The sequence below is a fragment of the Nicotiana sylvestris genome, chromosome 2, assembly GCF_000393655.2.
Source record: "Nicotiana sylvestris chromosome 2, ASM39365v2, whole genome shotgun sequence".
Classification (NCBI taxonomy): Eukaryota; Viridiplantae; Streptophyta; class Magnoliopsida; order Solanales; family Solanaceae; genus Nicotiana; species Nicotiana sylvestris.
Genome location: NC_091058.1, coordinates 65,815,139 through 65,887,227, shown reverse-complemented (window position 1 = coordinate 65,887,227; position 72,089 = coordinate 65,815,139). Strand labels below are relative to the sequence as shown.

General features: G+C 36.3%; 4 protein-coding genes across 10 annotated transcripts; 2 read left to right on the top strand and 2 right to left on the bottom strand.

Moving 5' to 3' along the window:
- Positions 1 to 30,180: 30,180 nt before the first annotated feature.
- On the top strand, positions 30,181 to 37,777 carry LOC104222819 (UDP-N-acetylglucosamine diphosphorylase 1). Of its 2 annotated transcripts, none has more exons than XM_009774138.2 (15): positions 30,181 to 30,487; positions 30,804 to 30,858; positions 30,968 to 31,119; positions 32,456 to 32,495; positions 32,918 to 33,010; positions 33,082 to 33,191; positions 33,297 to 33,371; positions 34,465 to 34,504; positions 34,711 to 34,793; positions 34,883 to 34,960; positions 35,280 to 35,423; positions 36,248 to 36,315; positions 36,680 to 36,794; positions 36,896 to 37,052; positions 37,449 to 37,777. In XM_009774138.2, exons 1-15 carry the CDS (start codon positions 30,320 to 30,322, stop codon positions 37,544 to 37,546), a joined length of 1,476 nt encoding a protein of 491 aa, XP_009772440.1. In that variant the 5' UTR covers positions 30,181 to 30,319; the 3' UTR covers positions 37,547 to 37,777. The 2 variants fall into 2 exon arrangements, with proteins under 2 accessions (XP_009772440.1, XP_070024046.1); XM_070167945.1 differs by having other exon boundaries at positions 33,297 to 33,375; positions 34,469 to 34,504.
- Positions 37,778 to 50,115: 12,338 nt separating this feature from the next.
- On the top strand, positions 50,116 to 52,902 carry LOC104222815 (receptor-like protein EIX2). Its single transcript, XM_009774126.2, has one exon. It carries the CDS (start codon positions 50,116 to 50,118, stop codon positions 52,900 to 52,902), a length of 2,787 nt encoding a protein of 928 aa, XP_009772428.1.
- A 348-nt stretch (positions 52,903 to 53,250) lies between these two features.
- On the bottom strand, positions 53,251 to 62,161 carry LOC104222808 (uncharacterized). Its single transcript, XM_009774113.2, has 12 exons — positions 61,939 to 62,161; positions 61,746 to 61,842; positions 61,447 to 61,522; positions 60,888 to 60,984; positions 59,983 to 60,085; positions 58,357 to 58,490; positions 57,284 to 57,461; positions 56,758 to 56,912; positions 56,407 to 56,616; positions 54,100 to 54,447; positions 53,900 to 54,026; positions 53,251 to 53,737 (listed from the first exon to the last, which is right to left on the bottom strand). The coding sequence occupies exons 1-12, from the start codon at positions 62,092 to 62,094 to the stop codon at positions 53,586 to 53,588; spliced, it is 1,833 nt and encodes a 610-aa protein (XP_009772415.1). The 5' UTR covers positions 62,095 to 62,161; the 3' UTR covers positions 53,251 to 53,585.
- Positions 62,162 to 63,413: 1,252 nt separating this feature from the next.
- LOC104222740 (protein FAR-RED IMPAIRED RESPONSE 1-like) lies at positions 63,414 to 69,274 on the bottom strand. Of its 6 annotated transcripts, none has more exons than XM_009774053.1 (8): positions 69,142 to 69,274; positions 65,683 to 67,977; positions 65,414 to 65,482; positions 64,977 to 65,045; positions 64,815 to 64,890; positions 64,654 to 64,722; positions 63,693 to 63,758; positions 63,414 to 63,588 (listed from the first exon to the last, which is right to left on the bottom strand). In XM_009774053.1, exons 2-7 carry the CDS (start codon positions 67,957 to 67,959, stop codon positions 63,742 to 63,744), a joined length of 2,577 nt encoding a protein of 858 aa, XP_009772355.1. In that variant the 5' UTR covers positions 67,960 to 67,977; positions 69,142 to 69,274; the 3' UTR covers positions 63,414 to 63,588; positions 63,693 to 63,741. The 6 variants fall into 6 exon arrangements, with proteins under 6 accessions (XP_009772355.1, XP_009772389.1, XP_009772337.2 ...); XM_009774087.1 differs by having other exon boundaries at positions 64,815 to 64,871; XM_009774035.2 differs by having other exon boundaries at positions 65,686 to 67,977.
- Between the last annotated feature and the right edge of the window lie 2,815 nt (positions 69,275 to 72,089).

Below are 72,089 nucleotides of genomic sequence, written 5' to 3'. Positions count from 1 at the left end.
CAACTGTTCTACTAGTATGTAGCTATAACCAATCCTTAAGGGTGTTTCAACATCACAATAATGAACCTCAACAGATATGAACACATAACAACAACTGATGCGGCACACATCCCAATAACATCATATAAACAACAACAATATCGATATTCACCCTTATTCCACCTTGTTGTGGTATGCAACCCGATCCCACATGTCTACACTTATTACTCCTCAACACATATCACCCTTATTCCTCCTATTGCGGCGTGTAACCCGATCCCACATGTCCACCCTTATTACTCTTTGTTGCGGCGTGCAATCCGATCCCACCAGACAATCACATTTACCCTTATTCCTCCCGTTGCATTGTGCAACCCGATCTCAGTATATAAATAAGCACCAAACACAAAAATAAAGACAAGTGTTTCACCAGTTAGTTCAAATCCTCCACAATACTTATACCTCAATCCACACAATGGAATATCACTACGATTATGAAACTTCACCAGTGTAAACTACTCAGCGAGACCAATCAAGGTGTACCATAAGGCACCAATAAACCAATAAAGACCAACAGAGTAATAAAATAAAACCATGAAACAATTGAATACTTCAATAAAGAGAGAAAGAGTTAATATGAAGCAATTAGACATGAAAACAATTATGAACAATTAACAATTAAGACATGGAAATAATTATGAACAAGTAGCAATTAAGACAACGAATAGTATGATAGGAAACGGGGAAGGGAACAAGCTAAAAATGGTAATTTTGTGGCGCGTAGGTACTTGTCACCACATCTATACGCCACACACATGGAATTTCATATAGCAAATAAGTCGGGGATTCCTATTCCCTCAAGTCAAGGTTAGACCAAATACTTACCTCAAGCCAACAGGTATTTCAAAGCTCGATTCCACCACCAATTCACTCATATCTAGCCATAATTAACTTAATAACATCAATAAACGCTAAGGAAACCAATTCTAATGCATATTCAAAGATTTCCCAACATTTTTCCCAAAAAGTCAAAAATTGACCTCGGGCCCGCTTGACCAAAACCCGAAATTCTGACCAAAATCCGATTACCGATTCACTCTAGAACCCGGATATGCAATTGGTTTTGGAATCCGACCTCAATTTGAGGTCTAATTCCCCAAATTTCGAAATTCTCAAATTTCACCCAAAAATACCAAATTTCCCATGAAAATCGCTAAATTTTGTGATGAAATCTTGGAAAAAGATGAAATAGATTGAAGAAAATGAGTTAGAAATCGCTTACCTATGGTTTGGAGAAGTTTGGGTCTTTGGAAAATCACCTACGGAGGTTTAAGGGTTAAGAGAATTGAAAAATGGGTGAAAATCCCGTCTATGTCCCAACTTAACTACTGCAGATGTCGCAATTGCGACTGGAGCTTCGCATTTGCTAAACTTGCAAATGCGAGGAAATTATTGCAAATGCGAACCCCCTCACATTTCTTCTTCCTTCGCAAATGCGAAGGAAAGTTCGCAATTGCGAACCTCATCCTCCGCAAATGCGGCTATAAGATCGCATTTGCGACCAGTCCCCTCCCAGTTTTTACTTCGCAAATGTGAAGAGCTGGCCTAGCTACTCTTCACAATTGCCACACTGACAGGCCTCACAATTGCGAAGTCTGGTCTCGCAATTGCGAGATCAGAGGCCAACACCAGAACTGAAACCTGCAACATTTGTTTGCAAGTCCAAAACACCCCGTGGCCTATCCAAAACTCACCCGAGCCCTCGGGGCTCCAAACCAAACATGCACACAAGTTTAAAAATATCATACAAACTTGTTCGTGCGATCAAATCGCCAAAATAATATCTTAAACAACAAATTTAACACCAAAACTCATGAATTTCACAAGATAGTTCAAAATTTCTAACTTTTCAACCAAAGGTCCGAATTACATCAAATCACCTCCGTTTTTTACCAAATTTCACAGATAGGGCCTAAACACCATAACAGACCTGTACCGAGCTCCGTAACCAAAATACGGTCCCGATACCAACAAGATCAAATCTATTTAAATTTCTAAAAACCATTACATTTTTAGTTAAATAATTTTTTTCAAAAATTCATTTCTTGGGCTAGGGACCTTGGAATTTGATTATGAATATATGCCCAAGTCCCATATTTTACTATGGACCCTCCGGGACTGTCGAAATATGGTTCTGGGTCCATTTACCTAAAATGTTGACCGAAATCAACTAAAATTGTATTTTTAAGCTAATACTCATTATTTCTCAAATCTTTCACACAAAAGCTTTCCGGTATCGCGTCCAGATTGCACATTCAAATCGAGGAGAAATAAAGGAGGTTTTCAAGGCCTTAGAACACGGAAACGGATTCTAAAATAAAAGATGATCTTTTGGGTAATCACATTGAAGTTCAAGAACTAAATGTAGTTCAAGAATAGGTTATGAACCAGTTCTAAACCAAATTAAACAACAACCAAATCCAGCACAAGGTGAATAAGTTGTACAAGCACCTCTTAGAAGGTTTACACGAGAACGTCATGTACCAACTATATTAAATCTAATGGTACAAGATGATGTATCAAATAAGGTTGATTATAATGATGATGATCCTAAGACCTATGAAGAGGCGACACAAGGATATGACAATGAAATATGGCAAATGGATGTGAAAACAAATTTCTTTAATGGTGAGCTAGAAGAGGATGTGTACATGACACAACCTGAAGGTTTCACATCTCGGCCTGATCATAATAAAATTTTCAAGCTACAGAGATCCATTTATGTACTAAAACAAGCTTCTCGAAGTTAGAATATTCGCTTTAACAAGACAATTGAAAAATTCAATTTTATTAGATGCGAAGAAGAGACTTGTGTGTATAAAAATATTAGTGGGAGTACAATTATATTCTTAATACTGTATGTTGATGATATATTGCTCATCGAGAATGATGTACCAGGATTGCAAAGCACCAATATTTGGCTATCTGAACAGTTCTCCATGAAAGACTTGTGAGAAGCAGCTTATATATTGGGAATAAAGATCTATAGAGATAGATCTAGGAAGCTGCTTGGACTTTCCCAGTCTTTGTACATTGATACCATTCTGAAAAGGTATAATATGGATAATTTCAAAAGAGGCTATCCACCGATAGGCACTAGAATTACTCTCAGTAGGGAGGATTGTCCTAAAACACCTGAAAAGATAGAACTCATGAGTAGGATCCCATACGCTAGTGCAGTGGGAGATATCATGTATACCATGACATGTACATGTCTTGATGTGGCTTATGCACTTGGAGTGACTAGCCGATATCAGGCAAATCATGGTGAGGAACATTGGAAAGTGGTGAAGACCATTCTTAAGTACTTAAGAATGACTAAAGACCAATTCCTCATTTATGGAGATTCTGAGTTGAAACTTGAAGGCTATACTGATGCAAGTTTCTCTTCAGATAAAGATGATAGCAAATCTATTTCTGATTATGTATTCATCTTCAATGGTGGTACAGTGAGTTGGAAAAGTTCCAAACAAGCTACAGTAGCTGATTCAGTGACTGAAGCAGAATATATAACAGCTAGTGAAGCTGCTAAGGAAGTTGTATGGATGAAAAGGTTCTTAACTGAACTTGGTATGGTTTCTTCAATAGAAGGTACAGTCCCATTGCCACACACAATAATGGAGCCATTGCTCAAACAAAAGAACCAAGATCACACCAAAAATCCAAACACATTCTGCGGAAGTATCAGTTGATAAGAGAAATCATTAAACATGGAGACGTTGAGATTCAAAAGGTAAATGAAAAAGAAAATGCTTCTAGCTCATTCACTAAAGCTCTAGCGTAACGGAGTTTGACAAGCACAAGTGAAAATTGAGAATGAAGTACAAGAGTGATTGAATCTAGTGCAAGTGGGAGATTGTTAGGGATGTAATAGATATGCCTAAGATCCAATCTCATATTTGATGATTTGAACATATTTTTGTGAACGTTATTTGATATAAAATATATATGGCATTTGATATTGTTTTATCATTGTTATTAATTGCTTGATTAATTTGATAAGGTCCTTGATTAAATTTTGAGACTTGACATCATGATGGAGATCATGATAATGAGAGTAAAGTTTCTTACAATTTAATCTAAATTTGTTCTTGATCGTAGGATTATTAATTTGGTCATTAATAATCCAATTAGATCAATATTTTATGTGATCGCCTTTTATGAGTGTGAGCACGTAATTTTTTCCCTATATAAATTACTCCCATAAATTCAAAACAAAATAATTTCTTTTCATTATTTGCAATTTTTGTGAATTTTGTGGCATTTTCTGATAATTGTTTGCATTTGTCTGTGCATTTTTATTTTTGTTTAATTAATGAAAAATAAAAAATATCATGCATTGCATTTAGGGTTTAATTTTATATCGTTTGGATTAATTAGTAAATTAGTTTGTTTTATAAGATATGAAAATCACAAAAAAAGTAGTTCATTTTTGCATTTTTACTCTTTAATTTTGAATTTTATGGTTTTCTTTAAATTTAGGATTTAATTAATTATTGTAAATACTATGATGAATGACTAATCTAATTGGGTAGGTTAATTTAGTTTTAAAAAAATTTAATTTAGGATTTTATTTTTAATTTGAAAAGAAAGGATTTGAAATTGAAAAAGAAAAGGAATTGAAATAAAAGGAAAAACCGATTTTTGGGCTGTTACAATTGAGTTTGTCCCAGGCCCAAGTGTTAAACACCCCTTAACCCAGCCCAATACCTGTCCCCTAACACGGTCCGCCCCACCCTTAAGCCAAACGACGTCGTTTCGTTAGGTTTGATCTGGGCCGTCGAGATTAGTTAATCAGACGGTCGAGAACTAACGGGTCTTTTAATACTTATATGTCCGAATATGGACCCCCCCCTCTCTTATCGTCTCGTTCTCACCTCCTCTCAAAGACCAATAGGAATCCTAACCCGCCGCCCCTCCTTTCCCCACCTCGAGCCCGGCGGCGCCTACTCCAATCCCACCCAAATTAACACCAAACAACCATCACACTCTCCTCTTTCCAAATCCTAGACCAGTTTCCCTCGAACATGTCCGAGCTCGTCGAATCTTAAGTTGAAGATGAGACCTAAAGAATGTCGAGCTCTAGAATCGGTAGATTTGGTGCCGATTAAGACCAAAACGGGCCTTGTTCAGGTGTTTTCATTTGAAAACACGTGATTGAGACCCTTTTCGGTCAAAATCGAGAGTTTGAAGAAGAACTCCGCGGCTTGGCCAGTCCGTTTAGGTATCTTTACATTTTGGTTGGTTCTTTCTTTGTATTTTCTGTCTTCTAAAGTCATCTTTCTTCACCGCGTTTTTGTGTTTGTGTTTTCATAGTATGCTTGTTGTTATTCATGCATGATTTGTCTGATAATTAGCTTAATTATCTTGTTGTCTGTTTAGAATTAGGTAAATCATTCTCGTTTTCTGTTTTGGTTTTGGGCTTTGGTTTAAAGTTCCCGTATCTTCTTTCTCCTGGTTAATTTTAGGTCAGTTTTATTTAGAATGTTGAATCTTTGATTGATCTCAACCGATGCTTAAACACCATCCCAAGAAGGATTTGAATTGGGTCTAGCTCAGACCCATTCACTTGGGTCATTTGGACCCGGGTTCTGCTAGGCTGGGAGGGTAAATAATCAGGGCTCGAGGGGTAGTTTAGGAAATGGGGAAGGGGGAATCTTTGGTAATTGTTTTAGAAGCTTCCAGTAGGGGTCTTCCAGGGAATTTCAGATTTAACTTTGCAAGCAAGTCATAAAATCAGGGACCTATGGGGTAAAATAAAATCTGAAAGGTTGCCCTATTTGCTTGCCTATAAAGGCACCCTTATCTTGCCTGAGAAGGCAGACCTAATTGATAGAGAATTCCAGAAAAACAAACGGCTGAGACATTTTTGAAAAAATGAAACATACACTGTTCTATTGCTTTGGATCTTAAAGTTTGCATTCCCTGAATCAATTTCTGCTTTGTGTTGGGTGTAAAATGAATTGAGTTCGAGTTTTTTAATCTGGTTTGGACTTCTGCTAGGGTTAGATTGTGTTTTTGAGTGTTGATTCTTCGATCTGAGTTTGTTGCTGCTGTTTTCTTTGAATTCCCTCTCAGCTCTATTTTCTTTTGCTGATCATTCAGGTACACTATCAAAACTTGCCATGGAACTGAGTATTGACTAGCATGTATGAAGATTTGGAAATTCAAGTTGAAATTTGAATAAGACATCTTAAATTCCTGATGTAGTTACTATTAGTTATCACCATTATGTATGATTAGGTGCTTCATTTCGTTAAGTTTGATTTCTGGTTTGTGCTAAGTGCTGGTTCATAACTTAGTGTGATTTAGTTGCTAGATTTAATGTATAATCTCATAATATTGGGTATTAAAATATTGTTTGAACTCTAGTTGCATGAATAGACGGTTAAACATGCTATAAGAATAGATCGCTTGGGTATATTAATTGGCTTTTCTGTAACTTGAAATTAGGAGTTGTCATGGTGAAGCATTGTCCACTTTGCAGTTGGGATTTGTATTGTTATATCTAATCAGAAAAATCATCTAGATGGTTAGTTTTTTTCAGGTTTGCTTGTGAATATAGATGGTCTGTATAAGCCTGAAAATTGATTTTGAATTTGTTAAGTGAATGACTGGTTGAATCAGAATTACGTAGGTGTCTGACTGCATAAAGATCAGAATTTCCTCTTGCTACATCAATTTCAATACTTCTAGCTTGGAACCAGCTGATGAGTAATTTGAGTGGGCATAGTGATTTGGAACTGGATTGGGCTCACAAGGACTCGATCCCGAGCCAGTGTTTCGTTTGCCATGCTTTCCAAAATGGGTCTCTTTTGGTGTTTCTTCTAAGCCACTTTTAAAATCAGTAGCTCAACATTTGCAACAACGTGATGGGCTTTCCTTTAGGGCCCAACATCTGAAATAAAAACAGACGCCCATTTATTGATTCCGTGATTAAGTGCAAACTTTGGCATAAAAGGCCTCCGAATTCATTGAATCTAATTAATTAGCTCGACTCTTTGAAGGTGAGCCATATTAGTGACACAAGTAATTTATGGCCCTCCAAATATAATTAAGTAGGAACCCTTTTAAAAATGGAATTGAGGTGTGCCGCGCCAAATAAAATCTCATATGCGTGACCCTCACTTAATTGTTTATTTTGAAATCCCTAGAATTCGAGGCGTGCCATTTAGCAAATTTCCATGGCACTGGCAAAGTTAAAAATGCGTAGATGCTTTAGGCGCGTCATTAAATAACATTACCTTCCTAAACTCGGGTGCGCATTTATGTGACCTAAATCCAAATCTCAACAATGTTAAAATATGTCAAAGACCACGAGTGCATTTATGTGACATGGTTTGAGACGTGTTTTAATAGCGTTGCAATTTTCTCTAAAAAATGAATAAAAGCGGTTAAAGTTAAAAATGCACATAGGTTTGAAACTTGTTTTAAAATCAGATACTTAAGCCGAATATAGCAGTTGAGCGACCGTACTAGAACCACAAAACTCGGGAATGCCTAACACCTTCTCCCGGGTTAACAGAATTCCTTACTCGGATTTCTGGTTCGCGGACTGTAATACAGAGTCAATCTTTTCCTCGATTCGAGATTTTGAACCGGTGACTTGGGACGCCATAAATTATCCCAAGTGGCGACTCTGAAACTTTTAACAATAAATCCCGTTTTGACTATCCTTTAATTGGAAAAACTCCTTTATACATCACCTTCCACGGGTGTATGGAAAAAAGGAGGTGTGACAATGAGATAAAGATTAGTTGATCTACTTAACTAAATCGTTTCGATAGATGATGCATATAGAGATATAATCATTGAACCGACTCATTTGGTAATTCCTAATGGTTAGAATTACCATAAACTGTCAATAGGATATTCTCTTAAAGAATGTAATATAAGAGTTTCCTTTGACCTGAGATCGTCACAGTAGTTGACAAGTTATTTATTGTATTTTGATACTAGATATCTATGTCCTTAGGGCGATAGTTGAAAGGATATTGGGTGCGATTAAATACTTGTAGAATTAGTGATTGATCAAGATGGAATCTGTTGGCTCTTGGTAATGAGTTAAGCTCCATGTTGTCATGAATTATAAATGACCAAACTAAGACCTTGGCCGGGGTAATTGAATGAAAGAAGAAAAGAGTTTCTTAGGCCATTCAATGGTCGATTATATTTGACATGAACATATAGTTGGTCGTCTATTAGGATTTGACAGTTAAACCATATCCTAGGGTGACTCAGAGCTACAAGGACAGAAGAAATTACTACATTCTTATTCTAGTGGTTCTTGAGAGTAAATTGTATACTTCATTCTATTTGGTCGTTAAGGAGTGTTGTTAGATGCCACCCTTGATTATTATATTGATATGATTAATTTACTACCGGTTTAGTATTGCCTATGGGGCCGCACACTAACGAGTGTTATGATCTTTGCTAAGGATTAATTAATTTGTTATTTGACAATTAAATTAAAGAATTTAATTAGTAAAATAAATAAAGTTATTAGTCCAAATGAAATATTGTTATATTCTTTGCTAGCACATAGGGTATAATTAATATTGTGTACAAATTGAAGTTTTTTTATTTGGAATAGAAATTGAATTATATTTCTTGGTTGAAACATATATATGTGATGTATATAATTAATAATTATTTTATATAAGAGATGTATATCAAATATAATATTAATAAAAGGCTTGTTAGTAATGCTAATTGGGAATTGGATTAAATCACGTGTAAAGTTCACAAAAGGAACTTGTCGTCAATTTCATCCCATTTGGAATGAGATTAATTTTTTATTAATTATAAAAGGTTTACAAGTAACAGATTCCAACTTTGAGTTAGAATAATAAGGATCATCACTTGTTTTAAAACGAAACTTCCATTTTCTGAGGCCTTAAAAACCTCATTTAGAGTCACCTCGATTTGCGTGCGCAGTCCGAGCGCGTAGCCGGAAAGCTTAAATATGAAATTTTGTGAAAAATGATAAGTTTTGACTGTAAAATGAATAAATTTGACTTCGGTCAACATTTTAGGTAAACGGACCCGGATTCGTGATTTGACAGTCCCAGAGGGTCCATAGGAAAATATGGGACTTGGGCGTATGCCCGGAATCGAATTCTGAGGTCCCGAGCCCGAGAAATGAATTTTTAAAGGAAAATTATTTTCTGAAATTCTTTAAGGAAATTTGAAATGAAGTTTGATTAGAAAGAGATGGTACCGGGCCCGTATTTTGGTTCCGGCACTCGGTAGAGGTCTTGTATATGGTTTAAGTCATTTCTGTAAAGTTTGGTTGAAATCGGACGTCGTTTGACGTGATTCAGACCTAAATTGCTAAATTTGATACTTGATGAGTTTGAGAAAAAGTTCTTGATTTTAAGGTTTGATTTATTGTTATTGAGGTTAGTTTGGCGATTTGATCGCACAAATAAGTTCGTATGATGTTGTTGAGTTAGTACGTGTGTTTGGTTAGGAGCCACGAGGGCTCGAGTGTGTTTCAGATGTGTTTCGGCAAGTTTTGAACTTAGGAAAAAGTTGTAGATTCAGAGAAGTTGCAGGTCTCTGAAGCCAGGTCTCGCGGTCCGAGGTGGAAACTTTGCGGCCGCGGTGGGGACTCCGCGACCACGGTAGGATTTGTACAGTCCGCGGTGAGCAAGGCCAAGCCTCCGCGGCCACGCTCGATTTCTTGCGGTCCGCAGTGGAGCTCCGTGGCCGCAGTCCTTTTTATGCGGTCCGCGGAGAGGGTCTGAGATGAGTATATATAAACGGACTTCTCAGTTATTTTTCACTTTTCAAAACCCCCAAAACATAAGAGGCAATTTTTTAAATAACCTTTCTTCTCCAAATCAATTGTAAGTCATTTTTAACTAGTTTTCTTCAATCATTAACATCTTTTAACATGATTTCAACTTCAAATCAATTATTTTCATGGGGGAAATTGGGTGTTTTGGGTAGAACCTAGGTTTTCACAAAAATGGGAATTTGGACCTCGATTTAAGGTCCGATTTCAAAACAAATTACATATTTGGGCTCGTGGGGGAATGAGTAATCGGGTTTTGGTCCGAATTTTGGGTTTGGACCAAGCGGACCCGGGGTCGATTTTTGACTTTTTGGGAAAATCTTTATAAAACCTATTTTGATGCATTAGAATTGATTCATTTAGCATTTATTGATATCGTTAAGCAAATTGTGGCTAGATACAAGCGAGTTGGTGGTGGAAACAAGAGGTATAGCGGTAATTGAGGCTTGAATTGTGTTCGTTGCATCGAGGTAAGTGTTTGGTCTAACCTTAGCTTGAGGGATTAGGAGTTATGTCTTATTTGCTATTTGCTTCTTGTCGAGTACGATGTATAGGCATGGTGACGATACCGTGGGTCTTATATTGTGATTTTCATGATTACGTTGTATTATTCATCTTGGTGAAGATTTCTAATTGTTGTATAAAGTTTGTGGAAGGAATTGTGACCTGTGAACATTGAGGAGTGTTGGCTCAGGTTGTATAGCGAAATTGTGAAAGTATAAGTGACAATTAAACTTTTAGAGCATTGGCTCGAGTTGTGAAGTGAATTGTGAAGTAAAATTGAGAAAGAGAAGAGATTATTATGTTCTCACTCTTGCCGGGATTTAATTGTTTAATTGTTGTTCTCTTGCCGGAATTTAAGTGTTGACTTGTTGTTCCCTTGCCGGGATTCTTATTGCAAAATTTCCTTTATTTCCTTACCCTATTGTTTGTGATTATTGTTTGGGTGAGGAAGAGAGTTAAAACACGAAGGGTGATGCTGTGCATTGTTTGTTATTGTGAGGAAAGAGTGTAAAGTACGAAGGGTGATGCCGTGCCGCACGATGTACCATTCCATGCCGATTTTATTGATTATATGGTGATGAAAGAGAGTAAAGCATGAAGGGTGATGCCGTGCACATTTTTATTATATGATTGCCTTGGTGAGGATGAGAGTAAAAGCACGAAGGGTGATGTTGTGCATTTGTTGATTTCTGATTCTTTGTTGATATCCGAGTTATGTTGTTTATTTCACTACTTATTGTTATTTGATTTATTTCGAGGTTATAAATTCATTTACCCTATTTACCTTGTGATTGTTGTTTGGGTGAGGAAGAGCGTAAAGCACGAAGGGTGATGCCGTGTATTGTTTTGGTAAGAACGAGAGTAAAAGCACGAAGGGTGATGCCGTGCAAATTGTTGATTTTTGCTTCCTTGTTGATATTCTAGTTATGTTGTTTCTTTCCTTACTTGATGCCTTTCTATTCGGAACTATTATCTCCCCCACAACATGTTTCCCTCTCCCACATTGACTGGTTATTTCTGTATTTCTTTTCCGCTGTATATATATATATATGTATGTATGAAATGCACAGGTTTATTTGGAGTCTGGTCCTAGCCTCGTCACTACTTCGCCGAGGTTAGGCTAGACACTTACCCGCACATGGGGTCGGTTCTGCTGATACTACACTCTGCATTGTGTGTAGATCCAGGAGCAGCTTTCGGACAGTAGTTGGAGAGCTTCCTTCAGTCCACTCGGAGACCCAAGGTAGACCTGTAGGCGTTCGCAGGCCCTGGCGTCTCCCTCTATCTCTATTTCCTGTTTCATTTTATTTTGTTCAGAAATAGTGTATTGTATTTCTTCAGACCTTGTATGTAGTAACTCTACACTGTGACACCAGGTTTTGGGGGTATTTGAGGTTTTAAAAGTTGTAATAGACGTAGACTTAAGATATATAATTGTTGACTCCCGCTTATTTGTTTAAAAAATCTGCTTTTACCATATCGGTTTATGTTTGTTAAAAGAGGCAAAAATGAAAGTGAAGCAAGTAGTTAAGGTTTGGCTTGACTAGCTCCCATTAGTAGGCGCCATCATGACTCTCGAGGGTGGGAAATCTGGGTTGTGACAAGTTGGTATCAGAGCTCTAGCTTACATAGGTCTTACAGTTCACAAACAAGCTTAGTAGAGTCTGAGGGATCGGTACGGAGACGTCTGTATTTATCCCCCAGAGGCTACAGAGTTAGGAAAAATTTCACATTTATTCTTTCCTATCGTGCGGTTTTGTTTCTTAATGCTAGTTGGACTTCTACTCTGTTCTTTCGTAGATGGAGAGAACACGCGCTTCCTCATCCTCTGCTCAGAAGCCCGAGCCCCCAACAGCTGCTCCCATGAGGGGCAGAGGGCGAGGCCGAGGCCGTGTTAGAGGCCGAGGTAGGGGAAGTTTCAGCCCCGAGCAGCAGCCCCAGTGACAGAGCCTCAGGTTGATTTTGATGAGGAGGTTCTGGCTCCAGCAGTTTCGGTGGGCCCAATTCAGGTCCCAGAGGGGTTTATTGCTACCCCAGTTCTTTAGGATGCTCTAGTCCGATTAGTGGGCCTCATGGAGAGTGTCACCCGAGCAGGCTTGCTTCCTGTAGCACCAGCCGTCTCTCAGGCTGGAGGAGGGGCCCAGACTCCTGCTACTCGCACTCCGGAGCAGGTAGCTCCTCAGATTCAGACTTTAGCGGTTCAGCCAGTTGGAGCACTACAGCCGGGTGTGGTATCTCAGACCGGTGATGAAGTGGCTATGTCCGTCGATGCTTTGTGGAGACTGGATAGGTTTACCAAGCTCTTCACTTCTACTTTCAGCGGTGCATCTACTGAGGATCCCCAGGATTATCTAGACAGCTGCCACGAGGTTCTCAGGAACATGGGCATTGTTAAAACCAATGGGGTCGATTTTGCTACATTTCGCTTGTCTGGATCTACCAAGACTTGATGGAGGGATTATTGCTTAGCGAGACCAGCCAGATCGCCAGCCTTGACTTGGGAGCAGTTCACACAGCTATTTCTGGAGAAGTTTCTCCCCGTTACTCAGAGAGAGGCCTATCGGAGGCAGTTTAAGCCCTCCAGCAGGACTCCATGACTGTTACCCAGTATGAGACCAGGTCCATTGACTTAACTCACCATGCTCTCATCTTACTCCCCACCGAGAGAGAGATGGTGAGGAGTTTTATTGACGGTCTTATTCAACTGATTTGTCTTTAGATGGCTAGGGAGGCTGGGAATGAGATTACTTTTCAGGAGGCGACCAATGTGGCCCGTAGAGTTGAGATGGTTCTGTCATAGGGAGGCAGTCATGCAGATAAGAGGCCCTGTCATTCAGGCCGATTCAGTGGTACCTCATACCGGAGGTCGAAATTCGTATGGTAGAGTCCATCCTCCTAGGCCCTTTCAGTCAGCGCTCCAGGTTTCTCATGATACTTCAGGTGGTCGTGGTCCCAAATGCAGTATCCCAATCAGCATTCCTACAGTGCACCACCTACTCCTATCAATGCACCGCCGCTTCAGAGTTTTCGGGGTGGTCATTCAAGTCGTCAGGGCTAGTAGTCTCAGCAGCCGAGGGCTTGTTACACTTATGGTAGTACGGGTAACATTTCCAGGTTTTGCCCTCGAGCACTGAGTAGCTCTCAGCATCAGGGTTCTCGTGTTATGGTACAGGAACCAGGTGTTCCACAGCCCGTCCAGCCAGCTAGAGGTGGAGGTAGAGGTACTAGAGGTGGAGGCCAGCCAGTTGCAGGCCGTCCTAGAGATGTAGTTTAGGTTGGTGGGGCCCAGCCCCGATGTTATGCCCTTCCAGCCAAGACTGAGGCTGAGGCTTCAGATGTAGTCATTACAGGTACTATTCTGGTTTGTGATAGGGATGCTTCAGTGTTATTTGATCCAGGGTCTACCTACTCGTATGTGTCATCTTATTTTGCACCATATCTGGTCATGCCTAGTAATTCATTGAGTACTCCTCTTTATGTGTCTACACCGGTGGGTGATTCTATTATGGTAGATCGAGTCCATCGTTCTTGTATTGTGGTGATTAGGGGTCTTGAGACTCGTGTGGATCTGTTGCTTCTAGACATGGTCGATTTTGATGTTATATTGGGGATGGACTGGTTATCACCTTACCACGCTATCTTGGAATGTCATGCCAAGACATTGACCTTAGCTTTACCGAATTTGCCCCGTTTAGGATGGAGAGGAACTCCTGGTCATTCTACCCACAGTGTTATCTCGTATGTGAAGGCTCGGCGTATGGTCGGGAAGAGGTGTTTGGCCTATTTGGCATATGCTCGTGATTCTAGTGCTGAGGTCCCTTCTATTGATTCTGTGCCCGTTGTTCGAGAATTACCTGATGATTTCCCTTCAGACCTACCGGGTATGCCACCCGACAGGGATATTGACTTTTGCATTGATTTGGCTCCGGGCACTCACCCCATTTCTATCCTGCCGTATCGTATGGCCCCGCCTGAGTTAAAAGAGTTAAAGGAGCAATTGCAAGACTTGCTTGAGAAGGGTTTCATTAGGCCGAGTGTTTCGCCTTGGGGTGCGCCGGTGTTGTTTGTTAAGAAGAAGGATAGATCAATGAGAATGTGTATTGATTACCGGAAGTTGAACAAGGTTACAATCAAGAATAAGTATCCATTGCCGAGGATCGATGATTTGTTTGATCAGCTTCAGGGTGCCAAGGTGTTTTCAAAGATTTATTTGAGATCTAGCTACCATCAGTTGAAGATTAGGGCATCTGATGTCCCTAAGATAGCTTTCCGCATTCGGTACGGGCATTATGACTTCCTAGTCATGTCATTTGGGTTGACCAATGCCCCCAACAACTTTTATGGATTTGATGAACCGAGTGTTCAGGACTTATTTGGACTCGTTCGTGATAGTCTTCATTGATGATATTTTGATATATTCCCGCAATCGGGAGGAGCACGAGCAATATCTTAGAGTGGTTCTTCAGACCTTGAGGGATAGTCAGTTATATCCTAAGTTCTAAAAGTGTGAGTTCTGGTTGAGTTCAGTTGCATTTCTAGGTCATGTCGTATCATCAGAGGGTATTCAAGTTGATTCGAAGAAGATTGAGGCAGTCAAGAACTGGCCTAGATCAGCATCAGCTACAGAAATTCGGAGTTTCTTGGGATTGGCAGGATACTACTGTCTGTTCGTGGAGGGGTTCTCATCTAGTGCAGCCCCTATGATCAGGTTGACCCAGAAGGGTGCCCAGTTCAGATGGTCGGACGAGTGTGAGGCGAGCTTTCAGAAGCTCAAGATAGCTCTGACTACGGCACTAGTGTTGGTTTTGCCCACAGGTTCAGGGCCTTATACCATTTATTATGATGCATCTCGTATTGGGCTTGGTGCAGTGTTGATGCAGGATGGAAAGGTCATTGCCTATGTTTCGAGGCAGTTGAAGATTCATGAGAAGAACTATCCAATTCATGACTTGGAGTTGGCAGCCATTGTTCACGCATTGAAGATTTGGAGACATTATCTGTATGGCGTGGCATGTGAGGTGTTCACGGATCACAAGAGTCTTCGGTATTTGTTCAAGCAAAAGGAGTTGAATTTGAGACAGATGAGGTGGTTGGAGTTGTTGAAAGATTATGATATCACTATCTTGTATCATCCGAGAAAGGCTAATATGGTGGCCGATGTGTTGAGTAGGAAGTTAGCCAGTATGGGCAGTCTTGCATATATTCCGGTCGGTGAGAGACCGCTTTCTTTGGACGTTCAGGCTTTGGCTAATCAGTTTATGAGGTTGGATATTTCTGAGCCTAGTCGTGTATTGGCTTGCACGGTCACTCGTTCTTCTTTATTGGAGCGTATCCGTGATCGGCAGTATGATGATCCCCATTTGTGTGTCCTTAGAGACATGGTGCAACGTGGAGGTGCCAAACGGGTTACCTTATATGATGATGGAGTTTTGAGATTGTAGGGTCGAGTTTGTGTACCTAATGTGGATGGGCTCCGAGAGTTGATTTTAAAGGAGGCCCATATCTCCCGGTACTCTATTCATCCAGGCGCCACGAAGATGTATCAGGATTTGCGGCAGCATTATTGGTGGCGGAGAATAAAGAAGGATATCGTTGCATATATAGCTCGGTGTTTGAATTGTCAGCAGGTTAAGTACGAGCATCAGAGGCCTGGTGGTTTATTTCAGAGGATTAAGCTTCCCGAGTGGAAGTGGGAGCGGATCACTCTGGATTTCGTTGTTGGACTCCTGCAGACTCGGAGGAAGTTCGACGCAGTATGGGTCATTGTTGATAGGTTGACCAAGTCAGCGCATTTCATTCCTATGGCAGTCTCCTATTCATCCGAGAGGTTAGCTGAGATCTATATCCGGGAGATTGTTCGTCTTCATGGTGTGCCTGTATCTATCATTTCGGACCAAGGTACGCAGTTTGCCTCGCGTTTTTGGAGAGCAGTTCAGCGAGAGTTGGGCACCCAAGTTGAGTTGAGTACAACTTTTCATCCTCAGGCGGACGGGCAGTCCGAGCGGACTATTCAGATTTTGGAAGATATGCTTTGAGCTTGTGTCATTGACTTTGGAGGCTCGTGAGATCAGTTTTTTCCTTTAGCATAGTTTGCCTACAACAACAGTTACCAGTTGAGTATCCAGATAGCTCCTTATGAGGCTTTATATGGTAGGCGGTGTCGATATTCGGTTGGATTGTTTGAGTTGAGAGAGGCTCGATTGTTGGGTACGGATCTGGTTCAGGATGCCTTGGACAAGGTCAGGATTATTCAGGATAGGCTTCGTACAGCTCAGTCCAGGCAAAAGAGTTATGCCGACCACGAGGTTCGAGATTTGGCATTCATGGTAGTTGAGCGGGTATTGCTTCGAGTGTCGCCTATGAAGGGCGTGATGAGATTTGGAAAGAAGGGCAAGCTTAGCCCTAGGTTCATTGGCCCGTTTGAGATTCTTCATCGAGTGGGAGAGGTGGGTTATAGACTTGCATTACCGCCGAGCTTATTAGCCGTGCATCCAGTGTTTCATCTGTCCATGCTTCGGAAATATCACGGCGATCCATCCTATGTGTTAGATTTCAGCACTGTCTAGTTGGAAAAAGACTTGTCTTATGAGGAGGAGTCGGTAGCCATTCTAGACCGGCAGGTTCGTCAGTTGAGGTCGAAGAGTTTTCCTTCTGTTCGTGTTCAGTGGAGAGGTCAGCCTCCTGAGGCATCGACCTGGGAGTCCGAGTCCGATATGCGGAGCTGTTATCCCCATCTTTTCCCCGACTCAGGTGCTTCCTTCTTCTGTCCGTTCGAGGACGAACGGTTGTTTTAGAGGTGGAGAATGTGATGACACAAAAGGGTCATCACTTGTTTTAAAACGAAACTTCCATGCTCTGAGGCCTTGAAAACCTCATTTAGAGTCACCTCAATTTGCGTGTGCAGTTCGGGCGCATAACCGGAAAGCTTAAATATGAAATTTTGTGAAAAATGATAAGTTTTGACTGTAAAATAAATAAATTTGACTTCTGTCAACATTTTAGGTAAACGAACCCGGATCCGTGATTTAACGGTTCCGGAGGGTCCATAGGAAAATATGGGACTTGGGCGTATGCCCGGAATCGAATTCCGAGGTCCCGAGCCCGAGAAATGAATTTTTAAAGGAAATTATTTTCTGAATATTTTTAAGGAAATTTGAAATGAAGTTTGATTAGAAAGAGATGGTATCGGACCCGTATTTTGGTTCTGGCACCCGGTACAGGTCTTGTATATGGTTTAAGTCATTTCTGTAAAGTTTGGTTAAAAACGGACGTCGTTTGACGTGATTCGGACCTAAATTGCTAAATTTGATACTTGATGAGTTTGAGAAAACGTTCTTGATTTTGAGGTTTGATTCATTGTTATTGAGGTTATTTTGGCGATTTTATCGCACGGATAAGTTTGTATGATGTTGTTGAGTTAGTACGTGTGTTTGGTTAGGAGCCACGAGGGCTCGAGTGTGTTTCGGATGTGTTTCGGCAAGTTTTGAACTTAGGAAAAAGTTGCAGATTCAGAGAAGTTGCAGGTCTCACGGTCCGCGGTGAAAACTTTGCGGCCCAAGTGGGGACTCCGCGGTAGGATTTGTGCGGTCTGCGATGAGCAAGGCCAAGCTTCCGCGCCCCCGCTCGATTTCTTGCGGTCCGCAGTGGAGCTCCGCGGCCGCAGTCCGTTTCATGCGGTCCGCGGTGGAGCTCCGTGGCCGCAGTCCTTTTTATGTGGTCCGTGGAGAGGGTCTGACAGGAGTATATTTAAAAGGACTTCTCAGTTATTTTTCACTTTTCAAAACCCCAAAAACATAAGAGGCGATTTTTCAAATAACCTTTCTTCTCCAAATCAATTGTAAGTCATTTTTAACTAATTTTCTTCAATCATTAACATCTTTTAACATGATTTCAACTTCAAATCAATTATTTTCATGGGGGAAATTAGGTATTTTGGGTAGAACTTAGATTTTCACAAAAATGGGGATTTGGACCTCGATTTGAGGTCCGATTTCAAAACAAATTACATATTTGGGCTCGTGGGGGAATGGGTAATCGGGTTTTGGTCCAAATTTTGGGTTTGGACCAAGCGGGCCTGGGGTCAATTTTGGACTTTTTGGGGAAATCTTTATAAAACCTATTTTCATGCATTAGAATTGATTCATTTAGCATTTATTGATATCGTTAAGCAAATTGTGGCTAGATACAAGCGAGTTGGTGGTGGAAACAAGAGGTAAAGTGGTAATTGAGGCTTGAATTGTGTTCGTTGCATCGAGGTAAGTGTTTGGTCTAACCTTAACTTGAGGGATTAGGAGTTGTGTCCTATTTGCTTCTTGTCGAGTACGACGTATAGGCATGGTGACGAGTATCTATACGTTGGTTCAAGCATGACCGTGGGTCTTATATTGTGATTTTCATGATTACGTTGTATTATTCATGCCTTGGTGAAGATTTCTAATTGTCGTATAAAGTTTGTGGAAGGAATTGTGACCTATGAACATTGAGGAGCGTTGGCTCAGGTTGTATAGCGAAATTGTGAAAGTATAAGTGACAATTGAACTTTTAGGTAATTCTCTTCTAAGGGTGATGTAGAAAAATTTACCGCATTAAGTCTTGAGAAGAAATACACTTTGTGAAAGTGAGAGTGCAATACAAAGCCAATAGAGAAACTACAATTACATAAGAGAAAACTGTTTCTTGTTCTTCTAATTTGAGTTGAGATTTTTGAGAAAAATTTCAGCACAAGTTTTTCGTTCAATTTATTCGCGGGTTTCATTGATCAAAGAGTTGATAGCAAGGATCGGTCTCGGTGTGGATACACATAGAGTCTTCGCACTAATGACGAAATTCTAAAACGATGCTCTCTTCACCAGGTACGTCTAAGATCCTATCTTTGACATGTAAATAAATTTTAAACACGAAAAGATCTGCCTAGGATTAATATAGCCTTCTGTTGCGTGTTATGAACACCTATATGCAATCCTTCAAAGAAATGGGTGTGTACATAATGGTCAAGTAACAAAAAAAAAAATAACAAAGAATTGGGTCTCATACAATTTGAATAGAAGAAAATGACTTTTTCAGATATTTTGTGTGTTATTTTTAGATCCTTAACCTTTATGTTTAAAAATAAATATCTCTTAAAACAAAAAATCTAAAAACACATTTATAAAGGACGATAAAACCAATTCTCCCGTAAAAAAACTAACTAAGAGTATGTTTGGCCAAGCTGCCAAAATCTGCTTATTTTGAAAAATATTATTTTTTCAGAAGTACTTTTTTCATAAGTACTTTAAAAAAAAAGTAGTTTGTGTTTGGTTAATTCATTTAAGAAGTACTTTTTACAACATTTGGTAAACAAATTGTGTTTGGCCAATCTTTCTAAAAAGTGCTTTTGAGTGTCAAATTATCAAAAAGGATAATACCAAGGTCTTATAATTCTTTTAAAGAGAAAAATGAATTTAAATATTTTTCGTAAGAGACTTTTATAGTTTTTATTTTATTTAATTAAAATATAAAACATAAAATAATCAAACATATTAATGATTTAGATCAATTTTACATATATCGTTATACCAAAGCATATAATATTATCTAGTATAATTACTTATTGTTACACGATAATTTGAATCATCAAAAATACATCATTCAGTATGAATTAGAAGTCTATTCCACAAATTACTATATATTGCTAATGGACCATGAAATAATAAGTAAAGTCACTCACACATGATAATATTTCTCAACAATTTTATATCTACTTCTATCACACAACGCCTCCATATTAGAAGAAGACTTGCCTTGCATTTCTAAAGAAATATCAGAAGACCCATCTCCTTCCTCAATCTCTATAGTAATGTCTTCATTAACATAATAGTTGAATTCCTTATCGGTAGAAGAATGTCGTCACATGAAATTATGTATAGCCATGGTAGTTATAACTAGATGATTCTAAGTGTCAAACTTGAAAGATGGCATTGAGCGTAAAATAGAAATAATTTTAAATAGATAAAAATAAAAAGAATCATAAAAAATAGTTAAGTATGTTTAAATTCAAATTCAAAAAGAGTAACTAATTATTAACAATACATAATGTAATATTTATTTTTAAAATTTAAATTCAAAAAGAAACTCATTATTATCTAACCTTACTAACTTTATCCTAAATTGCCATGTGGCCTATTGTGAGGCTGCCACTTGGCTTAATGTGGCTGTTTTTTCTTCTCATTTTAATAATATATAGAATACACAGATTATGTGATACAATTGTAATTTTATTACCTATTTGTAGGTAACTTTTACAAATTAGATTTGATATATGTTTTAAAGATTCGGGAATTAATAGCAAATATATAATAGAAGAAATTATAAACGATTATTTGTAGGAAGAGAATTGATATCCAAAGAAGGATGTAGATAATTTGCTTTAGTGTGAAAAAAAAAGAAGATAATTTGAAAAGTTACAAGACATTACACAAAGAAAAAGTCAAAAACAATAAAAGTCAATAAAGAATTTGGAAAGTTACAATATGATTCATGTATATAATATCTTTAATTTTAAAAAAATGGTAAAAATTATAAAAACTAAATTGAAAAGAAAAAACTTAAATTAATAAAGGATAATTTGAAAAATATAAATTTATGGTGAGTATAATTTTGTCTTAAATAAATTAATTTTCTACTTCTGCTGGAATTTTCTGCCTCTTCCCAAAAGTAGAAAAATGTCACAACCCAACTTTTCCTCCGTTTGGGTATCGTGATGGCACATATTCTTAGGGACTAGGTAAGCCTAACTCATACTAAAACACCACAATAATAAATGAAATTTAACAGTCTGGAAGCAGAAATCTCTATAAAATTTATAATTCCCAAAATCCGGTAGTACATGTCATAAGCTCTACAGAGTTAGCTACCACTTCTAAATATAACTGTTCAGAAAAGAGTGAAAACAGTTGAATACAAGTAAGAATGTGACTCCGAAGCCTGCGAACGCAACAACAGGTTTACCTTGAGTCTCCTCAGCAATGATTCGCACAGCTACTAATGGTCGATACCTGGATCTGCACAACAAAAATTTGTGGAAGAGTAGCATGAGCACACCACAACGGTACCCAGTAAGTATCAAGACTAACCTCGGTGGAGCAGTGACAAAGAATAGTCAAGACACCTACCAGTCCAATAAACTATACAATATAGAAATAATGGAGCATGATGTATATATAAAAACTACACGAAATGGCTAACAATACTACAATCACAATAAGGGAAGAAAACAGCAAGTAACAACGGAAATACCAAAATAATGACATAGAAGAGCGAGCGAAAACACAAACTCAAATCCTAAATTCACAATACAGTAAAGGTAAGCAATAACTCTGATCCTACGATAGTATTCACATCAAGTCTTATCCAACAATTTCCACGAAGTACCGAATTTCAGACAAATTACAGCTCACGAGTCCTAGTACCTGAAATCTAACACTTGGCATCCTGTGCCCCCATCACACCCCATGGTCATGCTGACAACTCACTTGCTAATTAGATCCACTCTCACATATATAACAAGTAAACAAGGGTGTGCATCTATACTCAGCAAAATCAGGAGGACTTCACATCCAATAGGAGTGTTAACTACGTGTATGCTTGTGCAAGTGTTTTAACATAGTTCCTACCAGCTAATAAGCATAAGGAAAAAAACGGACAACACGTAAGATGTTCCCTCACAACTTTCACGAGATAAAGCTCATACAGGTAAGCGTACCACAACACAATATCAAACAACAAGAATGCCCCTAGGCCATCATAAATCATCACAATCAATCCCTGACATAGCCCACCTTGTCTCGCCACGCGTGTAAATAATAACATAAAAAGTGCCTGCCTTGTTTCGCCACACGTGCATCATAATGTTCCCACCTTGTCTCGCCACATGCGCAACCCACATATATATACATACCCCGCCTTGTCACGCCGCATGTGCAATATATCAATAGTAGCAATAGCACAGCAGAAATCTCGTACATCACAATATCAATAACCGCACCACCACAACAAGTACAATAACAACAATGACAATATATACAAGAACACGACAAGTAAATAAACACAAGAATTTTTTATCACAAGGAGACAGTAAAACTAGCTCACAAGGAATAACCACAGTAGAGAATACTAAGCGTAATAAGAATAGCTCAACAAGGGAGAAAATAATATGAAGCAACGATCCCACAATATGTAATTCGACAAAAAGGAAGCTAACACGAATCAAATAATTCCAAATAAAGAAATGTCAACTAAATATAGGATATCTAAACTTCTTTTAAGGTTGGGCAATTTACGAAGAATATACAACAATTTCAATTAAGGATGAGCAGCGGGAAGATAATCATAACCTCAATCAAGACTAAACAATTACAGGGGAGATAATAATGCTTTCTAATAAAGGCGAGCAATTATAAAAGATACCATGACAATAGAAGAGATAAAAAATCTTCAGTTAAGCAAAATAAGAGTCAAATAGGCAATAAGAATGAATCATAAGCAATTAATTCCAATTAGAGCATGTAGAGGTGAAACTAGTAAGTGGAAAACTCAAGCATATCAAGTACACATTCATACACAGTGAATATAAGGACCTAGAACCCTAAAAGGCCAATTTTCCACAAATAAGTCCGAGCACGCACTCGTCACCTCGTGTACACGAACTACAATCAACATAGCAGACTCAAATCCTAAGGGGAAGTCCCCCACACAAGGTTAGGTAAGATACTTACCTCAAAAACAACAAATCGATACTCTAAAATGTACTTCTCGGGTGAAAAGACCTCCGGACGGCTCAAATCTAACCAAATTAACTTCAAAGCACAAATAAAACACATAAGAAACTATTCCGGATCATAAAGTATCAATCTTTAACAAAATCCAAAAATCGGTCCAAAAATCGACCCCCCGGGACCACACCTCGGAACTCGACAAATTTTACAAAAACCGAATACCCATTCCAATACGAGTTCAACCATACAAAATTTATCAAATTCTGATACCATTTGGTCCCTCAAATCATGATTTTTCATTTTAGGAATTTTCTTCAAAAACCAACATTTTTCTAAACCCAAAACACAAATTAAATGATGAAAATGAAGATAAAATCATGGAATATGTTAGATTCTAGGTGAAGAATACTTACCCAATCGATTTGTGTGAAAAACCCTCAAAGAATCGCTCAAAACTGAGCTCCATAAGTCAAGATATGAATAAAATAGTCTAACCCTCAATTTGGGAATATATTCTGCCTGTCCAAGGATTGTTCTTCGCGTTCGCGATGACTAAATTCCTCGTCAGCGATTTCCAAACTCATTCTAGATAGCCTTTATGTTACGACCCCAAATTCCCAAATTCATTTTAACAATTTTAATAAGTCAATTTAAGTCATTGATAAGAAATAAATCCCAAAATTAAGCGGAATAGAACAAGTGTGGAAATAGATACAGCCCGACATTGGGGTGTCACAATTCACAAGCATATACTAAGGTCTAAATACAACGGAAAGTATGAAAAATGTACTAAATACAGTCTAATGAAATCAAGAGAGAGAAAAACAGTGTTGCGAACGTCGGGCAGCTACCTTGCTAAACTCCGATGACTCTGCCTCTGAGCAACCAACACCCGCTACCGGGTTCAGAAATACTTGAATCTGCACACAAGGTGCAGGGAGTAATGTGAGTAATCCGACTCAGTGAGTAATAACAATAAATGAAGATTAAGCGATAAGAAATCACGTAAAAGCACATCAACATGCTATAAAGTAGCAGTATAAACAAGTAAAAGCAATGAAATAGTGAAAACATATAAAGACACCTTAGTTCAGAATAAACTTCTTTAAAACACCTTTTTGATAATTAAACAATTAAATGGAAAGCGGCCAGAACAGATAAACACATAAAATCCGCCACTCGGGCACAATATCAACAGAATCCGCCCCTCGAGAAATATCATGGAACAACACCATCCCCTCGGGCTATATCTCATATAACAGGGTACCCGTGCTTACTGGGGATGTACAGACTCCGGGAGGGGCCCCTTACGGCCCAAGCGCAATATCAATCCATCTCGTGGCATAATCAGTAGGCTATCGGCCTCATATCAACAAGCGACCTCGTGGCGTACACTCTTAGGCCCTCGGCCTCATAATCATAAATCAGTGTATCCTCACAACACATGCCCTCGATCTTACTCAGTCAGAATCTCATAAGCCACTCAGGCAACAGTAAAACATGATGCTCAGCCCAAATTATCATTTAAAAATATCATTTAATGTATTAAAATAGAGTAAACGTGGTTGAGTTATGAAAACAGTAGAATATAGCATGACTGAGTTCAAGTATAAAGTCAAAACAGTGAGGAAATATCAGTAAAAATCCCCTAAGGTTCCAAATAGTTGGCACGAGGCCCAAATATGGCATTCAGCCTAAAACATGATGATAACAAATACTTTTCAGTCAAATACGCAGTAAAACTGTCATTGGGGATGGAGTAAGTCACAATCCCCAACGGTACACGACCCCATGCTTGTCAATCTAGCGTGTGCGTCACCTCAATAAAGCACAATAATGTGTAATTCGGAGTTTCATACCCTCAGGACAACATTTACAATCATTACTCACCTCGATCTGGATGCTCCAAATCTAACCAAAATCAGTACATAACCATTAAAATATGCTAAGGGAACAAAGTCCACTCGAAAATATCTAATTTACATAAAAAATCTCGAAATTTGCTCAAACTTGTCCCCCGGGCCCACGTCTCGGAATCCGATAAAAGTCACATCAATAGAATCCCCATCCTCTCATGAGTCTATACATACCCAGATCATCAAAATCAGACCTCAAATGCCCCCTCAAATTCCCAATTTACACTCTCCAAATCCAAGTCCTAATTCCCCAATTTTAGGCTTTAATTTCCACATATTTCATGTTTAAACAAGTAAGAATCAACATAGGATCGAGTAGTGAGTTCAAAAATCTTACCTCCAAGTGTTATCCCTTGAATCCCTCTTCAAAACCTCTCAAAAAGCTTCAAAACTGTTCAAAAATGGTGAGGAATGGGCTAAAAATCGCGAAGATGGGTTTTTGAACATTCTGCCCAGACATCCTCTTTCGCGAACGCAGGATAACCATCGCTTTCACGATGAACAAAAACACTAGCCATCAAAAATGCTCTAAGCGTTCACAGTACCAGCCTCGCGAACGTGATACACACTGGATACAAAACTACGCGAACGCAACCCAAGACTCGCATACGCGATGAAGAAAGGTCCTCCAGCCCAGCTCCTAGTTCGACTCTATGCGAACGCGATATCCCATACGCGAACGCGTAGCCTAAAACTCGTACACCTTCGCGAACGCAGGACCTACCTCGCGAACGTGAAGAACAACTTGACTGCCCCTCTTACCAATCCTTCGCGAACGCGAAGAAGGATTTATCTGCAACATAATATCAGAAAATCTGCAAGTCCAAAGTCCAAAAATTGATTCGTTAACCACCCGAAACACACCCGAGGCACTCGGGACCTCAACTAAACTTGCCAACATATCCCATAACATCATTAAAACTTGTTCCGACCTTCAGAATGCTCAAAACAACATTAAAACACCAAATTTGCACCGGATTCAAGCCTAAGAATTCTAAAAACTTCAGAATTCCGCTTTCGATAAAAAAGTCCATCAAATCTCGTCTGAATGACCTGAAATTTTGCACACACGTCACAAATGATACAACAGATCTACTCCAACTTCCGGAATTCCATTCCAACCCCTATATCAAATTTCACATACCAACCTGAAAACGCCAAAATCTCAATTTCGCCAATTCAAGCCTAAACCTTCCGCGGACCTCCATAACACATTCCGCCCATGCTCCTAAGTCCCAAATCACCTAACGGAGCTAACCAAATCATAAAAATTCTAATCCGAGGTCATCTACTAACAAGTCAAATCTTGGTCAAACCTTTTAAATTTTAAGCTTCAAAATGAGAACTATTCTTCCAAATTCATTCTGATTACCCTGAAAACCAAAATCAATGATTTACATAAGTCATAATGCATCACACGGGGCTATTCATGCCCGAGAACTAGAGAGCAAAGTGCAAAAGCTCAAAACGACCGGTCGGGTCGTTAGACTTTAGTATAATGGCCATAACTTTTTGCACACAACTCCAAATGACAAATGGTTTGATGTTCTGAAAACTAGACACCAAGGGCTATAGTTTCATAGGTTGCTCATTTCCTCAGTCATTATATATTGTGAGATCTAAGCTTCCAAAGTCAACCCTGTGCATCAAAGATTTTCGAACTCTCCCGGACAACCTGTAGTCTAACTACCATAACTTTTTGTACACAGATATAAATGTCAATTACTTTACATTTCTGAAAACTAGACACAAAGAGTTACAACTTTTATTTTTGGATCATCTCCAAATTTCTTATATTGTGAGATATGAGCCTCCGAAGTCAGACCTATACAACCGAGATTTCCTTCTTCGTGACCGCGGAGAACAAACTTCCGGAAGCCAAATTCTTCTTCGCGAATGCGAGAGCTCCTCGCGAATGCGAAAAACAACACCAGATATCAGATAATCAGCATCCAAAGTAGCCCAAAATAATCTGAAACACACCCGAGTCCCCCGGGACCCCGTCTAAACACACAAACAAGTCATATAACCTAACACGGACTCGCTCGAGGTCTCAAATCATAACAAACAACACCGAAATGATGAATCACACCATGGATCGAACTATGAACTTCCAAATCTTCCAACTTCGAAAACTTGTGCTGAAACTTATCAAATCAACCCGGAATGACGCCAAATTCTGCAGACAAGTCCAAAATGACATAACAGAGCTGCTCTAACTCTGGGAATCATATTTCGAACCCGATATCACAAAAGTCAACTATGGGTCAAACTTCTCCACTTTCCAAACTTCAACTTTTCCAACTTTCGTCGAAAACGCCTGGACCTCCAAATCCGAATCCGAATGCACGCCTAAGTCCAAAATCACCATACGAAGCTGTTGAGATCACCCAAAACCCATTCCGGGGTCGTTTACTCAAAAGTCCAATTCCGGTCAAATTCTCACTGTTTAAACTTTCAAAACTAGATTCCTTCTTCTAATTTGACTCTGAATCATCCGTTAACTGAATTCAACCATGCACGCAAATCGATACTCATATTATGAAGCTGTTCCAGACCTTACGCCGCCGAACAGAGCTTAATTTCTCAAAACGACCGGCCGGGTCGTTACAAAAAGCTACTTCTGATGCTGGCCAACAGTACTTCTCTGCATTGGCCAAACAATTTAAATTTTAAAAAAATTATTTTTTTGAGGGAAAAAAAATACTTTTGGCCTCCCAGAAGCTTGGCCAAATAGGCTTTAATTCTTACCGAAGCTATAACTAACATTCCGTCCGAAATACAGTGGCCGACAGAGTCAAATCCTTCTTTAAGAACTAATCCGCTTGAAAGTTCACCAATTATTGAACTTTGCTTATCGGAGGAAGAATGAAAAAGGGTACTTTTTCTACTAATCATTCATGTGTCATTGGGCAGATTACTAGCTAACTAGTTTCTACTTATTAATCAGAGTGGTTATGAATATTTCTTCTTCAATTAACCATCATCTTTGTCTCACATTAATGTTGGCACAAAAAAATTTCAGAAAACAATGTGACCATTTATCAGAGTAAATAGATAAATGAGTATGTCAAGATTTTAAAACTACATAAAATAATGCACCACAAGTTCAAAAAAAGAAAAAGATATTGAGATTAAAAAAAAATAATCAATCATGGGCTAAAGTTGAAGATCTTCAACCAACGAGGAATAATTTGAACAACAATTTTAAAAAGAAATTGAACAATAATTTCGAGATAAGTGGAATAACATTACCTACTAAAAAATAGAATATGTTTTGGAATTATATATTCCGCTCGTGTTACTTTATACTTGGCTTGAATTCTAAGAGAGGGTGGAATATCAATGTTTTTATTAGTTGCATAAATTTTCTCGTCAACAACTAATTATATTTGACAAGTCTCCTAAATAAGAGGACTTCTAAAGCAACTTAAACTAATAATACTTGGTAGTTACCATTGTGGTCGAGCAAAGAAATGGGCATTCTTATCCTTAGGCTTTTATTAGTCTAGACCGTAATTTTTTCCAAATTAATCTGTAAAATTAAGATAAAAAGGTAACATTCAATGACCGTGCAAAATATTTGAAACACTGTTACCATGTTTAATTTTTCAGGAGATGAATTTTAAAATTATAAAAAAGTAATAGATGTTTTTGCTTTTGGGGCCATTTCTTATATATCGCCAAAAGTAAATTACTTTCCCAGATAAAAATAGAATTTAAGAACCAAAATATAAAATAATAAAGAAGAATTAACGCAAATGGCAGCTCATTCAACCGCTTAAGCTAAAAATAGCCGGTGAAGGTATAATATGTGCATAATTTATGTATTATATATGTATAATTATATATAATCAATATATAAATTATGTATATGGCTAGAAAAAGTAAATAATAAATATGGAGTGCTATTTGTGTAAAGATCCCGTTAATAAAATACAATCACATTATTTTATGCGAAAAATCCAAATAAAGAGCTATGTTATTTTCTCGTAAAAAAATCTACGTATTCCATTTATTTTGGCACTGTCGGCTATTTAAAGAAAAAGGTAATTTCCACTAAGCTTTTTTAGATGAAAAGTCAAATGCTAATCATAATTAACTTAATGAGCTGAAAAGTAGATGAAAATATTCCAGCCTCAGATAATAGCAATGAACACGTGCACATACTTTATTGGGTACCCACGGTGTCACGTGACTATGGATCAAAAAATTCACGACATAGATCCAATGCTGGTGACCAATAATTAGTACTATTTCTTTTCTCTTTTTGGCTTTTATTATTGTTATTTATTGTTGAAATAATTACCAAAAATTATTATGGAAAGTTGTCGCAACTTTTTTAATTCCTCCCAATAATGGCCAACCTATCATGTACTAAATGATTACATTGGATCTTGTTCATATTATATGTTTTTAAATTGGCGGTCTTCATTTAGATGAGATATACTTTAAATTTAATTTCTTCTTTACTTTTCTTTGAAAGCTCAAATGTATAAAGCCTATGAGAGAAGAGTCTCATTGAGCGTCGGTAGGAGATGGAGCTCTATTTTTTACATAATCTTTTATAGATAAAATGTATAACAAAGTACTCTTAAAATTTTGGAAATGGAAAGATCAAACAGAATTTTTTAAAAATTAAAGTAAGAAATAATTTCTATTTAGTATATTAGAGAAAAATGTTTGGAAAGTTTAGAGAGAAACAGTTTAACGAAATGAAATTATAAAACCATAAAAAATAGTTGAAAGTTTGACGGCGCTATAGGTGCTTGAAACAAAAATAATGCTTTATTGTTTAAAATAAGAAATAATTCTATAGACATCTCTTAAAATTTGACTTATTAATACCAAATTCTTATGTGGTTTGCAATATTATGGTTGTCTTATTTTGATTTGTTTCTAATAATTATTTTGACCAAGTTGCATTTTTATAATGCTACGCTCCTTTAATTATTTAATTTAAGAATATCTTCTTAAAGAGATTGCTTAGATAATTGAATGGTCGATTTCGAGAAAAAGAAAGGGAAATTTGAGTATTTAGATTTTAGAGGGTAAATTGGTCATTAGACATGCACCACACATACTCGATTCTTGTCTTCCTTCGTCGTCACTCGTCACTGTTGAATGAAATAACCACCAACCGTCAGCACAAATACAGCTCACACAAAAGAGGGGGAACAATAACCCAAATAAAACCACTCTCTAAATTCTCCCACTCCTAATACACTCCTTGCTCTGTATATTATATATATATATATATAGATCTAGAGAGAGAAACCCAGAGATCTAGAGAGAGAGAGAGAAGAAGAATGACGGAAGCAGCAATGGAGAGTGGTGGCAACCCAGTATCAGTATCTGCTTCTGCTCCACCACAAGCCTTACTTGAAAGGCTCAAAGATTATGGCCAAGAAGACGTTTTTTCTCTCTGGGATGAGCTTTCGCCTGATGAAAAAGATCTCCTCGTCAAGGATATTGAGGTCGTTTAGATCCCTTTCTCCTTTTCCTAATCTATTTAGTTCATTATTTCAAGGATAATTTGTCTCTTTGAATTAGGTTTTCTTTGTTTTTGTTACAATGTGTGTCACCTGATTACTACTGCTTATGTTTTTCTTTGATTATTCAGTAGAATTTTGGTTTGATTAGTTTGGTCATGAAATGTTTTGGTTGAATGTTATGGTTTTTACATTTGTTGGATTATCTGTCAGTTCATATTGTGAATTACGTTTCTTTTTCTAAAAATTTGGGTAATACTGATAAAGTAGTGATTTTTAACATGGAAGTAATTTATTGCAGAATATAGATCTCCCTAGGATTGATCGGATCATTCGGTGTTCATTTCATTCACAAGGTCGGTGCCAACAACACTTCTTTTTTCTAATGAAGAAAAAAAGAAAAGAAAATATTGTTTACCTTAAAACTTAATAAGTATAAACAATCTGTTCAATGTTGGGTTTCAGGACTCCCGGCAGCGGCAATAGAGCCAGTGCCAGAGAGTTGCGTGTCGACTGTGGAGGAGAGGACAATGGAAGAGCGAGAGAAGTGGTGGAAGATGGGCATGAAGGCCATGGCAGAAGGCAAATTTGCCGTGCTGCTTTTGTCTGGTGGACAGGTAAATGTTACTTAAGACTTTAGGACATTCTTGCCTTTTAAGCATAGTAGTCCGTTTGATGATTTTTACTCGGTCCAGTTTGGAAATGTAAAGGTGTCATAAATTTGGTGGCTGACTTAGATTGGTTAACTACTTTGGTATGCATTTGTTATCATGTAGTCTCATGAGGATCTATGCAACAATTATGGAATTCTTGACTTAACAGAGGTTACGGAAGTAGGCTATAATAATGGTTATGCGGCAAGTTGCTTTAGAAGATGTTTTCTCTAGTGAGATCTGGATCCCTGATAATCATTTCATGTATAAAGTAAGAATAAGTGTATTAGCATATTCTTTAATTAAGAAAAAGTGTATTAATGTGGTTGAGGTTCTTATAAGAACGGGGACACCACGGACCCTACAATGTGATTTATTACCATCTGTCTCATTTGATAGAGATTGTAAACTTTGCTCTGATTTATTTACTAGCTACTCATTTTGATATATACTGAAAACTTAGTGCATGTATCTACTGGTGGTTTAACCATCTCACTCAACTTACCATTTAGTGATAAGAAATATTTAGTGATCCAAATATTTTATCTTATTTTTGTAGTACATCTACATAAGAATTGCCTCTTATTTGCTTGCTCTTTGATGTCCTGATTGGTGTCTTCTCGCTTGGTGCTTGTACTTACAAAAGTAGTTATATCCATTCAAATTAAAAAAAAAGTTATATCCATAAAAATATCATAAATAATAATAAATTTATTAGCTTAAATTTAAAGATAATTATTCAAAAATATAACTTAAAATATAAGATTAATATTTGAATGTTTTAAAGAAATTTCTTGACAATGTTCCTGTCAATAATTAGTTATTCTTAGTTTTTTCAGTAATATCTGGTTTATTCAAACACTCAGCCTTCGTCTTTTTCCTTTTCTTCTCTGAGGGCAAGCAATAATGATGTCCTTGTAATCAAGATGCCTTTTTCATTTTATAGCTGGAGCTTTCTTTTCCTAGTTTATTTTTTTTTGCTTTATCTAAAATGTTGTGCATTAGGATTGAGGAGAAGTTATAGATCACCGTTACTGGTTTAACTCGAACACCTTTTCGTGTGCATTAAGAACTTCTCCTTTTGTTTCTGAAAGAAATTATAGTGAAGATAATATCAATTGGAGCCTGTTATATCTTTGATGGGTATGGCATGACGTAGGATGATTTGTCCTAAAACTTTTGGCTTGTGATGCTTACTCTGTTATTCCAAAGTTCTAATATAGGTGATTAGGTATTCCGAGTCTTCTGACTATTCTGAATTCTCTAGTCTAAACCTTGAGAATATGACTTTTTGATGCAGGGAACTCGACTTGGTAGTTCAGATCCCAAAGGATGTTTCAGTGAGTAACTTTTATATTCATTTAGTATCTTTCTGAGTTGCCAAATTTGCTAAGTTTTTGATAGATCTTTTGTGGTGGTTTCCTTCAATCACACTCAATGATGTAGCTTACAAGATGTACAACATTTGCTATAGTACCTTATTCATAATGATTTCCTGTTAACATGTTCCCACAGTTGTTGGCACTTGGTTAATTCTGTGGTAGTTATGCAGAAAATATAAAAATAGGTTGATTTAGAAAGTGCCAAAGATGTTGTTCATCTATTTTTATAATATAACGCTTTTTCACGTAAAACTTCATTACTTTCTTTTTGGTTTTATTGACATCTAGCTTCCTCCTTTTTTCTGTAAAAGGGAAGGATGGCTGGAAATAGAATGGGGAAAAAAAAGCTTCTACTTATTCGTGTTATCTTTTTCTACCAGATATTGGACTTCCATCAGGGAAGTCACTTTTCCAACTTCAAGCTGAGAGAATTTTGTGTATTCAAAGATTAGCAGCTGTAACTGCAAATGAGGGTGAGCTTCTCCTTTGATGCCCTTGGATGTTAGCTCATGAGTACACACTCTAAGTTATCCTTAGTGTTCAGGTGCTGGCATTGTTCCAATACAGTGGTACATCATGACCAGTCCGTTCACTGATGAAGCTACACGTAAATACTTTGAAAGTCATAAGTATTTTGGCCTTGAAGCAGAACAAGTAAGATTTCATTTCTTTTTTTTCCCTCTCATTTTATCTTGATTAATCTGAGAGTATTATGGTTTTTAATCTTGTTAGCATTAAAGAAATCCTTTTCTAATTCAGGTCACCTTCTTCCAACAAGGGACCATACCTTGTGTTTCAAAGGATGGAAGATTTATTATGGAGACCCCGTACAGGGTAGGTCACTTCTTTCTTCAAACAAAAAAAGGTTCTATCACATGATTTCACAAAGTCAGGCATCAAATCTCAAGCATATCTTCAAGCTGCATTGTTTAGTGAAAGCATACATATCTTCAAGCTGCAATGTTTAGTGAAAGCGTTTTACAAGCATATGCAAACTTTTGCCTGCTACTGATGAAAACTATAATTGTTCCAGAATTAACTTTGCAGACGTGAAATATACCCTGCTTGTTTAACCTCGCAATCCTAGAGTTCCATGTCCAACTAGAGATGTTTTCATTACTTAATTTTTTCCGGACTACAGAGATGTTCTGCTTACTTTTTAAAATGGACTAAGGTTGCTATCTGTCTTGAGTAGTCAACAACAACAACAATATCTGTCATACCTATACATTATTCTGTTGTCCTCCATACATTGACCATTATATTAAATTTGTCAATCTTTACTTATTAAAAGATGGTTACATATCATTGCTGTCATTCATTTTTTTGATTGCCAGTCAATAAACTTCTGTACTAGTAACCAATGAATTACAGCAGCATTATGACTTGACATCCTTAGGACTGGATTTACTGCGGAAATTTTGTTGCGCTTGCTGATTTATGTCAGAATTGTACAAAGGGATCTGGATAGTTTGAAATTACTGGTAAAGAAGTCTGTGAAATCAAATAGAGCTTGTGAGGTTGATTCCGTTGGTTGGGGAAATTAGAAGGTCTGCCAGTAATGAATTCAAAAACACATAATTTTCCTTGAATCTCTGTAACAGAACTAATAATCTGTCATTTCGGCTGTGGATGGTTCTTTGTCTCTCTCTCTCTCTCTCTAGCCCCCTCTGAGAGGTAATTTGAGGGAGCAAAGAGGCAAAGAGTGCAATGAACTATTGACTAAGCAATCTCTTAATTTTGTATTTTTCCTGCAGTTGCTGATAGTAAGAGTTATACCAGTTTCTACTCGTAATATTTCTGTATTTCCATATGTATTTTCTTTTGTTTTATTACCTTAGTTTAATCAAAAACATATATATTGTTGCTCCACTTGTGGCTATATTCTAAAGTGTTGATAGTTATTAAAGCTTTTCTATTGAAGCAGGTAGCAAAGTCTCCAGATGGAAATGGTGGAGTTTATACAGGTACAGCTATACCTAACTCTTAATTTTATTTTATTTTATAAGGAGCTAGATCTTACTCTCTTTGGGCTATATCTCAGTTTAAGGGTGATGCAATCTCTCAGTGCGGTAGAGTACTACTTGTGAACTTGTACAATTGGACAGCTGTTATTTGCTTGTAGTTTTCATACTGTATTGAAGTAATCCAATTAAAGTTTGTAATTGTCCAGCATTGAAGTATTCAAGATTACTGGAAGACATGAACTCAAGAGGCATTAAGTATGTGGATTGCTATGGAGTTGACAATGCTTTGGTAATTTGTGCTTTTCTTATCCTTCCATCTATAATATCATTTTCCCTTCATTATGTTCAAAATACTGAATAATTGTTTTGTGGAAGCAGGTTCGAGTGGCAGATCCTACCTTTTTGGGTTATTTCATTGATAAAGGTGTCTCTGCTGCCGCAAAAGTTGTACGGAAGGTGAATAGTTTCGTTTTTTGTTTTTTCCAAAAACATTCAACTCTTTTTACATTCAATATAGAATTTGAGAGAGTAGGTAGTAGCTATAGAATTTGAGAGGGTAGAATCTGATTTCCAACCCCGTATCTGCTCAGGATGCCAATCAGAGGTTTCATGATATTGTTGCTTGAAAGTTGTTTGGATTTTACATTTCTGCTATGCTTACCCCTCTTAGTGTATCGCAATTTAGAACCCTCATCATATAATTCTTGAGTAGGACACTATTCTAAAAGAAGTTATTGTGTATACCTATATTGATATTTATCCACTCTGATTGTAGGCCTATCCACAAGAGAAGGTTGGTGTGTTTGTCCGTCGAGGTAAAGGTGGACCACTCGCTGTGGTTGAGTATAGTGAGTTGGATCCTTCACTGTGTAGTGCAGTAAACCAGGAAACAGGACGTCTTCGCTTTTGTTGGAGCAATGTAAATTCCACAAGTCTTCTTTCTATTTCTGCCTTCGCCATTCTTTCCTTAGATGTGTCTCTCTGATTCTTCCCTTTACAAATATTTCAGTGGAATTCTACTAACATTTTGCCTCATGTATTTTCAAAAGCACTCTGTTAATTTATGTCATTATAATATTTTTAACAGGATGAAACTTGAATTTTGTGTATCTTCTTGCTTTTTGCAAATAATTAAGGTTGTTGTTTTTAACAGACAACTATATTATAAACCTTGTAGATTTCAGTGGAAAAAAAGTGGAGTTTCTATGAGTTAGAGAGTTGTCGCTAAATCTTCTATATCAAACTTTATTGGCATATTGCTACCATTCTGATAATTTCATTACCATGCTAAAGAGCAGTTGATGAGAAAAATGTACCTCTATCTTTAATTGTAAGGAAACATTTCATAATACACCTTCTTTTCACTCCAGTGAATGAATGAGTTCTCTTAGTTGGAGAAATTCAGATTTCTATGCATGAACAATTTCTGCTGGAACTAAGCTTTTAGACCAGCATTTCAAGAAATAACGAAAAGCTTCAATATTTCCAACCAATGCTGTATATAACAACTAACATTTTCTCATTTGTCAAGATATTCCCTTTGTTTTGTGGGATAAAAAATATATACCCCACAATCCTTCTGATCTCTGAAAAATATATGAAGATTAGTTACCAAAAGTAAAGAGAAAAAAGAAAAGAAAAGGTGGATCTAATGGACCCTGTGAAGATAGCAAAGTTGTCTTGTTTGCATGTTTCTTCTCTCATGGATGCCTTTTCGATTTACTTGTGCATTTTATTTTTCAGGTCTGCTTACATATGTTTTCTTTAGATTTCCTGAATCAAGTGGCAAATGGCCTTGAGAAAGACAGCATGTGAGTAATGCTTTTCTTCCTTCATATTGGTTCTGTTGGTTGTGTTAAAAATACAAAATTATGACTTTAATGGTTATTTTCGATATCAATAAATTATTTACATTGCTGTAGTAGTAGTGTAAAGAAAGTAAGCCAGGCGGGGGGATGACATACGACTATTACTTTTTGCGCCTGCAGATAGAGACCCTTTGCATGAGCAACCATACCTTACAAGCTATTTACATATTTTGACTATCTTAACTCTTACTAAACCTACCACAACCTCCTCCTTTATTTGGACTCTTGGGAGCAGCTAAGTTCTGCAACCACAGATGGACTTGGCTACGGAATATGAGTCTAAAAAAGTGTTGTGATATTATTGCAGTTATCATCTTGCTGAGAAGAAAATCCCATCAATTCATGGTCATACAATGGGATACAAACTGGAACAATTCATATTTGATGCTTTTCCTTACACACCTTCAACAGCGCTATTTGAGGTAATTGTAGTTCTATACTTGTCACAAGACTTTCCAGTTTCCAATAGCAGCTAAATGCAGACCTGCCTAATACTGGGATTTGAAATGTTTTATCTGCATAGGTTGTTCGTGAAGAAGAATTTGCTCCAGTTAAAAATGCAAACGGAGCAAACTTTGACACTCCTGACAGTGCTAGATTGCTTGTTCTTCGTCTCCACACTCGTTGGGTGGTTGCAGCTGGAGGTTTCTTGACACATTCTGTGCCCTTATATGCCACAGGTAATTTGATGTTTTGGGGAGAAAAGATTTTTGCGACGCTCATAATGCATGGTGGAAAAGAATGTTGAATAGATAAATATAACTTTATCTTAAAGGTTAAAATATTATGATGAATGAAAACTCCAGTATCCCGATGCCTTTCATTAGTTCTTTAAGATTAAGAGATCCAGATCCTCAAATAAGAAGGGGTTTAGTTTTACGTATATTTGGACTTCTCATGGAAATACAAAGTCAAAGAACGTTTAACCATAGACAGTTGTTGTCCTGGTAAGGTCTGGATAGTCCTGAGGCCAGGACTGGTAAATGGTGACAAGTAACTCCTTTTTAACTTTGCAAGAATGTAATGTAGCAAAAGTGTCTCACAGTCTTCTGAAGATTGCACTTCTAATTTTTCAGGTGTGGAAGTTTCTCCGCTTTGTTCATATGCTGGTGAAAACCTGGAAGCTATTTGCCGTGGAAGAACATTCCATGCACCATGTGAAATCTCGTTTTAGTTTGATTTTGGTTTCATTAAGTAAATGCCTGAAATTCTTCTCCATTTTATACAGTTCCTTTGATCGGATCACTTTTTTCTTATTATATGTGTACAAGGTTTGCTTTTCATACTGGTGTAGACAATAGTGTAAGCGAGAATACTTGATACTAATTGAGGAAGCTTTGGCTTGTATTTCATAAGATGATGGAAATGTAACGACTTCTATATGTGTAATTTTCATTTAGGCCGATACAGGTTTTCCTTTTTGTTATTGAAAACGATTAAATCCAAAATACAATTGTCTCCAAATATAAGCACTTTAGACTCCTTTTTGTCTATTTTATTTTCGAAAAACCCAGAGTATTTTTACATTTTTGTGGAGTTCGACAGCTATAGACATAAAAAAAATTTAAGCCGTCCAGTTATATTTATCAATCAAATAAATCTATTTTTTTTTCTTCTAGATTGAGATTTTTATTTCCAGACTCCAATATGTTAGATTAGTCTTTAATATTTTACTACTTGTATATTAGTTCATTTTGAGGTAAAAGACAATTAAAAGAATATTTTCCATAACCTTAGGACTTTTAGGCTCATTAATGATATAGCACTTTCGCAATTTGTTCCATTATTTCTAAGTGAATACTTGATTTATACAAAATGTTTTCTTATAGAGTTGATTAATAGACCTCTAGTCGTATTAGAAGATGAAGATAATTTTCCAAATATCTGATTTCTTATAGTTTTTTTTTATATATAATTCATAAAAAGCAACAGCCCGGCACACTAAGCTCCCGTTATGTACGGGGTCCGAGGAAGGGCCGGACCACAAGGGTTTATTGTACGCAGCCTTACCCTGCATTTATGCACATATATATAATGGATGTGCGGGAGCACTAGGCTGGATAAGATTAGAAATGAAGATATTCGGGAGAAGGTGGGCGTGGCTCCCATGGAGGACAAGATGTGGGAAGCGAGACTTAGATGGTTCGGGCATGTGCGGAGGAGGAGCCCAGATGCCCCGGTTATGAGGTGTGAACAATTGGCTTTGATAGGTACAAGGAGAGGTAGAGGGCGACCTAAGAAATATTGGGGCGAGGTGATAAGGCAAGGCATGGCGCAACTTCAGATTTTCGAGGACATGGCCCTGGATAGGGAGGTGTGGAGGTCGAGCATTAGGGTTGTAGGTTAGGGGGTGGTTGAGCGTTTTTCTTCGTTGTTCTGGCTAGTCTGATAGTGTTTTATATAGGACTGCTAGCGGTTATTGTTCCATCACACTCTCTATTTTTTGTTTATTGTTATTATTATTATTATTATTAATTTTTTACTTTTTTATATTTTTTCCAATTTTTATTATTGCCATAGTTATTGTCCTTCTCACTTATTTGTTGTCACTTACGATGCTAATCTTATTTGTATGTTTTCTGTTGTTGTTACAGATCTTTCATTTTTTAGCCGAGGGTCTTCCAGAAACAGCCTCTCTACCCTCATGGGTAGGGGTAAGGTCTGCATACACTCTACCCTCTCAGACCCCACTAGTGGGATTATTAGTGGGTTGTTATATATATATATATATATATATATATATATATATATATATATATATATATATATACTAGTTTCTCGGCATGTGCGTTGCACGTATATGCCAAATCATGTAATACACTATTTTGTAAAATAATATCAACACTACTAGAATAAAGAGTTAAGTAAAAACTATACACGAAAGAATAAAGTATAAGCTTATATGAGTGATCAATATGGATCGTTACTTGTTTGTCGAAGTTAAAATAATTGTACATCGTATGAATCTACAAAAATAAACAATCAAAGTTTTATCAAATATATTTGACTTTCTTTTAATTGTTTTAATTTATGACAATCATGTAATTAAGTGTATCTCATTTGATACTTCCTTAATTATGATATTCTTGTTTCATATTCCTTTCCACCGTCCCAATTTTAATTATATTAGGTCGATGTTATCTTCTTCAAAATCTTTGATCTTCTGCATTGTTACCTACGTGTTTATCTCTTCATCAGTTTCTATTGCACCAACTTTTTCAACTTCATGTAGCTTCTTTGCAATTAAATATTTTGCATCTTCACAAGAGGGGTTGCTCAGATGGTCAACACCACCCCACCTACAACCTAGGGTCGTGGGTTCGAGTTACTAAAGGAGCAACAGCTCCAACAAAAAAGATCAAAGGGGAATCAAAGGGGAGGAAATCAAAAAAAAAAAAAAAAAACTTGCGCCTCGATCTTCTGAAATTTGTATATTAGTTTTGATTAGAAACATAAAATCTTCATCCTTAGTCAACACCAATTTATAAAATAAATTTGGATGCTTTATGTACTAAACTTTAATAAATATTTTAACTTGTTTTAGTTTTATGACATCATAAAATGAAGTGTATATTACCTAATATTTCCTTAATATGATATTCTAATTGTGTGTTCCTTTTCATCGTTCCTAGTGATAATCATATTGGGTCGTCTTTGTCTTCTTTAATGTTTTTGTTCCTCTTGATTGTTATCTCCGTATCTATCTCTTCATTTTCAATTTTGATTGCACCAAATTTTTTTAACTTTGTGTGTCTTCTTTGCAACTAAACAGTCTTGTAACTCGATCTCCTCAATTTTTTGTATCTGTTTTGTCAAGAAATGTGAAATCTTCATCCTTATTCAACACTAATTAGCACATAAAATCTTCCTGCTTTATGACTTGAATACATTATTAATAGTTTCTGTAGTGCATTTCTTCCTTGATGACTTTGGATTTTGTTTGTATAGCCGGTTAATCGGGTTCTCCTCTAAAAAAAGTAGTCTGTTGGACAATGTTCTCTGATCTTGCAAGACTTTTGGAGTAAGTGCATTAATGAAGTGTTGTATTCCTCTAAAGTGCCAATGCCCAATTATGAAATTCGGTGACCAAATAAACGGTAATTATTATTTATATCAAGAGTCAAAAGGTATTTTTATTTACATCCTGGGAAGCTTCACGCCTAATATTTATATTGTTTGAAATCATATAGCCTCAATCACATGTTTTTGTTTCTCAAACTGAAGCGTATAATTTTCTACAAAACAGTTGGTTAACGCTATCAACTACATCTCTTAGCAACTACATCTCTTACTTGGATCCAACTCCGTTCAATTAATATTGTTCACAATAAATCATCTTCACAGAATCTTCATCCTTACATAAACATAGATAAATAAACTAATAACTCATTTACTGATACAGGAAAAAGTAGAAAAATAATTAAGTATGAGTAATTTACCTTTCCTTGTAATCAAAATTTTCGATGCTACGACAAGGAAGTGTTGCAATATTATTTACAAAGTCTATTTTCTTGTATTTCTTGTAAGAAAATTCCTTGGATCATCTTTATTTTTTATATTTTTTATTTTCGCGTTGTATCTACAATATATATGCTAAAAATAAACATAAAATATATTGCCTAGATTGGATAGGCTCTAAAAAGCTATACAATTTTTTATAGTCGAAAAAAGTAGCTCTATATAGTCACACGAATTATGATGTGCCGATCTTCACGTTTTTGGCCTCGATCTTTCACATGAGGATTGTTATTTGGCAATGTAAAATTCATAAATGGAAGAAATGAAAGCAACCTCATTATATCTAAAGCAAATGATGACCGTGGGTGATGGGGGATATTCAAGCATCCTTTGGCAAATAATTCAAATGAACCTGTAACTTTGAAATTGAAGCATTGTATCCTTTGGCAAATAATCCAAATAATCCTTTAATTTATTTAATAGATCTATTTTATTTTATTTTAGTTAGGTAAATAAGAAGGACATTTAGGTAAGTTAATCTTTATGTTCTGAGTTCCTACTTTTAATAGGGTGAGTTACATTAATTTAAAGGAAAAAATGCAAGCTCAAAGCATTAAAATGGTGAATGATGAGTTCATTCTCATTCTTTTTTTGATAATATTATTTAACAATAGTTAAAAGAACCATTGAAATATTTTTATCATCTTTGACACTTCATTATCAATTATCACAACGCTAAATGATGCTGGATTTCTTGAATGTTTATCGCTCAACGGAGAAAAGAAAAAAAAAATATTACAGCTCTAACAATAGAACCAATACTTTTAATTTAATGTAAATTATATCTAAAAGAAGAAACTCCGCCTGTTGTGAGCTCGTTTACATTACCGGTCCCAAGCCCAGATAAAAGAGGAGGGTTGCGGAGGGTCAATCAAAAGATATCCTCTTTACTACATAAAACAAGGGGTAATGATGCGTACATCTTACCTTCCTCAGACTCCACTTGTGAGATTTGGGTTTGTTGTTGTTATATATCTAATAGATGAAAAAAGAAACAAAAAAAAAAAAGAAAAAAATCCAAACAACATATGATAATCAAGTAGTACATTAGCCTTAGGATCCGCAAATGTATTAATCATAGTTCACATATACATGTCATTGGTCTTCTTTAGACATATACATAGAGACCTCCTTTGGCCACAGTAAGTATGGTGAAAATTTACCTGATTAACAATAAAGTTGAAACAAATTATCAATTAGAAAACAATAAAACAGCGCATCATAAATTATGTGCATTGGGTTATATATATATATATATAGGGTTATCCCATGAATATAAGCATCAAATGGTAGCAATTAGCAGAAAACAAGCTTCTCTTACCGGAAAAAATAAATTCACCTGGGCCTTGTTGTTAGAACTGAGCAAAATGCAACAAACAAAACAGAGTAGATTTTATGAAGAAAAAGGAGTTTCTGACAAAGAAAGAGAAAAAGAACCAAGTGATTTTGGCACTATGGTCTCTACTTATATAAGGTGTAGACGTAACAGAAGAAACTCAAAGGACCAAGCACATAAACGTTTGGATATGAAAAGATATATTATAAATAATTCTTTAAGAAAATTTGTACATTTATAGCCTACAATAATTACTGGTATATGAAACAACCCCCCATTTACCCGTGTAATGCGGCTGGTTTTATTTATTTGATTTAATACTAAGGTATCTTTTCGGTTCAAAGGGTAAAATTGCCAATCAATTTTTGATGGCTAAAATTGTAAATTAACTTTTAACTAAAAAGTGTTTCCACTTTTAATATAACTAGTTTTTCTATACGTGCGTTGCATCGTGTATTCCAAGTCATGTAGTATACTTTTTAGTAAAATAATATATAAAATTATTTTTTAAATAAAACTTTGAGTAAATAGTTATTCATTAAAAAGTAACGTACTTGTTTCCACAAAATATTGAAGTGGATTGTTGTAGGATGACTTATTTATTGAGGTCAAGATGATTGTATATCGTCTGAACCTACTAAAATAAAGATTCGTTTAGTTAGATATGTATGATTCTTTTTTCTTATTTTATTTTTAGAAGGTACAAACTTGTAATGAAGCGTATCTCACTTAATACTTTCTTACCGACGAGTTCCTTCTAATTCTGAAAATGCAACTTAAAGTTGTCTATGTGAAAAATTATACTGTGGTAATTAATATAATTCAACATTAAAGCTAAATTTGTATGAAAAGAATAATAACTTTTAAATAAAAGGTCGTCCCAAAAAAATTCCAAACTCGTATTAACTTAAGCTAAACAGCATGTAACTCCATTACCGTGTAAAACCTCCTCATTACAGGATGTGGACTAAAGGAACAAAGTTTCTTTAATAGAAACAATGTCATATCACGACAAATCCATCACTCATGTATGTATTCATACTAAAAAATAAATATTCTATCTAATTATAATTTTTGTCTATTTGAAAATTATATCACAATTAAATAGTCTCTTTTATTTACAAATAATTGGGTAAACATAGTTTAACGGAATAAGAAAGCTCTATTATTAATTAAAACATACTATAATCAGCCAATATTAGACCCAATTAGATGTTTAAGTCATTTAAACATACATGCACACGTACCAAAAATAAAAATCTTAACTATAATAGCCGTTGGTAAAACTCTACCGATCAAATGTGTGGCATTGGCATGCATGTCGAATTTACAGGTTAACTGGTTCCGATGGATCGATCTATAGGGTTCTATATGTTGATTGGTGAACTTGATAATACTCCTATATTTACTTGTTGGGATGCTCTAATTACATCTGAACACGTGTGCCAGTAGTGTCCTTTCCGTACAATTAATTTGGTTTATACTACGACGCGTCGATCTATGTTTTTAATTTTTCGAAAAGCCTTCGGTTAGTTGCTTCTCATGAAGTGCTAGCTGTTAGGTAAGAAAATAGTGCGGAAAAGAGCGCTTATAAAAATTATAGAATGGTTGTGTCTATTCGTGAAGAAGTATCTAACATTTTTTTTCTATTACAATTTACAGGTGTAGGGTATTTTTAAGTTTTAGAAGGTTACTTATGTAATTTTAACTTTTTTGGGGTATATATAGGGTACTTAGATTTTTAAAAGGGTAAAAAGGTAATTTAACTTTTGACTTAAGAGCTTCCCACTTTTAATATAGATAGATAGATATATGATATATGATATATGCATATTTATTTCCTTTTTCTCTCTTCAACTTTTATTCCTACAAATTAGAGTGCACCCCAATACAACCTTTACTTCCGCTTCAAGTCCTTAAAAACAGCAAAAATGCAGGTAAGGCTGCCTATAGACCTTTGTGGTCCGGTCTTTGACTCGCACACATGTCACGACCCAAAAACCAACCCAATGGTGATGGCGCCTATCGTGAAACTAGGCTAGCCAACCTATTTCCAAATACTTCATATTTCATTTAAAACTTAAGTAAAACCATGTTTTTATAGAAATCCGATAAAAGATATAAAGTAAAATCAAAGCAAAGCGGAAAATACATGCTCTACTTCGGGTGTCACTAAGTCATGAGCAAAATACTACAACTGAGTTCGAAATAAACAAGACTAACATAGTCTTAGAATATCCAACGAATACACGAAGAGGAAAATAAGGAAGGAGAAGACGGAACTGCGATCGCCAGGCAGCTACCTCGCTATCTCCAAGAAAAGTCCACAACGGATATGATCTGCAACCGCTACCGTGGCCCGAGATACCTGGATCTGCACACAGGATGCATGGGGTAACGTGAGTACACCAACTCAATAAGTGAGCTTAAAAACACGAAGTAAAATCCCCAACTACGGAAGGCCAATTCTGATAGAGCAAATTTCAAGCAAGACTAGGTCAAAAAAATCACTGAGAAAAAGAGCCTCCGATTTAAGGTCCATTTTAATTTCTATTTTAGTCTATTTAATTCCCGTAGAGTTGGTTTCCATGTTTTATTTGTCTGAATCTGGATTTTGATGATCGTGTTTATGAATGAAATATGTATCTCTTTAAATATTTTGCAGAAATTTTTAATGTTAAAATATGGTCGATCATGCATGTATCTCACGACTTAAATTCTGTAGTCATTCGTTGTTATTTGCAGAGTGAGCGTAAAGAGTAGGTATTGTGGAATATAATTGTTTTACTACACTAACTTATGAGTTGCGAGGAGGAAAGGTAGGCTTTTAGGATTGCGAGCCCCAGGGCAATGGTGGTGTGGTAAAAGTGCATTCGTGTGATGTGTGGGTTAAGCGTGAAGATGTAATTTTGAATCCTAGAAAAGTAGAGGTTCGAATTTATTATCCACCGAGTACGACACTAGCCTTGGGGATTTTTGGGTTAATTTTAGGATTGTCAGGTGATTGATTATTTGGTGTTTTTATTTTCTTTTTTAAAAGGAAAAGAGTTAGATAACCTATACTTTGCTATTAGTTGACTAAACTTGGATTAGAGGTGAAGAATCGAGTGACTTGAAGGATTAATGCGTGGCTTTTCTCTAAAATTTAACTAATATTATATATTGCGATCTCCTCTAGTTTTTTCTCCCAACAACCTTTCAAGTGCACACGCCACACGCATACACCTCACCCTCCCAAGACCCATCACACTAGCATGTTGTTGTTGTTGGCTTGTTGCATAAGCTGATTTCCTCTGGTCTAAGCATCACTTTTATGAACAGGTAGGTATCGGTTCGAACGAACAGTAAGTTCATGTTATGACAATAGAAGCTAATTTACCTATGGAGAAACCATGCAATTAAAGGAAGATTGAAAGATTATCTTAAAGAACAGTTAGGCCATAGTGCAACCACGTTTAGGTGCTTCAACCTTCCAATAAAGAATGCTTCAGCTGCTCCAACTTAAGGGTCAGTTTGGAGGGAAAGATGATGAAGATCCACTCCTACATGATTTAAAGAATTTCATCAGTGTATGCTCTCTCCCCGCCCCGAGCAGACATATTAATTAGCTTTGCCTATTCCCCGGCCCTACTCGAAGCTTCTCTCACGTGGCTGAATTATCTGCCACCTAACTCTATCTGCAATTGTTTTTGAGTCCTGCGACCAAGACTCTCAAGTGTATGTATATAAGAGATAGAAGCATGGGATAGATTATATTTAAAGGAAAGTTGATTATTTCGGATTTGGTGGTTATATATGGAACAATTCCACTATGGGCTGAATGAAATGACGACTCAATCTATGGTCGATGCTTCAAACATATGCTGATGCGGAAGTATTACTTGACACAATGGCGGAAAATGGTTACCGCAAAACCACGTGATCTTACCGGCTGGGAATGAGATTGCCTCTGACCTAATTCCACTCCAGGGATTGTTAAACAAATACCCCGTGAGATTTAATGATTATTTTTTCTAGCCGCTATACATAAATTGTACACAATTATTTATGTATTATACATGATTTAAGAGATTAGATGGATGACTATTTGAGTTAATTCTTCTTTTTTTTTCTTGTGCTGAGTGGATTCAACTATTTATGTATAGGTACAAAAAAAGTTTATTTTTACCCTATTTAGGAGTATGATTTTTCAATGAAAGCATGGGGACTTGCCTAGTGATACCTCTTTGAGATAGATCCAAGATTTGAAGTTGATGAATAGAAAAATAAATGAAGCTTTTTTGGATTACTATAAGTGAAGCTATAGTTTTTAATTTTTTTTTATATTTTATATATATAAGGGAAGTAGAAACGAACCCTCACCAATATGGTAAAAGTTATAACCAACCAGCTATTAAGATTCTCCGAAGCTATAGTTACAGATTATAATTAAGAGTTTTTTTTTTTTTTTGCATTTACATATTTTGTTCTATATATATGTAAGTTTGTTGGGTGAAATTAAAAAACAGCCAGATTTACAACTGGTTCTTTAAAAATAGCCCAATTTCAAAAGTAATCGAAATTTAGCCACTTTTCATATAAAGATGAATCTGAGCGAAAACACTATTAAAAATCCGGAAAATACGCCAGTATATTATGCTGGAGTTCCAGCATAAGTATACTTGAACTCCAGCATATTATACTGGAGTTCCAAGATAAGTATGCTGGAACTCCAGCATAATATGATGGAGTTCCAGCATAAGTACACTAGAACTCCAGCATAATATACTGGTGTTCCAACAAGTATACCGGGCCAGCATAATATACTAGAGTTTGGAGCACCGGTGCTCCAGTCTCCAGTATATTATACTGGAGCCAACAAAGTATACCTGTCCAGCATAATATGCTGGAGTTCATACACAGGTGCACCGAACTCCAATATATTATGACCGGTCTCTGCTGCAACAAAATAGTGGCTATTTTTTATTGACTTGGTAAACGCTGGCTATTTTTGAATGATCAATCCGAAAACTGGCTATACCGTGCTATTTTTACAAGTTTGTTGTGTTCTAGTGTCACCTTTAACCGTTTACCATACATATGTATTAGGCTGATGTGGCCCAAGCCCAAAGCCATACAATGTCTATCCAAAGGGTGTGACATAGATATTGAAGTGAATGAAAATCATGTAGAAATTTAATATTTGTTTAAATTTTATTAATTTTAGCAAAAATGTTGCGTTCTTTACTAATAAATGTATTTTTATTTTGTATTCTATCTCACATAAAATAATACATAAATTTATATATATCTATGCTGATATAATTTATACGCGCAACCAAACGATATATTCGCAATATTGAACTTTAGGCAGGTATTATTACAAGGAATTTTTTCATTCCTATACACTATTTGAGACTTTATTACCCTTAATGTTCATGTTTAGCTAATTATCTGGCATAAACAAGTTTTGTTTACAAAATATATATAATTTACCTTAAAAGGCTCCCAAATCCATTATTTGTGTCTTCAATCAAGAGATTTAATTACACCCTTTTTCTTCTTCTTTTTTCCTTCTTCTCTTTCCTTATTTTTGCGATATTATTTGTGGCACTACCGTTATGCAGATTGATTCCCACATTTCAAGAAAAACAATCATAATCTTCTTTTTCACCCCTCCTCTTTAATACTATGAAAGCCTATCGCGTCATAAAAGAAAGAAAAGCCACCACACTGGTAGGACACAATTGCACAGAAAACCTAGAATCGAGTCAAAAGCAACAAATTAATCCATCTACTAAAAAATTATGAATCTGGATATAAATACTAACAAATTATTCTCTAATAGCAAGCAAAGTTGTTTCAAATTTTATATTACGGAAAAGTATATGTGAGTTGTCCAAAATGCAACTCAACGTACCAATATTGGATTAGAATTTAGTTTTTGGCACCTTTGAGGTGCACGGACCTTTACAAGTTCGTCACAGGCTGGCTCGAAAAAGCATATGAATTATTAAACCAGACCCATTATTTTTATTTCTACCGCGTTATATATTATACAATTTATCTACACTTTCATACATTATTTCTACCAATTATATACAACTACAATAACATACAACTTAAATATAAAATTTATACAATATGTCTTTTGTATATTCTGTATTTGATTTATACATAGTAATAATAAATTTCATACAACTAATTATATATTATACAACTTATCTACAATTTTCGTACATTATTTCTACTAAGTTATATACAACTACAATATAATACCACTTAAATATAATTTTTATACAATGTTGTTCAACTTTCATACAATAGTTAAATGAATAAAAGAAAAATAAATAAACAACAGAATACAATTTTTCTACAATTTCTGCAATATAATGTATGTCATGCCTTCTTCTTCTTCTTCTTCTTCTTCTTCAAGTTTCAATCTGAAATTCAGCCAAAACCAAGTCTAATCTTCACCAAAACCTCTCAAAATTGAGATATAAACTCCAAACCATATTTCCAATTATTTGCCCAATGCAAACAAATAATGATTTTTGAAAACCCAAATTCGAATTCAAAGCTTCAAAGCTTTTTAATGGCTGTCAATGGTGGAATTGCTGCTCCCTTTTTCTTTGCTTTATATTACTGAAAAATTTGGGATTGAGAGATAGAGAGAGACGTAGAGAGAATTCTCAGTTCTTTGCAACAACATCCAATCCAAACAAACAATGTCTTTTGAAAACCCAAACTCGAATTCAAAGCTTCAAAGTTTTTTAATGGTTGTCATTGGTGGAGGGGTTACAGATTTTTGCTGGTTTTAGAAGCGGAAATAGTGAGTGATTGAAGAGGAAATCGTAAGGTGTGGTTTGATACGTGGGTGATGGGGTGGGATTTGGAGAGAGAAAGTTGGGGGGAGTGGGAATATACGGTAGAGTTAAATTAGGATACTAATTAATACCATTAAAACCCCTAAAATGTACATAAATGATAATTAAGTATATAAAAGATAATTATATTAAAAATTAAGCATGAAGAATAATATAGTTTACTATATGGCGTAAAAATCCCTTATTACAATATGCATCAAACCCAAACGACTCTTAAAAGCATTAAACTTGGAATTCCATGGACATTATGAGTTGCAACTTGTTATCCACTTGCCACACATTAAAAGTAGAATAAGAAGGCACTAATGGATTATACATTTGGAAGCGTGGCATTTCTTTTAGTTGGATTCTCTTTCATAATGTCTAATACTCACATGTGCATGAAACTGATATTTCAGACACGATTTGGACCCATAGAAAGTCTTCGTTTATCCACTTGCATTTTATAAAGCAAAGAAATTGATTTATCGTCTAACCTATAGTTGAATAGTTAGCGTATTCTGTATATCTTTTTTCGTCTTTTAGCTCATGTCTCTTCGTGGGCGTTTGGACATCAGAATCGTAAAATTCCAAAAAAAAAAATGGTATTTGAAAATTAGAATTGTGTTTGGACATGACTACAATTTGGAGCTATTTTTGAATTTTTGTGAGTGATTTGAAGTGAAAAATAGCTTTTTGGAGTTTTTAAAATTTCCGTAAAATTCCAAAATGCAACTTCAAGTGAAATGAATATTTCATGGACAAACACTGATTCAGAAAAAAGTAAAAAAATGAAAATTTCTCATGGCCAAACGGGCCCTTAGTATAAAATTTTGTCAACTTATAAACATAACGCAGCCTTTAGCGTGTAAAAGGTCAAACTTAATGGCAAGAAAGAATATCCCGTTCATTGAGTAACAAAAACTAGTTATCACTTTTAAATTATAACTTCAGCAGCTACCCCGAATCTGTCACCAAATTTATGTATATATCATACTGCCACTTTGCTTTTTTGCCATATTCTTTTACTAAACTTTCACAGAAATGAGAGGGCTGTACTTAGTACTTGTCCTATTTTTCTCTTTAACAATTACATTTAAGTTTAGTTCTTGTGCTGGAATTTGCAAAGAAAATGAGAAACGTGCTTTACTAAGGTTAAAGAAAGAAGCAAATGATCCTACAAATATACTCTCCACTTGGATTGATGGCGAAGATTGCTGTAATTGGGAAGGAGTTTTATGCCATAATATAACTGGTTCTGTTATTGAGTTATCCATTAATGGTTGGGATTATGCTGAAATTAAAGGTCTAAAGATTGATAATTTCCATTGGTTGTCAAGTCTTGAAAATCTTAATCATTTGGACATGTCAGGTGTTGATTTAAGTAAAGCTACAAACTGGACTGAGGTGATTAACATGCTTCCTTCTTTGGTTAATCTTCGTTTTTCGAATTGTAGTCTTCATTCAATTCCTTGTGTGTTTGATCATAACAATTCTGTTCTTGAAAATCTTGATCTTTCTTTGAATAACTTTAGTTCTTCGATTCCAGGGTGGGTTTTCAGTTTTAATAATCTTGTTTCTCTTGAATTCATTGGAAGTAATTTCATTGGTTCATTTCCTAAGGGTCCTTTTAACTTGACTTCTTTTACTACATTAAGTGCTTCTAGCAATTTATTTAGTTCAGTTTTGCCTCAATGGTTATTTGATCTAAATAATCTTGAATATCTTGACCTGAGTAATAGTCTTTTAGAGGGTCAAATACCAAGTAAAGTAGGACATTTTTGCAAACTTAGTTATCTTAATCTTGCTATTAATAGCCTGAATTCCACTATCCCAAATTGGCTATATGGATGCAAAAATCTTGAAACACTTAACCTGAGGGAAAACAAACTTGAGGGAACAGTTTCAGATTTCATTTCAAATTTGACATCTCTAACTAGTATTGATATGTCTCTAAATTTACTATCTGGAAAATTACCAAGTGTAATTGGAAAGTTAGGGAAATTAGAAGATCTTGATCTCTCAGAAAATCGATTCGAAGGAGAAGTATCTGAGATTTTCAGTACTATGTATGATTGCCCTCCAATAGGCTCAGGAAATTGTTCTTCTTTGAGAAATTTAAGACTAAATGACAACAAATTAGCTGGAAATCTTCCGAAAGGTTTTGGCCAACTTTCAAATCTACAATTCTGTTTCATGGAAAATAATAAGTTGGAAGGAGTGTTAACAGAAGATCATTTCACTAACTTGACAAATTTGAAGTATTTCCAAGCATCTAAGAGTAATTTGAGTTTAAGTGTGAGTTCTGATTGGATTCCGCCTTTCCAAGCTAGTGACATTTTAATAGGCGGTTGGCGCTTAGGTCCTAAGTTCCCCTTGTGGATCCAATCTCAACAATCAATAATGAATTTGGACATATCAAATGCTGGAATAGTAGGTGAAGTTCCAACTTGGTTCTGGAACTTATCGTCTCAAATTCGTTTCCTCAATATTTCTCATAACCAACTTATTGGTGAAATTCCAACTTTCTCAATTTCCTCAGACTCCATTGGAAGTGGAGGTCCTTGGTTAATATACTTGAATTCCAACAACTTTAGTGGTTCACTCCCTCATATTCCAACCATGGTAACTGAGTTAGACCTTTCAGATAACTCTTTGTCTGAAGGTTTAACTAACTTCTTGTGCGATAAAGGGAATGAATCTTACATGTTAACGATTCTACATCTAGGGGGAAATCATTTGTCCGCAGAAATTCCTGATTGTTGGATGAATTGGCCGGAGTTGCAAGTTCTCAACTTGGGAGAAAATAAGCTTAGTGGAGGTATTCCAAGATCCATTGGTGCTTTAAGCAAATTGAAATCTTTGGACTTGAAAAGAAACAGACTTTCCGGTCCATTGCCTTCATCCTTAAACAACTGCACAAATTTGTGGAAAATAGATTTGAATGAGAATGAGCTTGATGGAAATTTACCACCTTGGTTGGGTACAAAGCTTTCAAATTTGACAGTCCTGAGTCTTCGGTCAAACAAATTCGATGGTGAATTACCCCCAGAATTTTGCCAACTCAGTGATCTCCAAATCTTGGATCTTGCCAACAACAAGTTGTTTGGAGATATACCAATGTGTGTTAACAATTTCACAGCAATGGTCAATGGAAGGAAGATAATTAGAGATGCAGATGAGGAGATGGACTATTCTTATTATGTTGGAGTTTTCAGAGAGAGTGCAAGAGTAGCAACTAAGGGTAACATATACCAGTATGATACCATTTTGTCATTGTTTACAAGTATGGATCTTTCTAACAATAATCTTTCTGGAAACATTCCTATGAATCTTACAACTCTTGTTGGATTGAGATCATTAAATTTCTCCAACAATCACTTGATTGGGAGTATTCCAAAGGACATTGGCAATATGAAGGTGTTAGAATCACTTGATCTTTCAAATAATCAAATTTCTGGTGAAATACCACGAAGCGTTGCGAGTTTGTTTTCTTTAAGCTACTTGAATGTATCTCACAACAATCTAACAGGGAGGATTCCAGTGAGCACTCAGCTTCAAACTTTTAGCTCTTCAACTTTTTCTGGAAATAAACTTTGTGGGATTCCGCTCGTGGAGAGATGCAGTGATGAAGGTGAAAATCCTGAGGTTGGAAATGAAGAAGTTGACAGAAGTGAAGATGACAATGAAGTGGAGTGGTTCTATGTTTCTATGGCAATAGGATTCATTGTGACTTTTTGGGGTGTAAGTGCTCCCTTGCTTTTCATAAGATCGTGGAGACATGCCTATTATCGTTTTTTAGATAGAAAATGGAAATCGTGGCATGCATAATTTGTAAAGATGTGACACTGAGGAGATTTCTGTTCATATATACTTGGTTGTGTTTCAATATTTTGCACATTTAATAGGATGAAATTTGTTAGCACTTCATGTACAATAGGATAAGGAAATTCTTTTGTAATTCAAGAAGTTGCTGTTTTCCTTGTCTCTGCAATTTCAGTTATAATAGAACTGCGACAAGCTTTTGGTCTTGGCTGCAAGCTATATCCCATTTAAATATTTGATTTTAAAGTACAAGGAGCACCTCCATAACTGAATCATAATACAGGGTATTCAACGTAATTTACTCTAGGTATTTTTACAACTTTACACAAACTCAAATGCAAAATAACAAACATCTTTAAATAAAAATATTTATAGCAGAGAAATAAAATTAGTAACCAATCGTTACACTTGCATGCTCAATCACTTGTGAGTGGATCTTCAACATTGCTCTCTTCTCATACAATAACAAAGCCCATTAAAGTACTTCGAAGATTTGCTCGCCAACCAGCAAGTAAAATTCCCGCCAGAACTACAGTTTTGCTATAATACACACTAGATGTTACAGAATACCTCCCTTTTAAATCACAAATTATTCCTCAAGCCTATCAAACACTTGAGATGCATTTTAGCTGTCACAAGCTCTTCGTAAATATGATAGATTATGAATCCAATGATGCCCTACCAAATGCTTAATGCCTAAAGTGTCTCACATTGGTGAAAACAAGCGAGACTCCGTACTTGTTACAGCAATCCACTGCATCTTTGTCCCTTATGCTCCCTCCTGGCTCTGCAATAACGCTCACTCCGCTTTGACACGCCTCTTCAACAGCGTCATTCCATGCTGTTTTAATTCAGAAAAGAAAAATAGTTAAAGAAAACATGTCTTCACAAAAATTTTCAGTTACAATTCATTATGGTATATTTTCTTAAAATTGGTGCTTTCTTATAAATGTCAGATTTGCTCTATTGCTACATGTATAACCAACAAAATAGAGGTATCTACCAAACGGGAAGAAAGCATCGCTCGCCAAAGCGGCTCCTTTTACTTCATCTCCAGCTTTCCTCATAGCTATCCTCAAGCTCTCTAGACGATTCGGCTGTCCACTTCCCATTCCTAACATACAATTGTTCTGCAATATAAAAGTTATATTTAGAACACAATGAAAGAAATTCCATCCATTAGATATAGCATGCAAAAAGTACCTTTGCAATTACTATGGCATTGCTCTTGACATGCTTGACACATAACCAGGCAAACTGTGCATCATTAAGCTCATTTTCTTGTGGAGTTTTGTCAGACATGACATTGAATTGGATATCTTCAGGGGTCAAATCATCCGAGTCCTGAGCTAACCAACCACCACCAATCTGTCTGAGTGAAAGCTTTCCCTTGCTGTTTTTACTTGCCTCGAGGATTCTCAAAGTCTTAGATTTCCCACGGAGAACCTCAAGACCCTTCTCTGTATACTTTGGTGCGACTACTATTTCATAAAACATCCTAGTCTCACCATCTGTAGGGCTTCTAAATTCTCGAATATCCTTTGCGAGAGCCTGCAAAGAACCAAAACTGATTAATTAAAAGAGTTATCTACCTTCATGCGACACCTAAATTTAAGTTTGGATTTGCATTTCCTCAACAACTTTAGGTGCGACATAGAAAAACTTAAATTTTTTATTTCAACCCCAACTCCTATAAAAAGCAGTACCAAAACACAAGTTGCAATTTCCCTGACCAAATAACGCTCCATATTCATTTTAACAGCACGAAACATAACCCTTGTTGACAAATAAGGAGAAAGGATGACAAAAACGGTCTTTCTGCACCACAGCTTAAGTCATAATGCTTGGAGCCTCTTTACCTGTTCTCTTATTTGGTTAAATTGTGATTCCACCTTTTTCCCTTTTTGTTGTTCTTTTCTGTGTCTTAGGAGAGTTCTTCCATACACCTCTTATGCACCAGTTGAACTACAAAATTAATTCTATTTTTATCAGTAAATTAATTTTATTGATATCAAAAAATAGTCAAGCACTAAGCTAGTGCTTTACTAAGTGAGAGGCCCTCCTGTACAGAACAAGAAGGATAGGCTCCCCCATACAAAGTCACTCCTAGTGAGCCCTATTCATCACATATATCCTGTAAATTATATGAAGCTGCCAGTAGGCCTAAACACCAATATTTCAAGATCTGAATTGAGCTATTCTTTCCATCAGAACACCTTGCATTCCTCTCTTTACAAAGTACCCAACAGACACAAGCAGGGATAATAATCCAGCATTTTCTTATTGTCTAGGACAGCAGCACCTCCAACAAATCAGTAGGCCTTTTAACAATTGATGCCTAATTACATTCTGTCCAAAATTGCTGAAAAACAGCCCCCACACTTGTTTGCTGCCCAATACTGTAAGAACAAGTGATTGCAAGTCTCCTTAACTTCATAACACAAAAAACATCTGCTGCACAAAGGCAGACCCCTTCTCTGTAGATTACTTTGGGGTGAGGTTAGCTTCATAGGCAGCAATCTGCAAAAAACATGCTACTTTGTAGGGTGCACTTGTTTTCAAAATCATCTTCCATAGCCATTGAGGAGGGCTACCACACCCAGCGTTTAGCCTTTTATAGCATGACCCTACAGAGAATACCCCATTGACTTGTCTTCTCCACCTAAGTGAATCTGTAGCCTCTGGACTTATCGGGGATTATTTTAGCACTTATAATAGCTGAACTAGCCTGTCCATCTTCCAGTAAAAAAGCTGCCTTCTAAAATTAAGGTTCCAAGCACTTCCACTCCGGCACTGACTGATTGCAACTTCTGTACCCACTATCAGATTATACAATTCAGGAAGTTCAATTTGAATTTTGAGGGGAGTATGGCCCAGCCAAGCGTCTCGACGGAACTTTGTACTTCTTCCATCCCCACTCTAATCACAATGCTGCTTCAAAGAGTGACTGAGACTGCACATATGCCTTCATACCCCAAAACCATGAGGGGAGCTCACAGAATTCATTCTCCAGATCCTCTTGTCCCTATATTTACAAGCTGTCACCTCTTCTCATGAGGAGAACTACAAGATTACTTCTATTTTTGAAAAGGTATAATGTACTAACAAGATATAAAGCATATCTTCAACGTTCTTTCTTAGTAAAATCATATAACAAAAAGAAAAGATTGATAAGACATAAAAAAGATAATGCACTATACAGCAGTGCAAACACATTGTTCAGATTAGCTCTTCAAAGATTCCAAATAAGGAATGCTAGGTGATGATGGTAGAACCTAATCACTTCAATGTGTTACCCAGATCCTCTTTTTCATTGTTTTTCCACTTAAATATTGATATGAGAGGAGGGAACTAATGGCCCTATCATTATCAAAAAGTGTCGTCTGACAAGACAATGCATCATTACCCATTTAGGTTTCTAGAAAAGAAACAAGAAAAGCCCAATAGCAAAATCATAATCAACAACAGATTCAAATTGTGTCTTTTAAAAGGTCCATTTAGCAACTTTACCTCATCAACTTCGACATTGAAGGCTACTATACCACCAAATGCACTAACTGGATCTGCTTTTACAGCTAGCCTATATGCTTCAATGATATCATTCCGTGACGCTACTCCACAAGGATTTGTATGCTTCACAACCACACACGTTGGTTTATTAAACTCACACACACAGTTCCAAGCTGCATCGGCATCCAGATAGTTGTTATATGACATCTCCTGCATCGAAAAAAAGCCAGTCATTAGCACTGAGCAGAAGTTCCATTCATGCGATGTTTATCCACAACAAATAGACTACGCAGAATTTGAAGATAAGCCAAATCCAGATGAACAATACAAAGTAAACATCAAAATTCTTACCTTCCCGTGGTGTTGGATAACAGTTGCAATTCCACCAGCGTTAACCTCAGATAGAGACTTGTCAACATAAACTGCAGCCTTCTGATGAGGGTTTTCACCATATCGAAGTAAGCTTTTTAGATGAAGTGGCACTGTCAAGCCGGGAGGGAACTTATCTACCAACAGAGACCAAAGACTTCAATCAGCAAAATTGGAGATGAAAAGCACCCCCCCCCCGGTTCACATTTAACATCAGCCCCTTGGTATCTCCAGGGAAAAGAATAAAAAATAAAAGGTTCACTAAAACATTCCATCTCTAAGCACAACGAGGCTGCAGGCTACTGTTAAATAAAAATTCAAATAAATTTGTGATTTGTTTTTCTGTACATACTATTAACCTTTACATTTATTTCAAAAGTAGAGGCAGAGGATGATTGGTTTAATGTTTTAAGTTGTTTGCTGAACCTTTTTTTTATGGGATGGGGGGGAGGGGGGAAGGGAGGGAGCTTTTATAATTCATTGGGCTGTCTGTTTTGAAAGGGAATACCTCCTACAGTCTGCTTCCACAGCCACTCTGAAACTGCAGAATCATAAGAAGCTACATGTTGAAAAGCTTTCCAGGCCAACTTCCTTCGAAATTGTTGGTCATCATTATCTCCTCGAAGAAACTCCAAAAGAGCTGGGTAATCTCCAGAATCAACTACGACCAAAACATCCCTATGATTCTGTTCAATAAGCATCATCCACAGTTAGACACAACAGATACAACACAAAGATTCAGCCAGCATATTTTTCAGAGAAAGCAGTTTAATTAATGTCGGAAAATTTACACAGAGAAGTATACGAGAAGATAGAGAGCCTACCAAAAAAATTCATCAAGTATTATAAAAAGTGCAAGGCCCTAACCATGATTTTACCAGATATAATTTTGTTATTGATATATGCCAGATACAATTGCATCAGGTCAACATTTCATCTAGAAAAGCAATTCATAGTATTTTAGCAAAGCTAAAACATAACTTAACTCCTCCAATACAGATCCTTTATAATGGATAAGAGCATCCTCAACAGCATACAATGGCATTATGAAGCTCAGAGGCAATTTTTAACTTCAGCAGTACCTAAACCTTTCTGATATATTGAGCATCCCTATACAAGCCAGATCTCCGCAAACTCCAAGCAGAAAAGTAATGTTTTTTTAACTAATGATTGCACACACAGAGTATTTTATCCAATTAAGAGCAAGAAGCAAAAGCATCGCCGAGGGTCTATCGGAAACAATCTCTCTACCTTCACCAGGTAGGAGTAAGGTCTATGTACACGCTACCCTCCCCAGACCCCACTTGTGGGATTACATTGGTTTGTTGTTGTTGTTGTAAGACCAAGAAGCAAATGCATATGCCAAAGAAAACCTATAGCTGTAGCAGATGAAAAAATGTTGGTTCACAAGTGAAATATATGTGCCAAAGCTTAAGATGCATAGGTGCAGGTGGTGGAATTATATGTCATCTAATATTTATACCTAGAGAGATGCCACAGATGTAAGAAAAGGGGAAATGCATTAAGACAAAAGTAACTTATACAAAGTGCAGGTCACAGAAAAGTAATAAGCTAAGAAACCTTTGCAGCAGCTCTAATCATGGCAGGTCCACCAATATCGATGTTTTCAATTCCATCCTCGAATGAAATTCCACTTGAAGAAGAAACCTTGGCATAAAAAGGATACAAGTTGACCACTACAACATCAAATGTACCTGCAGAAGAAACCTCGTGAATTTCATTTGCTTCCTAGTATCACATCATGCTCCTACGAAGAGTAGATGTATGCCAGAGCACCGGCTTTTTAGTAACAAAGCAGTAAGAACTTTCATATTGCAAAATATTGTTTGCTTGCGACATAAAGCTTGATACACAGAAGTCACTATCTAGTGTTTTTCCCAATATTTGAATAAGTTCCATCTAAAAGCTAAAGATCTGAATATTCATCAGCATATTAAGGAAACATGAATGTAAAATCCTACTCTGATAAACACCAACAATATCTACAATTGACTAGTCTCAAGCAAACATAAATGGAAAACAAGCTTAAGAGGCAAAAGGAATCAACTGCTGCACATGCAACATAAAGGGTTTGTTTGAATAACTGATTTCAGCACTTAAAATTTAAAGTATTCAGTGATTGGCCAATTCATTTGAATGTTAATGAAACTAAAGAGATCAGTACATACAGCAAGCGCCACTAAAATGTTAAACTTGGCTACTGATTAAAACTAAAAATGGTCTATTAGTGGATGGAATATAACACTTCGGAAATAGACAATAATCTCATATTTCAAAAGCAAAAATGGCTAACTATTTAGTTAGACGTGATATTTGAATAGGAATACTTTGATAATCATGTTACATGGAACTCAACCAATGTCACTATTTAATTAGGTTAAAATATAAATATGTGCATTTTAGAAATTGAAAAGTTAACAAATCGCACATGTTATTGAGGACAAAATGATAGAATGTCACTTGAGATGGTTTGGTCATGTCCTGCGTTGACCTACAGATGCACTGATATGTAGTTGTGAAACTATGGTGGGGGAAAGTGTTAAAAAGGTACGGGTAGATCTAAAATCACATGAAGGAAGTTGTCTCGAAAGACCTATAATTCCTTGGAATCAATGGAAACTTAACTAAAGATAGGGCACAACGGAAGAGGAAAATCCATATAGGTGATACCTACTTGTTGGGAATAAGGTTTTAGATTTCGTAGAGAACCTCTATCATTATTATTATTATTATTACTGTTATATATATATATTACTTGCACTTTTGTTTTATTTTGGTAATGATGATGATATGAGATGAACTTAATGAAAGGAATGAGGATTATCGTCGATCCCAACTTGTTTGGGACTAAGGCATAGTTCTTGTTGTTGTTGTTGTAGTAGTTTCGTATCTGTAAAAGGTTATAACAAATTTACATTTATAACATTTACAAAATTCTAAATTAATAATCTTGATACTTAGTATTCTTAAAATTTCACCCTTAAACTTTCAGGTTATCAAAACAATCTCTACGTGAAACCAGGAGCTCCCAAAGGCCCTTCAACCTCATTACTCTGTGTTTCGTTTCCAAAAATATCAACATGAATCTGATATGTCACCAAGTCATTGATAACAAAAGTTTCTAAAAGCGACATTAAAATAACAATAACATAAAGTTGCTTTGATAATATAAATCAATTAGCTCACCAATTTCATGTTTTTCAAGAGCTTCCATGTGATGCTCCTGATCTCTTCTAGCAAGAATACCTCCATGAACGCTTGGATGCAAAGTTTTTACACGACCATCAAGCTGTGAAAAGGAGAAAAAAAATTCAGTTGTGTTTTTGAAATTTACTGCCATGAGTCACCGCTCTCATTTGCAGATGGAAGTTATAAAATCAACTACAGGGATGTGTAACACAACATTTATTGGACCAAGCATTAAGAAGAAAAGTTTTTGAAAAATATATATAACGAATAATACTAAGATGAGCAAGAAACTTGAAATTGCCAAAGAAAAAAAATGGTATAATAATCTTATGTAGAAAACAAAGTTAGGCAGCTAAAAAGAAGTAAACCATCACTGCAAAGACAATAAAAGTAAAGCAGGTCAAAAACAGTGTGTTAGGAAGTGTAGTTACAAGGGTCCTTAAAAAAAAGATTAGATGCAAGGGTTGGCATTTCACCTATCATGGCGTACTCCACACATTTTTTATTTTATTAAGAATACATTAAGTAAAGAAATCTTATAAAAATAAATAAATCAAACTGCAATAGCAAAAAATGTATAAAAATTGTTTTAACTATTAATGCATAGCATATATAATATTCCAATTCACCAAGTTCTATATTATAGAGAACAACATATCATATAAGTTATATTCAAAGTTTTACAAGAAAATATAAAAAGGAAAATGTCTAAGGGTGTACAGGGCAGACAATCCAATGCATAAAGCATGCATAAGCCAGACAGCCCAAGGTGTAAAGTACATATGGGTCGAATGCCCACATATCGAGGTGCTAGCCCGTGAGACTTAAGCACCCCATGGTCGACTGCCCCGCCCCATGGCGAGTCCCAATTTTACCTTAAAACATTGGTCAAGAGTTCTTACCATTTCAGGGAAGCGTGTCAGCTCTTCCACTTTGGTGACTGACACACCAGCACCCTCCAATGCTGATGCTGTGCCTCCCGTTGAAACAATTGTGTACCTGCAAAATAGGAAATAAGATGTCTTTGCAAATTGAGAACTTATCCCATGGAATGTAAATAAGTATTTCCCAGTAAATACAAGTAGTAAGTTAGACACTTTAATTTACAAGATAATGCATACAGTTTAATCAAAAGGAGCACAAAGCAACTAGACAGGGGGCATTGGCTCCAATAGATTAAGCCAAGATGATAAGATAACAACACTGAGAAATGGAGAAAATGCCACTTCCTCTCAACATATAGTGGTCAAAATTTTAAGTTTTAAATTTCCAAGTGGTCAATGCAGATTAGGATTATGCATTTTCATGTGAAGCTTGACAGTCTTGTACATATGATTATATATTCACTTCGCTAACACACACACACTAACAGCTCTAAGCCAAAGGAATTTTACTTGTAGATGTTACAACGATCCGTCAATTAATTTGCAAAATAAGAACAATCATTTCTGCAACGTTTACCCCAATTCCTGCAGACCATTGCCAAGCTTAGCCAAATCCGTTTTATCTGAAAGCGATATCAAGGCTTGCTTCCTCCCTAAAAAATTTCACACACATAAACAGTAAGTTCAAATGAAAGTATAGCGCGTGAACTAACATTTGTTACATTCAAAAATCTAAATTGATGAAGTGATTAAACAGTGGTCTGACTTCTACTACACGAACATATAACCTCAAGCATTCCTTTATTCCATTCAAAAAGTGGAGGGCTATTACCCACATCTCAGAAAATTAAAGGGTTAACTAGAAAAGAAATATACCAGAAGTGGGGGACTTAGGAGCAGAGTGAGGAGCGGCTGCAGTTTCAGCCATGGCCTTCACTGGATGAACTATCACCCTATGCGACGTCGTTGAGGACTGAACCAAAAAGACAACTATAAAAAATTAGAATAAAAAAAGAGAAGAAAAACTGTATAGGAGTGCTTTGTTTCATTAGTCTTTTTTTGTCAATACCTGTTGTTGGCCGAAGCAAAAATTAGTTCTTGTTCTGATGGTGCGGAGCTGCGGAGTGCAGAGGTGAACAGTGGCGGCAGCAATGGCGGTAGCTGACGTGGCTGCGGCGGTGGCGGAGGCGGAGGCGGAAGTCGTAGCTCTGGTGAGACCAAGCATTGTGGTATGAATAATGTGAAGCTTTCTGTTCCACTCGGTAGTAGGGTTACTACTTGCTTCTCTGCTTTTGCGTATTTTTGCCGCCGTTATTCCATTTTTGTCTTGTTTTCTTTTTTACTTTTTTAATAGTTTTTTTTTCAATTTGAGAAACTTGAATTAGAAGAGTGACTAGAAGCTTTTATAACCACACAAATGTTATGATCCCTTAAAGTTTTTAACACAACAAATTTCAAAAGTTTTCTTTTTTTCTAAAATACGTACCGAGTCAAACTAACTCATCTAAATTGAAAAGAGGTAGTAATTGCTTTCGCTCTTTTATCTTATTCTATTCAAGATCATTTCTTTTTCGTTTTCACTTTTAATTTTATTTATATATGTGAATCAATTATGAGATAATAATTTTTATTCCATGAGAGTCGACGTCATTACATGAATTGAAATAATTCAAAACCATTTGAATTGACCAGATCAATCTTACGGAGAGTTACAAGTTCATATTAAAAGTGGTGTACCCTCAACTTTCAAATCCTAGATTCGTCTTTGAGAGTTGACTAAATCGAGTAAAAATATTTTGAGTTTGTATCTAGTCAAGTCTTAGAAATCTCTAAGTGACAACGGATGAATTTGAACAAAATCGAACAAGTAAACGCGGTTGAATTCATAAAAATTCATTATCTAGCGTGTCCAAAGTTTGCTTCAATTAAAATAGGTTTGATTAATTTAGACTAAATAATAAGTCATAATTCAGTTCATCAAATTCAAATATAGGACTTAAAAACTTAACGAGTACAAGGTTCTAAATTCTTTTAAAATATGAGTTCATTACTTAATGTTTATACTACTCTCAAGAGTTTTTCACATACATATCTTAATATCTATGGTCTACAATGAAAATAGGGAAATGATATTGTATAGTCGCTATCAAAATAATAGTCGAAAAATATTTTTATATATATATACATTCTGTATGTTATATATAAAAATTATATACAATTTATACACTTTTCTGGCTGCTAAATGTAAATAATTTCTGGCACTCACTAAAAGTGATAATACCCCGTAAAAATATGACTTCAATTGAACTCCACTACAAATACTCCAATTCCGCCTCTGGTGGAGAAAACTTGGCGGTAGGCCAGAGTAAGATCCAACGGGGCAAAACAAATAACAATGTGTTGAGCCAACAAGTTACAGTCTATAAATCTACATAAAGACAAGGGGATGAAGGATGATGATGGCTAATTATAACGAGAATACGCATGTTGTATGAGATCCTATGGCTAGTTTTTCATACTGTTCACAAAATTTTTGAGCAGCTATAAAGGGTAAATGTCAAATTAATTACTATTAGAAGCCACAAGATTCATGATAAAAATACATGCCAAATTAAGCAACAAATTCTCATAAGTTCTTGTGATAATGAAGAAAAACCAAATATTCCTAATTTTTGTTCGCCATGGCCAAGCGCAGCATCTGTGTATTAGCCATGCTAGACTGATGATTGAACCGAAAAACGGGAAGAAATTAAGTATATTGTACAAAATGGTGGTAAAACAAGAAGAGAGATACAAGGCAAAATGAGCATAAGGTATACCCACCTCCTGCAAACTGTTCTGAACACCAAAAGAACTTTGAGCAACTGCTGGCCTAAAATACATTTATCCCTACAAGAGAGTACAATGATAATCTGATATCAGGCGTAATATGAATTATTTAGTTGAAGGTTACCCATCCATAGACGGGAAAAGGTTGCTCTTACACTAAGATAGCTTTTGGACTGGGTTTGGGTTTATTCTTTGGAAAATAATTCTGGGAAATGTGGCTGGATTATTGCACCCAAGAGTGTGACCTAGACATCAGTGAAGTGTTGAGGACCATAAGGTCTCAGGTTCAAATTCCAGCAGAGGCAAAAACACTAGGTGATTTCTTCTCATTTGTTCAAGCCTTAGCAGACAGAGACATAGTTACCCAATACGTGTGTTGGTGGGATATAGTAGGTCCCACGTGGAATTAGTCGAAGTGTGCGCAAGCTGACTCGAACCCCATAATTATAAAAAGTGTGTTTGGATTATAAGTTTTGAGAAAAAAGTTTTCGCAAGACAATTGTACCGGGGCTGGAATGTTTTTAAACACTAGAAAACTAAAATGTACTTCATGACTTTGATAAACTGTGACTCGGACCCTAAAACGCCATCAAGACCAACACCAAACCCGAACAAAATTTTGATCTTCTCTAAACATCAGACAGTCAAACTAAACCCACAGAAAAAATAGAAATACAGAAAAAAGATTGTCACGTGACGTTGTAGTTATTCCTGGAAATGGACTTGGATGCAAATTTTCCGGGCAAAATGCAATATGTAAAGTAGGGAGTAGATGTCATGGTGGTGTATTCACAGTTAACACTTTGGTCTGACTTCAGTAAGGCACAAAATCCATTGGATTTGGTTTTTGAGGTACTTTTCTAAGCGAAATAGGCTATCTGCCACTTTAGCAAAGCCACAGGCAATGATATATTGACACACAACAAATAATCTTTTACATATGTATAGATGGTACCAGTCCATGGAATGTAGGTTGAGAGAGATAAGGGCAATCTGCAATTGAAGCAATTGTATTCAACTGTCCCTAGAAAAGAACAAAGCCAACCGAATTGTTAGTTTGAGACAACACCAGAAATCATAGAATACATCAGTGCTTGGAGTTCTTAAATTAATCACCAGCCCCGGCATGTTTGGTTGGTTGCCATAAGCTTGGATATTTGTATTCAATTGTCCCTGCACCAAAAGGCAAAAACTGGCTGGATAGTTCGGTTATCCTGATGAACTGAAATGCCACATACACAGCATGCAGATGTACAAATTGTAAGTAGAATTACATACCACTCCTTGAATAATTTGGGGGCTGCTATAGTAGCCACCAGGAGCTGGAAATCTAGCGTTTATTTGGCCCTATTATATATCATAGAATTCGGATCACAAAACTAATGATTCTAAATTTATAATACTCTCCATGTTACATTTTATGTGGCACACTTTCAATTTTAAGCTATTCAAAAAAGGATGAGACTTTTTTATATTTGAAGACAATTCAACTTTAAACTTCCTCTTTTACCCTGACATGCTTTTATAGCCACAGAAATGCCATGGCATGATTAAGACAACAAGTTCCAAAAAATTTCAATTCTTTCTTAAACTCCATACGCAGTCAAACACTGCCACATAAAATGAAACGAAGGGAGTAGCGATTATATTACAAGACATTTGTTATTTAGCTCTCCCCATACAACACTAAAAATTATAAACAAAAATCATCACACCATTGGCTGCATGGCTGAATGCGATTGAAAAGGATAATCAACAGTCGGTTCTCCCAAACCTGATTGCCCCTGCAACATATATGGAATATTAATCAATCAATAGTTCCGTCTTAGGTGCACGTACGTTTATGTAATGCTATGATAGAAAATAACCATCTGTTGCCATCTACTGTTTATCCCCACGGATATAATCTTTTGTTCTGTATATACCTAAAAAAATATAAGGATAAACTCAATCAACACTCAGTAAAAGAAGATCAATAACTTACTACCTTCTCTTTCCTTGCTATGTTCTTTCCGTTACTCTTGCTTGGGTTGTTACCATCTATGAATACTTGATTTTTGGGAAAACAAGGTTCTGACTCATTTAAATTTGGATCATTCACAGCCTCACATCTTCTCAGAAAATTTTCCAGTGCATTGAATACAATATTATAACTCTCTTGAGATAGTGACCCTTCATCGCCTAGCTCAAATGCCCTTTGACATAGATCATTATATCGTTGAACCCTAGAATCAACCAAATTTACTTCTCTCATCTTCTCTCTACTCTTTGCACCTTTAGTCCAGCGACTTAAAATATATTTAGAGGGGATGTTATGCACACCAGCCATTTGAAGAACTATCATCACGTGTCTACAAAGAAATCCATTATACTCGAACAAATGACAAGAACATGATGCATCAGATGTCTTCTCACTCCGTACAACAACGAATTCTTGATTTTCTTCAAAATCTTGGACTCTATATGTGGCAGCTGCACCATCATCACTTTCTTTTTTAGGGTGACATGCAACCACTCCCAAAACCTGGGCTTGGAATTTCTTGAATATTGTATGAGTGTATAAAGTTGACATCTGCTTTTCAAAAGGGGAGGGAGATTTCAGTCCTGGTTGTTTATGCCTCGTCTCAGAATCAGCACTTGCCTCTTCTTGACATTTCTCTCGCAGCAGTTTCTTATACTGGTCAAGAAACTCCTTCAGTGTCGTCCTGCATAACATGCACTTCTCCAAAAGAGAGCTCACGCTTTCCGACCGTTGCATTGTAGACATTCCTGCCAAGAAGATATTATTCATGAATGTTGGTACCCACCTTAGGCGATCTTTGTACAATGATTTAATCCACAAGTCATTCCTCAAATCAAATCTATCAACCACCTTCCACCACCTCTTTTCAAACAATTCATTGGTCGCAGACCTCAAAATGCATTTATTAAATTTGGAGAGAAAATCTTCATGCTGCCTAATGACATGACCAAGCTTCTCCTGGATATTACTCAGTACGTGCCACAAACAAAAGCAATGGCAGCAATCTGGTAAAACCTCAGCAATAACTTCTTCCAATGTATTGTCTTGATCAGTCAGTATAACTTTTGGAGCTTGTCCACCCATTGCCCTAAGCCATGCTCGCATCAACCAAACAAATGTCGACTTACTCTCATTGGCAATCAGCCCACACCCAAGCAATATGGACTGACAATGATGATTAACACCAATAAAAGGAACGAAGTGCAACTTATAATCGTTTTTTATATATGTAGTGTCAACAAGAACTACGTCACTGAAGTTACTATAGTCAATCCTTCCTTTAGCATCAACCCAAAATACATTTCTCAAGCGTTGCTCTTGATTCAAATCCATTGCATAAAAGAAGTTTGGATTTTCATCTTGCATGTAAAGAAAATGCTCAAGCATAACTTGTGCATCTCCCTCATCTAAAGCCAAAGATTGAGGACTGCTCTTTGTGCCAACATTCTTTTGCTTCTCAACTTTCTTCATCACACCAGATTGCCTAGACATTGTCACATAAGTCTTTTTCGTCCTCCCACAGATAGAATGAAATGCATCTGCACCATTCTTACCCAAATCAGTATTCCTATGACCTCGAAGGTAGTTGGTCCGATCTGGAAATGTCTCATGGTTATGCTCTTTGACAAAAGTACGAATAATCCACCTTCCATCAGACCTTCTCTTTACATGCAAGCAAGCCTTACAATCTGTTTTTGACCAAGACCTGTTTATTCTACCCTTTTTTCTCCTCACAGGAATACTTCCTGCGCCATCAGCACTTGGAACAGGTTCTGTAACGGACGTAGAAGGTTCTTGCTTACTTCCATACCTACTGCAAACAAATTTTGCATCAATAAATATTCCAGAAATTCTTGAACGACGGCTAGCCTTTATTATTGAGAAAAATCCGATGGACTTAGCATATTCTTTGTAAAACGAAAAGGCATCCTCCTTCGAATCGAATTCCATACCATCATGTGGCTCCAAACCTCTGTAGCAATTCACAGCCAAAGAATCTGCATTTGGCAATATATAGGTGCCATTAGATGTTCCTTCATTCCAACTAGGTCCTGCATTCCCTCTGTCCAGGCAAACACTCTTTGAAGCAGTGGCAGTAGCTCCACATATATGGTGCCCACAGTCTTCTTTCTCCTTGTGCTGATCTCCTGATGGATGCTCAAGGTCAATTACCATTGAGGTAAGATGTGTTCCTCCAATCCAGGTAGTCAACCTTGTGCCTGAAACACGTCCGTTCATAATTGGTCATTATTATGCCTATCACAGAGTAAGTTCTAGTCAAGACATCCACAAATTATAATTTTTTGTTTCTACTTAGAGAAAGAAAAAATTCATCCAGTAAATATAGTTTCTGAAACATTATGTCCAAGCACAGAGATATTGGTCTCAGGTGGCCAATCTTTGAGTGTTTAAAACTACACTGGCAAAGATTATTCACACATTTATGGAACGCCAATGTCCACTCTTTCGAAGTATTCTGCTTTTTCTGCAAAGTGCAGGATATTAACTTAAAGGAGATAGGCTCATATTGTCAAAATGTACCAAATATAATACCTTCACACATTTGATGTCCCTACTGGTGACACCATGCTCTATTGAAGGAAGCTGAAAGGTTTCCAGGTTTCGTGGAAAACCAAAATTGAAACTAATGAAATTTCATTTGTGGTTATTTGAACAAGTTGTTTTATTGGATTAAAAGTGATGCCCCTGTTACTAATTTATTTTAGCTAATGTTTTTGGATGAGCTAAGGGCATCTGTGGATGTTGTTATAGCTCCATATAGCTTTTGTACGGGTGGCACCCACGAGGTCCCTTCAAAAATATACCGATAAAGGGAAAATATAAGGGAGAAATCCAACAAACATGTCCATATGCCGTTTAAAGTTTAAACTGCGCCAAATGGGAAAAAGTTATTTTGCTCACAATTATATGAACTTTTAACGTCATATTACTTGTTTCAACTAACACTTAGACATTATTATTAATCTTTAGTACTCAAAAATTTCACCACAATACTCTCTTTTGATTAACTAATAAAATATCCTCGCCTCATTCACTAACATTTTCCATTAAGAATGACTTCCGTCGTACCAAACGCACTTAACTCTCCATTTCAATTTTTCCAAATTGACATATCATATATACTTACAAAAGGAGATTCACCTGTAACAGAACATGCAAGCAAATTAGCAAGACTTATCAAAGCATTCTCGAGTAGACATCACACACATGTATGATGTATCAGCTTAGTAGTTTTTGCACATATAATAATGGAAACAAAAATAACCAAACTGTTCATATGTAGAAAAGAACAAAAATACTCTACAAAAGAATAAATGTATGCCTGTACAAATACGGTATGAAATACGAGTAGATTTTCATGAAAATACATGTAGGGAAAGAGAGCAAGTAGAGAATTACGGTGCGAGTAGAGAATTGTGATGATCACAGCAAAGAAGAGTGATGAGCAGTGAATATTTGGGAGCGAGTATAGAGAGTACAGTTTTTGCCAATTCAAATGATTAGGGCTCGAAATTGGTATGCTGTACTCGCGTTTCTGAGTGTGTTCCCTCTTTCCATACTCGCGGCTTCATGTGGGCTAAAATTCCCTCCTCCGACCCAATGGGCTTACTCCTAAGCTGTCACAAAATTAGGCCCAAATTCGAAGACAGTAAGATACTTGAAGAATTAATCCAAATAGCCGATTACCCTATCGCTTAAAGTAAAAATAGCCAGTATAATTGTGTATAAAATATATAATATATGTATATGACTAGAAAAAGTAAACAATTAATATGATCGACTATTTGTGTAAAAATCCCAAGATACTTCGTGTTAGCTGAAGTGCACGAATAGCCCCATTTGAAGCCACTATTTATATTTTGTCCATATTTTTTTTAAAAAAAAGTGAAAATATAAGCTACACAACCGAAATAAAGTGAAATATATGCTACCGCTTGGTCATAAATTTTTTGTACTTTCTTACAACTTTAACCAGCGAGTCTAAAGTTCCAATGAAATTGGGTGCGTGAAACCTTAACGTTAGACCAAGTGGAAAGTTTGATCGTACATTTTTCATAGTTCTTCTACAACTTTATACCATCGGGTCTAAAGTTCCGAGTGAATTTGAATGAAATCTTCCAGACAACTGTCTTTAGACAGTTAGACCAAAAAATTTAGAGTTTGGTCATAATATTTTTTATAATTCTTTTACGCTTTAGACCGCCATATTTAAACTTTAAAATTTTCAATGAACTTGAATGAAGGAAGAGAGTGAGACCTTACAAAGATTTTTAAAAAGTGTCTGGCCTAAAAAGGAACATCCCGTTAAAATTTTACAGAGATTTTTTTTTTGGTTGGTCCAACCCTTTTACGAGTCGAACAAATGTGAAGTAAACACTTTCTTTGTGATGACCCATAATCCATTTCCTTAGTCTTCGGTCTTCATTAATTATTCTCATAGGTGAAAGTCGAACTATCATTTGGGTAGTACTTGGGGACAATTTTAAAATAATCCTTGAGTTTACAAAAATCCTTTTCTTTTTGGTTTCACTCTTTTATTTTTTGTGAAGATATCACGTTGTAACACATGAGAGGATCCATCACAAGCAAACTAGATTTGTCAGTCAATAGAGTTCCTTTCGGTCAAAGTTACTAGGAGTATAAGAAAAAGAGAAAGAGAGAGAGTAGTCGGAGTAATAAAAGAAGACCAATTTGAATACCACACTACAAACGATAAAATTGCACGGGGCGCCTATTTGGGCGCCCCTTTTTAATCTGTAGCCGTTTTGTCTTTCTGTTTGCACCCGTATTCGTTTTTTTGTTAAAAGTCTTTTAAAAAGACTATTTTGCCCTTCTTCATTAAAAGACTACTTTCTCTCCAAGTATACGCTAGTCCTTTACTGTCTCTGTCTCTCTCTCCCGTTATTCGCGTTTTTTGATTTGTTCTTTTCTGAAATCAAAGGGTTTTCGTCGTTGTTTTGATTTTTCAACTGCTATTCGTCGTTGTTCCCACATTACGATTTAATCACAAGTATATTGCATTAATTTTCTGTGTTTTATTTTACGATTTTCTGGGTTTTTTCTGGTTTTGGTTTTGATAGTCATGTATTTATGATTAAATAGTTTCTTAGTGTTTAGTTTGATAAGTGCATTAGTTTTACTTTTACGATTGTGTTTTTAAATTTTTTGAATGAGTTTTTATGTTGTTGATGAAAATTCTATAAATTCTTCAGTGATTAGACGTCCAAATTTAAAAAAAAAATTGAGAGTTAAAGAGATGATACTATTAAAGTGATGATACCTTAGATAGGAGCTGAAGTTTTATTTTCATGTTTTGCCATTATTTTTGGATTTGAATTTGTGTTTTGTTTTTTGTAAAAACTACAGGATGGGGCTGAATGTTTTGTGTTTTGTAAGTGGTGAGCTGAAGTTTTTGTGTTTTATTACTGGTGAACTTCAGCTCTAGAGCTGAAGTTTTTGTTTTTGTAACTGTCGAAATTCAGCTCTAGAGCTGAAGTTTTTGTTTTTGTAACTGGCGAACTTCAGCTTTAGAGCTGAAGTTTTGTTTTGTAACTGTCGAACTTCAGCCTTCTTAGAGATTGAAGTTTTAACTGATCTTTTAGATAATGTCCTGATGTTATTTTTTGTATATATTTTTTTTTGAACAAATGGCACCTAAAACACCTAAAGATAGGGGTGGGCATAAAATCCGAAAAATCGAATTCCGAACCGGACCGAATTAATTCGGTATTTCGGTTTCAGTTTTTTTTGATATTTCGGTCTAATTTAGTATTACAGTTTCGGTATTTCGGTACGGTCCTCGGTATTAAAATTCTGAAATTTCGGTATACCGAAATATCAAAATACCGATTTTTAATAGACATTTTTTTAATTCTTAGTTTCTTACTGCTAGCCCAACGCCCAAGCCCAAACGGCAAACCCTTATTCCCAGCAGCCCTCCAACCCAAGTCCACTCTAAACTCTAAAGGTTTGCTGGTAGCGGTAGGTTAGGGAATTAGCAATTTAGCATTTAGGTTTAGCAATTTAGTCTTTAGACTTTAGAGTACAGTACAGTGTTGATTCAGGCATTCAGCGACGATTTGGCGATTTGGGCATTTGCGATTTTCGTCTTCTTGGCGATTTTCGACTTCCGACTTCTAAGCTCCGACTCCTCACTCCTCACAACTCACAAATTTCGAGCAAACGAAGACGATGTTGTTGCGATTGCGATAGTTTCAATTTTCAAAGGTATGTTTTCACATGTTTAACAGTTTTTCCCTCTTTTCTTCTTGGATGAAATTCGTCTCCATATCTAGTTATCTACAATATAATCTCTTTTCCAACTTGTACTTGGGAAAAAATTACTG

Excerpts from the sequence above, each read along its gene's own strand:
- LOC104222740 (XM_009774053.1), bottom strand. The coding sequence starts at position 67,959 with ATGAACGGACGTGTTTCAGGCACAAGGTTGACTACCTGGATTGGAGGA. Across the intron at positions 65,483-65,682 it reads TAGCAAGGAAAGAGAAGGTA|GGGCAATCAGGTTTGGGAGA; the intron begins GTAAGTTATTGA and ends TATATGTTGCAG. Across the intron at positions 64,723-64,814 it reads AACCAAACATGCCGGGGCTG|GGACAGTTGAATACAATTGC; the intron begins GTGATTAATTTA and ends GTTCTTTTCTAG.
- LOC104222808 (XM_009774113.2), bottom strand. The coding sequence starts at position 62,094 with ATGCTTGGTCTCACCAGAGCTACGACTTCCGCCTCCGCCTCCGCCACC. Across the intron at positions 61,843-61,938 it reads TTTGCTTCGGCCAACAACAG|TCCTCAACGACGTCGCATAG; the intron begins GTATTGACAAAA and ends TTTTTGGTTCAG. Across the intron at positions 53,738-53,899 it reads CGATGCTTTCTTCCCGTTTG|CATGGAATGACGCTGTTGAA; the intron begins GTAGATACCTCT and ends GAATTAAAACAG.
- LOC104222815 (XM_009774126.2), top strand. The coding sequence starts at position 50,116 with ATGAGAGGGCTGTACTTAGTACTTGTCCTATTTTTCTCTTTAACAATT.
- LOC104222819 (XM_009774138.2), top strand. The coding sequence starts at position 30,320 with ATGACGGAAGCAGCAATGGAGAGTGGTGGCAACCCAGTATCAGTATCT. Across the intron at positions 36,316-36,679 it reads GGCCTTGAGAAAGACAGCAT|TTATCATCTTGCTGAGAAGA; the intron begins GTGAGTAATGCT and ends ATATTATTGCAG. Across the intron at positions 36,795-36,895 it reads CTTCAACAGCGCTATTTGAG|GTTGTTCGTGAAGAAGAATT; the intron begins GTAATTGTAGTT and ends TTATCTGCATAG.